The sequence below is a fragment of the Ochotona princeps genome, chromosome X (assembly GCF_030435755.1).
Source record: "Ochotona princeps isolate mOchPri1 chromosome X, mOchPri1.hap1, whole genome shotgun sequence".
In the NCBI taxonomy this organism is placed as follows: Eukaryota; Metazoa; Chordata; class Mammalia; order Lagomorpha; family Ochotonidae; genus Ochotona; species Ochotona princeps.
This window is the reverse complement of record NC_080865.1, coordinates 76,514,683-76,586,771: the sequence shown is the minus strand read 5'-3', so window position 1 is coordinate 76,586,771 and position 72,089 is coordinate 76,514,683. Positions and strand designations below refer to the sequence as shown.

The 72,089-nt window shown below is 39.4% G+C and overlaps 2 pseudogenes; one reads left to right on the top strand and one right to left on the bottom strand.

Moving 5' to 3' along the window:
• Window positions 1-25,343: 25,343 nt before the first annotated feature.
• Window positions 25,344-67,606, top strand: LOC101531520 (small ribosomal subunit protein eS1-like; annotated as a pseudogene).
• On the bottom strand, window positions 60,540-61,688 carry LOC131478588 (heterogeneous nuclear ribonucleoprotein H3-like; annotated as a pseudogene).
• Window positions 67,607-72,089: the final 4,483 nt, after the last annotated feature.

Below are 72,089 nucleotides of genomic sequence, written 5' to 3'. Positions count from 1 at the left end.
TGAAAAAAAAAAAGAAATTCTAGTTTCTCTTTTTTTTTTTTAAAAGATTTTATTCATTTTATTACAGCCAGATATACACAGAGGAGGAGAGACAGAGAGGAAGATCTTCCATGTGTTGATTCACTCCCCAAGTGAGCCGCAACGGGCCGGTGCTGCGCCAATCCGATGCCGGGAACCAGGAACCTCTTCCGGGTCTCCCACGCGGGTGCAGTGTCCCAATGCATTGGGCCGTCCTTGACTGCTTTCCCAGGCCACAAGCAGGGAGCTGGATTGGAAGTGGAGCTGCCGGGATTAGAACTGGCGCCCATATGGGATCCCGGGGCTTTCAAGGCGAGGACATTAGCCGCTAGGCCACGCCGCTGGGCCCTAGTTTCTCTTTTTAAAAGATGGTGCTGGTGATGTTGTAGTGGTTAGAACATTACTCTCATATTCCAGTGCCTGGGTTCATGTCTTTTCTCCACCTCATTTACAATGCCCCAGTAATGCACACTCTGGGATGCAGAAAGTGTTAACCCAAGTAGCTGGATCTCCACCACCCACATAGGTGATCAGAAATGAGTTACAAACTCCTGGCTTCAGTCTGGCTCAGTCCTGGCTCTTGTGGGCATTTGCTTAGTGAATTAGCAGATGTTCTCCATGTCTGTCTCTCTTATCTTTTTCTCTTTTTGTCTCTGTCTTTTAAACTAAAGAAGTATGCGTGTGCACATGCACACACATGCATGTGTGTGTATACATATATATATATGTACTTTTTAAAACAGTTTTCAAGATTTGCTGAAAATCAAAATACCACAGGAGATACTCCAAAGGGTAAGACAGCAAATCAAAATGTTTTCTCTGAAAAATTCCTTGTACTTAATATATTCCATCCAGTATGTAGGAATAGAATAATTAGTGCAGAATAACAGAGGTAGCTAAGGCTAAAAAATTCCTCCAGTGCATATATCACTTTCACAAGTGAAAAGGACTGAAGATTCAACATATATTCAAATCCCTAGTCACATCTGGCCCAACCAAAAATATACTAAGAATTTTTGTTTTACTAAGAAAAGGGCATCACCATGAAAGTTTTCCATAAATTCAGTACAATCAAAATTACCAATTTCCTTATGAAACGGAGAAAGTGCACTACTGACACAGGAAAGTGAAATTAATTGGTTCTACACTTCATTTTAGATCTTTAAGTCATTACTGATAAAGCATCTTTAATCTTCAATATAGGACAATTCTATGTCATGAGCATAATTGAAATCTATTCACCAAAATCCACTCTGAAAAATCCAGCCTTCATAACTTAACCAGTATTCAGGGGGATAACTTCTTACCACTGGTGCTATCAGTTCCCTTTTATTAGAGATGATTTATCAAAAATAATGTCCAGTAAGGATGGTCATTATTTTAATCTCTCTCGTGATTTGAAAAGAGGCACGAATAGTTTTGATTTCAGTCATAAATGTTTGCTAAGTCATTATATCTTTTCCTCTTATCTTTTTAAATAAATGAATAACATTCTGTTTAAAAAAGCCTGCTTCAATGTTATTTCTCTAACACCAAGGCAGTCGTTTAAACATGAATATGCTCAGAAACAATTTCTCTTTTCTCATTGTTAAGGAAATTTGAACATGCCAAATAACCTTATCCTCTAAAAGATACACTAATTCCAAGGTCAACATTCACATATACTTAGGGTGTACTTGTAAAATACATATTATTCAGACCACCTGGGCCATACATATGTATACCTAAAGGTTCTCTTATTGAGCATGTTTCTGAATGATCCCCAATACAACATCTATGAGAAGAAAGCATCTGCAGAGTTTAAGGGCATCATAATAGATATGAAAATTGAAGCAGCACAAAGCACACAATAGTACATGAAAAACAGCATTACACTTGCATGAGCTGAATATTACAGAGAGAAACAGGTTTTCTCTTACGGGTTTTTCCTCTGTGTATCCATGGAAGAAAAACAGAAAATGGATGATTAGAGACTGTGAAGGGTACTCATACCCACAAATATTGTGGGCCTCACTTATATACAGTTATGTGCTCTCTCTCGCTCTCTCTCGCTCTCCCCCCCCCCACATACACACATACACACACACTCACATATTCAGCCCAGTAAAGTTGTGATAGCATTAGCATTTGAGCAGGTATTGTTTTCTGCGTTCCTCTTCCTCAGTGCCTGTGTTCAGCTGTATGTCCCTTCAATCCATGGCAAAGTCTCTCTCAGAAGCCCTCTACATAATCTGTAGTGGGACTGGGTTAATATGTAAAAGAGGGAAGAAAAAAGGGTGGGATAATGTGGAAGTAAGACAGACTGAGTACAGGTGGCGAATAAAGAGCTATCTGAAAGGTAGGCAGACCACATCATTCTTTCAGCTGTACCAGTATCAGTAAATGTTTTCTCTGGTTGTATTAGGCTCTCTTTGATTCCAAAATACTGGGCATATTTAACTAGCTTTGTTAACATATAAATGATTATCCCAACAAGCATTTCCATACTCACAAACTATGTTCTTCATCACTATTGGGGTTTTAGGATTGCAAGGCTTTAAATATTGTATTCTATTTCATTGTTTTGTTGAAGGTTTCTATTTTTTTGAAAAAAAGATTTACTTATTTATTCCAAAAGAAAAGTTATGCATACACATATATCACACATATACAGACAGAAAGAAAAAAAGAGAGATAGAGAAATTCCATTCTCTGGTTCACTCCTCAAATGGTCGCAATGCCTGGGGCTAGATCAGGTTAAAGCTGGGTGCTGGGAAATCCATCCAGTTCTCCCACGTTGGTGACAAGAACTGAGTCAGGAGCAGAGTAGCCAGAACCTGAATCGGCAGTCCATGTTGCAAGCAGCAGCTTAAACTGTGACATAAGATCCAAGAAAGTAGTACAGCCTTTTAAGACAAATCACATAATAGTGAAAATGAAAAAAGAATGGAGAGTGAGTATTTGACACAGCAGTTAAAATGGCACGTGGAATACCCACATTTCATATTGCTGGTTTCCAGCTCCTCAACTTCTCTTCCAGTCTCTTGCTAAAACACCCAGGAGGCAGCACGCATATTTAAGTACTTAAATTCCTGCAATCCTGCTGAGAAACATAGATTCAGTTCTGGACTTCTGATCTGGCTCCAGTTGTAGGCTTTGGGCAAGTGAACCAGCAGATGGAAGATCTCACTGCCTCCCATTCTCTCTTTGCTATAAATTGATTTTCATTTAAGAAATGAAGAAGAAAGAAGATTAAAGAAGAGATGAATCCAAAGCTGTAATACAATATGAGGGACAGGAGCATGCAATGGAATAAAGAATAAAATAGACAAAAGGAGTTTGGAGTGTAATGAAATTGGATGATTACAGAACTACAGCAAGAAGTAGGCATAGCATGTGGTTTTATATCCAATGAATACCCTCTTTATTTCTTAGGCAATTTCCTGCTTATACTTGTGTTGAAACACAAAACAATATACATCTGTGATCTGGAGTGTTTTGAACTCCAACACGCACGCGCACACACACAAACACACATAAAACTCAAGATGATGAAAGCAGATTCACCCAGGCGATTCAGTATCAATACTGGCAAGAAAGCAAGCAGCCTGAGGAAGATGCAAAGCTGAGTCTATGGACAGAGTTTATTTGAGGTAGTGGCATCATTTCTCAAGAGAGAGATTCTAGTGGTAGTGGTAAGCCAGAAAGTGGTGTGCTGCTGAGAATATGCAACAGGTAGGTCAATTGAAGGCTTTTCAGCAGAGGCAGAAAATAATACAGATAAAAGGCATATAGTGAAAGAATTTTGTGTAATACGGGCTTGGAGTAGAAAGTAAAACCATTAGACTGAGATCAGAAGAGAATTCAAATGATGTTTGAACGTTTGAACACAAAATATGTGCTTGGTCCTATTGTAAAAGTTAAGAATATAATAAGCATTACTAAAATATGAACTTTGCCATGAAGTTCACAGCATAGTTCGGGGGGCTACTTGAAATAAAGTTTTCAGACATTTATGACTAGGACAAAGTGGACATATAGAAAGACCCAATGGACTTTTGGAAAAGGATAAGGAAAATGCACACTGTTAAAGCACTTGATATGTGCTTAATAATATGTAAAGTATCTATATAATTATTAAATCTGCACAAATACAGTTTGCAGCAGATACATATGATACTCCACATCTGTGGGTTCCACATCTATAGATTTAACTAGCAGCAGATTGAAAATATTCAGAAAAGAAATTCATAAATTTTCACAAAGCAAACCCTGGGTTTGCTGTATATGTAGTGTTACACTGAACTTATGTGAATGAAGTGATGTGTAGGTATTATACTAAGTATCATAAGCACTATAGAGATGGTTTAAATTATTCAGAATTATGTACATAATTACATACAACTACTATGCCATTTTATACGACGAATTTCAGCATCCAGATGCAGGTAATCGCTGCGGGTGCAGCAGGTTCTGGCACCAATTCTCCATGGAAACCGAGGGAATTTGTGGTAACAATATGCTTATTTTAGAAATGAGGAGACTTTGGCATAAAGAGGTTAAGTAACTTCCTCTATTCCTTGCACACGTGAAGTAGCAAAGCCGGCAGGCAGTCTAGCTCCAGGAGCTTCAGACACACCCACTATACTCTAAAGGAACAAAATTGAGCAGGAAATGCTTGCTTGGTATTGTGGGATATACTGGAAATTTGTCAAGGATTGGAGGATGGAGGAAGCTATTCTAGACAAAGAGAAAGCATGTTTCAGTAGCAGGGAGCCATACCACAGCATGGAGCATTCATTAAATTGATACAACCTACTTATCCATATGTAATCTGATTTAGAAACTAGTTCTGATCATTCCCAAGAAAAACAATTCTGCTTTAAGCTGCTGCACTTTTAACATTTATTAAAGTACCAAAATTATTTTCTATTCAGTTGCAGGTTTCATGAGTTTCACTGTTAACTGAATGCTTGTGATAGTGCATCAAAAATTACATCACAAAATAAGGTTTAAGAATCCACACAGTTTTCTCAAAACACACATTTTTAACGATATTTTGAACACCATTACATGAAACTCTCTTCTTCTTACTGCAGGAAGATGCTATCATTTCTCATCCCACAAGCCAATATTTTCACACAATGAGAATGAGCAAGACACACATAAGATTAAAAGAAAGCAGCTTCCTGTTGCAGGAGGTAGGAGTTCAGCACCAAAGGAGGAGTTGCCAAAGTAGCTTGCTAGTGAGGTTCTTCTGTAACACAAAATGGCACCAGAAAGAGTGGGCCACTTTTTGATTGGTTGAAAGATGGAAACAGTGGCCAATTGGCATGGCAGAAAGAGTCAGGGAAAACAATCAATCAGGGAGATAGGAATAGAAATGACTGTCCAATCAACAAGCAACTGGCCTCATTTCTTATCCCCAGGGTTTTGTTTTTATTCTAACTCAGAATGTAGCTGGTATCTCTGTCTTCCCTTGCAGCTTTTTATATACCAATTATCATGCCCAGCTTTCCCTCTTAAACTATCATTTTCCATCTTCTCCTACTAAACCCATCATTTCTGCTGCTTTCCTCTTCACAAGTTGTCCAATTTCCTTTTGCAAAACAGTTTTTCCAAATTTCCTCAGCCCATTTGCAAAAGCAGCCAGCAGAATAAAACAGAGATCACAAAGTTGGGAGGTTACTTTCTGTGCTGATGTGTGACAGAACAATTATTACACATCACTTAACTGGCTGGTACAGACACTCAGAAATTGGCTGTTATACCAAAGTTTAGGTTGTAGCAGTATTTCTCACAATTTTTTCTTTGATTTCCCCCCCTGGAGAAGGTAGGCCAATGTTGCTGTCCCACTGCATATTTCTGATTGTTCCTTTTTTTCCCCCTTTTTGCTTCAACAGTCTTATTTTAACAAATTGGATTTGTTGTGTTTGCCTATGGAAAAACACTCCTTTGTAGTAGCAGGAATCATCAAGAGAGAATAAAAGGACTTCAGGCATATTTATTATACTTCAAATGACTCATATGCTAATAAAACAAATGCCTTAGAGTCAGTTGAGAACCTTCTGCACAGATTAGGAAAGGATTCAGAAAAGCAATTAATTTAGTATCTGAAATGGGAGTTTTTCTTGAGGGAACTGTTTTTAGAAATTCTATTCAGTTCACTCCCAGTTTCAAGTTTCTGATTGTTACTCTTACCTGTTAGCTTTTTAAAGTTCAGAATAAAACGTATTGTCCTATATCAAGTTCACTATTCTTTAAGTCTGAGTTCAAAACATTGCTGTTACTCTCAAGGTTAAAGTTGCAAGAGGAGGCATATCACATCATATTTTAGCTGCTTATTTTCAAACAGGAATATGATAAAGGATGTTGCTATTGGATGTACGAAGACTATGTGAAGCTTCTTGTGTAATGCAATGACCTGCTAGTTATTTCTATAAAGTTTGAAGATAACGTAGAAATCACTAAAAAGTGATTTCTGAGGGCTAACTTTAAGAATGACTGGTGCCAGTGCTATGGTATAGTGAGTAAAGCTGCTGTCTGCAGCACCGGCATCCCATGTGGGTGCCAGTTTGAGTCCTGCCTGCTTTACTTCAAATCTAGCTCCCTGCAAAAGCACGTTAGAAGGTAGCAGCGGATGACCCAAGTGTTTGGACCCCTGCATACATTGCAAGAGACCAAGAAAAACTCTTGGTTCCTGAATTCAGCCGACCATTCTGGCAACTTGGAAGTGAACCAACAGATTGAAAAATCTCTCTCTCTATTGCCTTTGTTCTCTGTGACATTGCCTTTCAAACGAATAAACTTTACATTATGCAATTATTTGTTTTTGCCCCTCAATACAGATCCGCAAGCATAGGGGATCATACCTCACTTTTATCTCCTCCTAGCACCATATGGTTATTAAAATAGAATAGTCATTCATTTCATTGTTACAGGCTTAATTTTTGACATAAATGTATTATGATAATACAAATGTAGGAAAAGTAAGAAAATAAGACAACATAACTATTTTTCAATAGTTTCTTACAATTTTGGAGTCTTCTTAAAATCTTTAAGAAACAATTTAAAATTCTTTAAATTTTTTTTTGTTATTACTATTTTATGATACAGTTCCAAAGTCCCTGGGATTTCTCCACTCTGCCCTCCCAACTGAGTTCCCCTATATTACTACTATAGTATAGTTCTTCATAAACAGTCATATGTCCATCATTGCAGGCATGGACAATGGCAGAGTCCAGCATTCCACTGTCAATATACAGTTAACACTTTCACTGAGAGTTCATCTTTGATCTGGAAGTAGATGCATACTGCATCCTCACATTTGGATATAATAGTCTCCATTACACAGTTACTGTACATCCCCTTAAATGAAAAGCCACAAAACAAAATCAAGAACAGGAAGAAACATAGAAATTAAAAACTTCATGAAATAAAATAACATGCTACTGAATGACTAATGTATCTCTGAAGAAATGAAAATCAAGAACCTTCTTGAAGAAAATTATGCTATATATGATCTATGAATCAGTGAAGAATTTAATGAAAAAGAAAGTATTCTGCAGAGATGGAACAAAAAAATCAAAATCCATGAGATATAGTTTCTCTGATCTTTGTTGGCAAGATATATCTCCTGTAGACAACAAATAGGTGGATTTCGTGTTTTTTTTTTTTAATTCAGTCTACTAATCTATGACTATATACCCTGATTGATGAGTTTAAACCATCAACATTCAGGGTTAATACGAACAGGTGGCAATTTGGTCCAGTCATTTTAGTAATGAGTTGTTAATTGATTTTGTCTCCTGTTGTTATTTTACTGGGATGGTCTTCCCATTTGCCTTTGGTTTTGGTGGGCACTATTCCTTCTCTCTGTCAAGAGAACATCTTTAAGTATCATTTGTAGGGCAGGTTTAGAAGAGGCATATTCTTTTAAATTTTCTTTACTGTCAAAGAGTTTTATTTCGTTTTCAAAGACAGAGGAAGGCTTTGCTGGGTATGTTATCCTGGGCCACCAATTTTTTCTTTTAGAATCTTGAATATATCGCTCCATTTTGTTCTCACCTGTAGTTTCCTGTGAGAGGTCTCCTGTGAATTTAATTGGCATTCCTTTATATGTCAATATTTTTTTTTCACGTGCACATTTAAGGATCTTTTCCTTATGTTCTGCTGAAGAGAGTTTGATTATCATGTGAACTGGTGAAGACTGCTTTTGGTCAACCCTGTTGGGAGTTCTGTGCCCCTCCTGGAGGTTGTTTCCCAATTCTTTCTCTGGACTAGGGAAATTTTCCCTTATTATTTCATTAAATACATTTTTAAACCCAGCTTCGCTTTCTGAACCTTCTGGGACAACCATAACTCTTATATTTGGCCTTTTAATAGTCTTTCAGTTCTTGAATACTTTTTTAGCTTAACCTGGCTCTGCTTCCAGCTTTTTCTTTGTTTTCTCCTGGTGACAAGAAATATTTTTCAAATCTGAGATTCTTTCTTCTGCCTCATTCATTCTATTTTGGAGACTCTTCACTGTACTTTTACCTTGCTCCACTGTATTCTTCATTTCTGATATATCAGCTTTCATTTGATTCATTTCCAGTGTGACATATTCCTTGAATTCCTTGAATATTATGTGCATCTCGCTGTTGATAAGAAGCTTTATAACAAATGTTTTGAATTCTGTATCCTCCATTTTCTCAATGTCTTCCTCAGTTAACTCTGAGGTTGGCAAAGGTTTTTGCTCCTTTGCAGGGGAGTCTTCAGTAATATTCATTGTGCCTTTGTCTCTTCTTTTGCTCTTGGTCATTGTACTTCTGGTTATCAAATTCTTCTCATTGAGGTAGGTTCCTAAGCTCAGTCAGCCAGGGGTCTACAGTTTGATTTTATTTATTGTGGTTGGCACCCAGCTCTTTGTTTGCAGCCATTTGTGCCACTCCCTCCAGCGAATTCCAGGTCTGGATTCTTATGTTAGACTTCCACCAAGGTCTTCAAATACTCAGTTCCTGGCTCACCACTCTCTCTTGTGATATTGTGCTGAAGCTGCACCATTGTCTGTACAACCTTTCTCCCACTTCCTGTTAGAACAGTTCCCAGGTTTAGGGAGACACCATGTGTCCTATATAGCTAGCTTGTTGGTGGTGTTGATCTTGCCAAATCTGTTGGTTATTAGGTTTCAGAGCCACCTGGACCTATTTTGAACCACACAATGCCAAAGTCAGTACTGTTTTCCCTGTGGGACCAGCACAATGCACAGAACACAGTGAGTTTGCTTCCAGTTCAGCACATGCACAGCTCACTGTTGTCCCTGCAGTCTTTGCCACTATTACAGCTCTTGATTTGCTGGCTGTCAAGTCTGAGGGCTACTTGGACCTATCTGGCGTGGATTCTGTAGGATGCCACATTGTTACAGTTCACTGAGCCAGAAATGAGTTCACTCCCAGCTCTGTGCATGCGCTGTACTGTCCATAGCATTTGCCTCTCTATACAAAATGGCGCCTGATTCAGCTCTAGAGTGCGGAGTGGTCTATCAAATCTACCCTGTTCCTGCACCACCTTTGTAGAACCTGCCACTCCATCTCTGCTCCTGGTCAAATCAAACCCAGCAGGACGGGCAGTTTTTTTGTCTAGGCTCACCTCCTGAGCTTCTGGTGAATGCCCCTTCCCACTTTGCTGTTGCTGGTGGAGTTCTGGCTGCTGGTGCAATTCATATCACCCCTGGCTGAAAGCACTGGAGTATCAGTCACTGTAACACAACACCATTGCTTCTACTACTTTCCCATGTCTGTCAGTCTCCAGGTGCCTCTCTGCTGTTGTTCTGTCCTTTCCTATTTCCTGGAATGCGCTTTCTCTGCTTCACACTGGCTAGTGTTTCTCCGTCTGCTTAAATGTGTCCTTACCCTTTTCCACCAACTTGATTCTCTCTAAAATTCTTTAAAATTCTTTAAAGTTCTCTCCCTGAATGTTTTTCTATAATTTCTTCATTTTAAAATAAACTTTACCAAAAAAAGCCTTCTCAACAAGCTTATAGTATAAAGAAAATTTCAGCAATTATCAAAAATGCTTTCAGATTCAGTAATGTATGTAATAAATTGAGCATTTACTTCATAATTCTATTACATTCTCTCTGCTGAAATACATCAATTTTAAGAAAAGATTAATTTCCTTTTTAAAAAATATTTTTAATTTATTTCAAAGACAAAGTTACAGAGGTAGTGAAAGCAATCTTCCATCCACTGTTTCACTTTTCAAAATACAATAATGGTCAGGAAAGGGTCAAGTCCAAGCCAGGAGCTTGGAACTCCATCTGGGTCTCCCATGTGGGTAACAGTGACCCAAGCACATGGACCATTATCACCTCCTTTTCTCAGTTTCAATAGCTGGGAACTGAATTTGAAGTAGAGCATCAGGACTTGGACCAGATGAGGTGCAGACACTGCAGGTAGCAGTTTACACACTGCACCACAATGTCAGCCCCTAAACAATAATTTATTAATATTGAAAGATTAAATCATATTAAATGTGGTAATTTATGCATATATATTCACATTTAATTTTAAAGATACTAAAAATAAGGTACACTGGAAAACCAGATTTTGATAGGTAAATTCGTTTATATATCCTTCGACTTTGGTTATTTTCCCCTATGTTTTGACTTCATATTTTCTCTTTTCTAGTGGTACTGCTGAGCTTTCAGTAAAACTCTACAAATTATTCCATCATGACATGTGTCACTAAATAATTAATATGTATCTATCACTAACAATCCAGACAGTAATCATCATTTGGTCATACTACATTATAATCCATAATGTTATCATAGTAAATGTTTATTTTTGTTATGGAAATTTTCTTGACAAAACCTAATGTTTCAATTTAGTAAAACTATGCATTGTATATTATAAGATAGAATTATAAGAGAAAACATCATTAATTCTAGATGCCAAAAATGCCATCATCAGCATCAGAATACACAAAATACATTATTAAAAAAAATCATGAAAGCAACTTATTTAGAACATTATATTCATTTCTGAAAAAAAATGGTGAAAAAAATTTTTAAAGATTTTAAGAAACTCTAGCCTCAGGAGAATGTATTTTAGATGACTGAAAAAGTCAGCTTAAATATAATGACACTGAACAATGCTGTTAAAATAGAAATATCAGAAAATATTATCTAGTTAGTAGAATGAAACATTTAGAAATAATACATTCGTATCAATATATCTATATTTTATATAAACAACTAGATGAATAAAATGAAATTAATGCGAAAAAGAGAAATCATTCATATAACAGAGCCCCAACTAAAATTAAGAGAATGATCAAATTAAAAATCACAGTTTGCAAGAATCACAGCAGTAAATACTCAGGAGAGACTTACCAAAGGACACCAAAATCATTGAATGAATCAAAATACTTGGGACCACTATTATGATGGAGCAGTGTGTGATGCTAGCATCCCATATGAGTGCTGTTGCTGAAAAACACTCCAAACTGGTTGAAGGCATTGTTATAGAACCCTCAAGCTGGATCCACTTGCCTGACATGTAGAAAGTCAATCACTGACACTGGAATGCTGAAAGAAAGTAGGCATTTTTTGCAAAGTGCAGAGCAAGCAGCTGGGCAGCGATTGCTTAATTCCCAGGCTTTCTAAGGAGTCAGGAGTGAAGGCGATTACAGACAGAAAATTGGGGCTGAGAAGTACGTACATGCAAGGTTCCTGATTGGTCAGTGATGCTGTAATCTTTTGAGAATTTATGATGGTCTGGTGGGCTCTAGCCCATGGAGGTTGAGGGGTTACTTTAATGTAGTTACAGTACTGGTTTCCAGATAATATTGGCCATTAAGGTTCTTATCAATTAGAGAAGCAAATAACTTCTATGGCTTACTGCCTTAAGTCAGTGATTTCCTTTTGATAAAAGACAGACAAGGATACTTTGTGTTATAGGAGACAGACAAGGACATCTGGGGTTACGGAAAATAATGGATCTGGGCCATGCTTTTACATTATAGGGCTTCAGCTTCGGTATGTGTCAGTTGCTCTACTTCCAATCCAACTCCTTACAATGGCCTAGAAAATGGCCTATGTGTTTGGGGCCTTGCCACTCATGTGGTAGATCAGATGAAGCACTTGGCTTCTGGCTTTGGCCCTGCCCAGTCCTGGCCATTGTGGCTACCCTGGGAGTACATTGTTGGATGAAAACACTCTCTTTGTCACTCAATCTTTCATATAAATAAATAAATTTTAAAAAAGAAATAAATGAAGATACTTAAATAATCTGCAAGGATGTGTCCACAAGGTACTAATTAATTATCAGGAAAATCTAGGAACTAGGAACTTTACCACAGAAGGACTTAACAGAAATTCCTTTAATGATCAAAGCTAGTACAGCAGTAAAAGGACAAATTGCTACCATGGATTTCATGATATTCTGTGATGAAAAGAATCAATATTAATTCTGTTGTTTCTGTCACAAATGTGTGAAGAACTCTAATAAAAAGGAGAAATCCAGCAAACCTAAACCGAGGGATTTTTGACTCATACTGCTAAAAAATATCAAGGCTGTGAATAGAGAAAAAACTGAAAAAAACGACTAAAATTAAAGCCAACAAAATTGTCCAGAAAACAAAAGGCAGTGTGTGAGCCTAGGGATGGATGCTGGACCACATTTTTCTTTTTGTTTAATATGAAGGGTTATAGTACAGTTGATCGAATTAAATAGGAATGAAAACTACAGAGTACCATTTCGTCATTTTCACGTTATTCATTTCAGTAAGTCATACTCCATATAAGGTTTTAGGGAAATACCTTTAAATATTTAGAAACAAAGAGCAAATTTTATCTCTAAACTTCTCTCAAATGATCCCTATTCTGAAAGAAAGAAGCACAAATGTGAAAAGGCATAATTCTGACATTGGTGGTGGGGGGGGATCTCGTTGAAGGAAATGTAGAAATTATTTGTAAAAATTTTGTAGGATGCTGTAGGTCTGACATTATTTCAAAACAAAAACTAAAAAAAATATTGTGAGATTATTTTAACCATTATCAAATTTGAAAATAAATCTCAAAGTCCTTAAAATATAATCCATTAAAGAATATAAAAATTATTAGATTCCAAGATTTCTAAAATGTGAATATTCTGCATGGAAATTTAATCAGTCTTAGACTATATCTCCACAAGGTACATATTAAATACAGGAGAAAATTAGTAACTTGTAGTAGAGAAACCTGGCAGAGAGTTGTTTATCTGATGGTCAAAGTTATCCCAAGGAAACATTTGTGGGTATATCCTTCAGGAGACATCAGAAATGGAGATTTATAAATGTTTTTGATAGCCTTCTTTAAAAAACTAAATCTTTCTTTAAAGATTATTTATTTGTATTGGAAAGTTAGATATACAGAGAGCAGACAGAGAGGAAGATCTTCCATCTGATGATTCACTCCCCAACTGAGTGCAACGGCCGGTGCTGCCCCGAACCAAAGCCAGGAGCCAGGAACCTCCTCCAGGTCTCCCACACAGGTGCAGGGTCCCAAGGCTTTGGGCCATCCTTGACAGCTTTCCCAGGCCACAAGCAGGGAGCTGGATGGGAAGTAGAGCTGCCAGGATTAGAACCAGCACCCATATGGGATCCCGGCGTGTTCAGGACGAGGACTTCAGCTGCGAGGCCACGCCATCAGGCCCTAAAAAACTAAATCTTAAGAAAAGTAACTTGCTGGGCCTGTTGTGATGTAGCCTAGTGGCTAAAGTCCTCACCTTGCAAGTGCTGGGATTCCATATGGCTGCCAGTTAATATTCCAGCTGCTCCTCTTCCAGCTCCCTGCTTGTGGCCTGAGAAAGCAGCAGAAGAGGGTCAAACCCTTGGCAACCTCAACCCACATGGGAGACCCAGAAGAAACTCCTGGCTCCTGATTTCAGATTAGCTCAATTCTGGCCGTTGTGGCCACTTGGGGAGTGAACACGTGGATGGAGATTTTTCTCTCTGTCTCTCTGTAAATCTGCCTATTCAATAAAAATAAACAGACCTCAAAAAAAAGAAAAGTAACTTGAAATTCAGATAAGGGATACTACAATGTCATAAATATTCATTGAAAATGTACAAATTTCAACAGACGTTTAAAAAAACCTTAGGCATTATATTTTCCTTTCACTAGTGTCCCTTAAATTGATGATGAATGCTACAGCACACATCTCGCTTATTATAAGTAGGAATTTTTTACATCATTCAAGAACTGTACAATCAATTTTGCTTAAAAAGATATTGGAGTGTATTAAAACACACCTGCCAAACAAATTTTGAACCATTCCAAACATGCAATAAGAAACCTACATTGACACCACTGCACCAGTAGAAATACAATTAGAGTAGTAGTGTGAGAGATAATCAGGATATTAGTAAATGTGTAGATTAAAGAATAAAAGTCAAGTCTGAACCATTTTTAATGCATCAGATATCTGAGCAAAAAGACAAGCAGGCATAACTTCTAGTCACCTGTCACCTTGTTGGAAGAGATTCACTATATCAAGATATGCTGCTCGGGCTCCACTGCCCCTGGCATTCCACTTCCACCTTTCAATAACTCCAGTACCACAACTACACATAAGCTTCCTTGGAGCTATCAAGCTTTTCTTTCTTATGAATGTCAGCAGCTGTTGCCTTGATAATCTAGGCCACATTGCCTAATTGCACTGAAATGTGCATGACTCTCTCCACCATTAACACTTTTAGACAATTACAGTGCAGACTTGCTAGCCATAAAATATCTTTTCATATTTTCACTAGTGCAGTGAACTGCTTTCTGCAACTGCTATAGCAAAAATTAGGTGGCTTTACCAACAGAAATGTATTGTGTCAGAATTCTGGACACTAGAAATTCGTGGTCAAGATACTGGAGGAAATTGCTCCTTCTAAGGATAATGAAAATGAATCCCTCCCATATGTCTCCTCTAGTTTCTAGAGACTTCATGGGGATGTTTGAATTTTATTGGCTTTCAAAAGCATTTCATCTCTTCCATTGTTCATAAGGTATTCCAGTGTGTAATCTCTGTGCCCAAATTTCCAGTTTTTATTAGGACATCAGTCACATGAGACTCAACAAAGGGTCAGATGACTATATAGCATCTTGAGCTACAGAAAGAAGTAGGGTCTTAAGGATTTTTTGAAGCTCATCTAAATTAGGGGAAGCTGGGAGGAGGAGATACAGTGAATAAAACTGACTGGCTATTGAAATCGTCTCTCAGAAAGTAAAAATTGCCTCAGAGCAGCTCTCTTCCTGACAGATATTTTACTAATGTGCACTTCTATTACAAAAATAAATTTAAAAATAAATTTAAAAATAAATTTTAAAAGCGACAGTCTTTTCTAACAGAATCCTCCTATGTATGCACTTTCTCAGAATATCAAGTTCAAAATATGCCAAACCAATATATTTTGGTGTGGCATAGCCTGGTCTGCAGCATACCTTGAGGTATTGTGTCTTCAGCCCCAGTACTAGAAATAAAATACGGAAGTCTGAAGTCAAATTCTGATTTTTATCAGTTTGATAACCTTGCACATGCCCTCCAACATCATCTGTTCTCAGTCTCTTCCACTAATGGTGACATGAAATGTCTGCTATAAGTAGGTATCTAGCCTGGAAGTTAAAATGACAGTTTAAAAACTTGTATTTCATATTAGAGTACTTAAGTTTGGTATTTAGCTTAGCTCCTAACTTCAACTTCCTACTAATGTAGACCCTGGGAGAGAGCAGTAACGACTCAAGTAGTTGGGTCCCTACCACCCAGATGGGAGATCTGGATTGAGTTCCTGGCTTATTGCTCCAGCTTGGCCAAGTCTTGGCTACTGTGGAAATTTGGGGAGTCAATCAGTGAAAAATCTGTCCTTTGGCATCCCTCTCTATGCTCTACAAACAAATACATTTCAAAAAGTGAAAAAAATTATAAGCAAAAAGTATACATAAACTACTTTTACAGATTAACTCTAAACATCATAATGGGGCCAAATTTATGTGGAAATTACTATGTACCCTGGAAAGAAGTATGAGGAAATATTGTTTTTATTCAGTATGGTATTAGGCCAGGCATTTTGGCAATCCAGCCTCCTGCTAATGCACCTAAGAAAGCAGCAAATGTGGGTCCAAAACTTAGGTGCCTGCCATGCCAGGATAGTTACTGGCTCCCGGTTTCAGCCTGGCCAAGCCCTAAAGATTCTCATTCTCATTCATTCTCATTCTCATTCTCATTCTCTCTCTCTCTCTCTCTGTCTCTCACACACACACACACACACACACACTACTGCTTTTCAAATAAATAAATCAATCTTAAAAATAAGCATAGTATTGTATAGAAATCTTAAAATACTTGGCAGTTTGTAGACCCTTTATGAAATAAAGAATAAATTATTTATTGATTACAAAATTTAAGCAATTCATTCTTCGCACTTAGAGCTCTTAGATAACTTTCTTAGACAGTCATCTTTTGTTTCAGCTTTCGTGTTTCCTTACTGAAGAACCAATAATTTACCTGGCTCTGCATTTCTCCTTCCTCAAATGTTCCAACAGGAGGGATTTGTTGGCTTCATTGGGGCTTAGGACACAACATTGAGTACAATCATATTTAGTAAATTAGCACACTACTACAAGATCTGCCTTGTTGGCATATTTATTTCAAGTTGATTAATTTGAAAAACCACAGTCACAGAAATATCTCTGAAAATTTTCCCTTTTATGAGAGAAATCTACCATATAAAGCAAATTTACAATAGTAAAATTATCTATACCAGAGAGTTTTTCTCAAATCATTTTAATTACCTATGAGACTTATCTATTATCAAGGTAATTTCCATTCACTATATGTTTCCTCCCATAAGTTGCTACACCATCCCATCTAACTCTACTATGAACTGCAATTCTCTTTTCCTTTCTGTAGCTCAGGATTCTACACGTGTCAATCATCTGGTCCCCTCCTTGAGATTCTTAACTTTATGAGACTCTGTTTATGAAAATACTTAAAATTGCTTTTTCCCTTTTAATCTATGTTATGTTTATTTAACTCATAAACCATCCAAATAACAGAAATGTAGAAGGAAGAATTTTTCTCTCCTATTGTTTCTATCAGATATTGATTCTCTTCACACATTCTGTTCTTCCATGCTAATTCTCTTTCCTTTGGATGTTTTTCAGTTAAGATAGATAGTGCTTTGCTATCACAGCAACTGCCTCTAAGCTAATATGAATCTTGCTTTCAATGATTCTCAAAGGTTTTCTGTTTGTTTGTTTTGCATCTTCACTCATCTAGGAACAATAAAAATACTGTGCTTACTTACGTAGACCCAGGGCGAGCACAGTAGTATAAAAGATAATGCCACCACCTGAGAGGATAGCATCCCATATGGGCACCAGCTCGTGTCCCGGCTGCTCTACTCTTGATCCAACACCCTGTTTAATGGCCTGCAGAAGTCAGTGGAAGATGGTCCAAGTGTATGGATCTCTGCCACCCACATGGGAGTCCCAAATGAAGGTTCTGGTTCCGAACTTTGGCCTATCTCACACTGGCCATAGTGGTCATCTGGATAGTAAGCAGATAGAAGAGCTTGCGCTCTCTCTCTCTCTCTCTCTCTCTGATTTTCAAAATAAATAAAAAATCTTTAAAATAATCTTTAAAAAAAGTTGTAGACCCTGGCATATAAATTTCCATGTGTTAACTACTTCCACTGCCAGTGTGTGAACTTGGCCAAAGTATCTAATCTCTGTACCCAGTTTCAGCCCCAAACTTTGAATGATGATTATGGGGAAGATAATGATGCTAATATTTCATAGAATTTTTATGAGATTAAAATTTAATAATACTTGTAAAGCCCTTAAAATATTTATATACTTATAGCAAATTTTCATTAAGTTTTCAATGTTATAAAAATACAATAGAAACTTTTCTCAACCTTCTTAGGGTTCCTAAGTTGATCTGATGGAAGAACTGTACATGTGTGTATGTGTACATATGTGTGCATCACTGTCACTGCATTTCAAATAAATAAGTCTTTATAGGCAACTTTAAAATATTTTAAAAAAAATATTGATACTATTGTTAGAAAGACATCTCAATGCAAACTTATTACATATTACACAGTAAAGAAAGTCTTAAATAGAAACAGAAAAACAGATGTAACAAAATAATTTCATACACTCCCGTATTATCTTTAAAGAGTTCTTTAAAGAGTAAAGAGTTCTACTTTTTCCAGGTTATCATTTTAAATTTTAATTTCTACATTTGAGCAGCAAAGAGGAATATAAAGACAGAGTTCTCATGTACTGGTTCCCTTCCCAAATGCGTGCTGCGGGGTCTCCCCTACAGATTCCACTAGCACCCCGTTGTCGAAGGGGGTGAGCCTGCTGCCTGCCATCCAGCCTCCCAGTGCGGGACAGACAAACAGATGGACACGGGTTGTCTAAGCAGTTCCGATTTATTTGGGGAGTACAAAGTAGTGAATAGTCTCAGGTCAGAAATCTCAGGAATTACAGGAGTGGAGAACTAGGACCAATTGTCACCTGTATGACTGCAGAAGCCACCTCCCATAGGCCAGGGGCAGGCGAACGAAATGGCCGTGGCCAATCAGTCTTTCTTTGAAACGACTTGACCCCTGCCTGTCCTGGTTCACGCCCAGGACTCTGTCCTTGGCCGCCATCTTGCTCACGCATGACCCAGTGACCTTGACTGTTAGTCACCATCTTGTTGACTTGGTAAACTCTTTGCCCCTGAGCCCCACAGCATGCAACGGCCATGGTGGTTTAGAGGCCTGGAGCTGGAAACAAGGAACTCAATTACCTGAGTCATTTTCTGCTGTTTCCCAAATTACACATTAGTAAGAAGCCACAATCTGAAGTAGAGCTGAAAATCAAACAGGTACTATGATGTGGGATGCAGGCATTTTAAGCGCTAAGGTAAACAACTCTCCATTTTGAATCTCCACTTGACTCACTTGGCCATATTTAAATTGGGCTGATCATTTTTTGATCGACATATTTGGTAGCTAATTTGAACTTATAATGAATAATACTTATCACAATGTAATTTAAACACAAAAATTCAAGATCCTTTTTTTTAAATTTCTTTATACTGATTTGAAGTATTAAGTCAACAAATATTTACTGAAAAATAATATATCCCAGTTGCTGAACTAAGGCATGATTTTAGCTATCATTAGAACAGACCTGTTTATTATTTCAGCGATTACAGAAGAAAATGAAAAATGTTGTTGTAGTGAAGTTGTTCATTTTTGTAATAAACTTTTGTACATGTCTTTTCAAAAACACTGGACAAACTATTATATATAAACTAAAATTTTTTTTCCAGATTGTAATATAATTGTTTATGAAGACCTTCAAAGATAATCTTTCATTCAAATATAATCATTTAAAAATCATTATTCAATTAAATTCAGTACTATAAAATAAGATTTGATTATTAAGACATAATTCTGGGGTCCAGCAGCATGGTCTAGCAGCTAAAGTCCTCGCCTTGAATGTGCCGGGATCCCATATGGGCGCTGGTTCTAATCCCAGCAACTCCACTTTCCATCAAGCTCCCTGCTTGTGGCCTGGGAAAGCTGTCAAGGATGGCCCAAAGCCTTGGGACCCTGCACCTGTGTGGGAGACCTGGAGGAGGTTCCTGACTCCTGGCTTTGGATCGGCGCAGCACCGGCCGTTGCACTCAGTTGGGGAGTGAATCATCAGATGGAAGATCTTTCTCTCTGTCTCTCTTCCTCTCTGTATATCTGACTTTCCAATAAAAATAAATAAATCTTTAAAAAAAGAGAGACATAATTCTAACTGAAAGATTGAATTAGGGGCTGGTGCTTTGGCACAGTAGATTAAGCTGTCAGCTATGGTGCCAGAATCCTATGCTAGAGCACCAGTTTGATCAACATCTGATCCAGCTCCTTGCTAATGAGGCTGAGAAAGCAGCAGCAGATGCATTAAGCCCTATTTCTGGATTTGGTCTGTTCCAATATGGTCTGGTCCAACATGGACTGTGCCACTGCATCTGTTTGGAGAACAAACAAGTGGATGGGGGGTTTTCTGTCTTTCTCTCTCTCTCTCTCTCTTCCTTCTTTTACCTCCCTTTCTCTTTCAAACAAGTATATTTTTATTCAGAAAGATCAAACGGCAGTTTTTATGCTGTGAATGACATTTTAAAACCATAGATACACTGAAAAATATGCCTCAGAAGACATATATAAGTACTTAAGATTTTCAGTGTAAACTGAAATTATAATCTAACTTTATTTTTCCCAATAATAAACTCTGAAGTGTCCTATTATTACTCCATTATTTTTCTGTCCCACTGCCTCTCACAAATTATCACTTTACCAGGATATACATACAGTTTTCACTCATTCATAAGCTGAGGAAGAAACACTGGTCTTTCTTCAACTTCCTTAACAGCCTCCTATTACACTTATCTGTATGTATTCCAACTGCACTATCATGTATGTAATTCACAGAGCCAAGTCGAAGGGCAAATCCCATTTGATGTCATCATTGTGACACCAACTTTCAAATATTTTCCTATAATTTAAATAGATTACAGATACAGAAGGAACATTGGCAGGTCAGAAGAGAAATCAGTTGTGAAAGAATAAGCAGTTCAGGTGAGTACCTGCTGAATATCACAGCCTTGTTCCTGATTCACGATATCAGATTGGTAATAAAGGCAATTTTAAAGTACATTCAAAAATTATTCCTTGAAAAACTATAAAAGCAAAGTAGCTTTGCTAATGATATTGCTGAAATAATACAACATACTAAGCAAATTTCTCTTGATATTTAAAGCTTTTTGGATTATTGAGATATTCCCCTTTCTACCTCTAGCTGTCATTACTGGTTAGTAAATTATAAAATATAATATTCAAACAGTTCAATTAAGAAAGTGGTTACTAAGAGATTCCTACCATGAAGAAAATTATGTTTGCCCTTCCTCGTTTTGAAAGCAAAAAAGATAGAATACATTTCTGGAAAACCATAATTGTTTTTAAAGCTAAAGGGGGAAAACTATGTATTGCCACTAGATGGCCCCATATATATTTCCCCTCTATGATAATGAGAAGATGGAAAAAAACAAGTGAAAGAGAAATAATAAAATGATGATGATGACTCCTAACCTTTTTCACAAACAATAATATGCAGAAATATGAATCTTTCCCCAGGTGTAGGCAACTGCCTAGGTTGCCTTGTACAGTCAAATATTAACACTGCTGGCAGAAAAGCAGCCAGTGGCTGGTGGGCATTCTGGGCCTGTTTAATGCCAAATTTGTATTAACTATACCAGTGTGCCAGCATAGTTGCTTATTCTTTTTTTTAAGACTTGTGGGGAAGGCAGGGAATGCTGGGCTGGAACATGCTACCCTGTCCCCTAGGCAGGGGGGCTGCAGATTGCCCAGGGAAGTGGATCTAGGAACACAGAGAGTGGCAACAGTTGGGAACATATTTGACAGGGGAACAATGACTTCTGGGGGATTCCATGAAACAGGCCGCTGCACTCACAAGTAAGTGAGGGAGCTGAGGTTGAGTGTTTAGAGGGCAGAAACTAGAGGGCATGTCTGGGTAAGGCCAAGAAACCCACCCATGTGGGAGACTTGAGCTGGGCTAAACAGCATCACCTACTGCCCACTGGTGTAAACAAAACTTGCTGCTAGGGGGCATGTCTGTCTGGGCTGGGCTGCAGTACCCACCCACGAGTGTTTGGAGCAGTGGTGTGCCATGTAAGGCAGGGCCCAGCACACTAGAACATGAGAGAACTAGATCTTGGGGCAGATTATATAGGGGACTTGTGAGTTCACCTCTGTGGGACTATAACTCCCACTGGTTTACAGAGAGCTGGGGATTGTGACTGGTCTAGTAAGGCTGGACCACAGAATTCAACCAACAAAAACCTACCTGACACTCATGAAGTTGGGGCTGGAAGGAGGCTGGGCAGGGCCAGGATGAAGTCCCTACTGGCACATGCAAAGACTGGGACTGAGAGCAGACCATACCAACCAGGGCCACAGTTCCTGCCAACACTCATGAGCTCCCGGGCTGGGAGCAGGCCTAGTAGGGGGACTTGGAGAACTCACTTACTAGGCCACAACTCCTGATAGGGAGCACAAGAGCCAGGACTGGGGCTGGACCAGTCAGCCAAGACTACAACACTTGTCAACATTTGTGTAAGCCAAGTGTGGGGCCAGGCTGGGCTGAGCCAGGCCTTAGCACCCACTGACATTCAAGAGAGCCAGGATAGGGTGTGAACCACGTGGCAGGGATAGATAGGCTGCAATGCCCATGAGCAAGAGCTGAGACTATGGGTGGGCCATGTCAGGCTGGGTCTAAGAATCTATCAGCATACACAAGACCTAGGACTGGAAATAGGCCTGGTAGGGGAACTCTGGGGACTCCCCTGCTGGCATGTAGCTCCCCTCTGGTGCGTGCAGAAGCCAGAGCTATGGGCTGACCAAGCTGAGCAAGGCTATAGCACCCATCAACATGCATGTGGGCTGGGTCTGGGGGTGTGCCAGAGTGGACTAGGCTCCAGCACCTACTGGCTCACCAGAACCCGAATGGATGTGGAATGGGCCAGGCTAGACCACAGTACTCATCGGTTCACATGAGAGCATGGTCGGGGGGGGTAGGGGTGGAAAGGTTTGGCTAGGCTATAGCACACACCAGTGAGAGCTGGAATGAGTACAGGCCATTCAGGATAGTCCAAAGTATCTGCCAGTTAGTGCCAGGATTGGGGGCTGGCCATGTCAGGCTGGGCCCCAGCACCCACTGGCATACTGAGATCCGGGGCTGAGAGTCAAGTCTAAGGCCATCCCAGGTGAAGTTTCTTGAGGGATTCCCAAACTAGACAGATGAACTCATATTTTAGCAACACTGGAAACTCTGTCCTTGGAGTGCATGTGTCAGGACTGGGCAGTTGCTGATGTCTGTGTTGTGGACAGCATGCTCAGATGCACACAGGGGACATGACAGCCAGCTAATCTAGTCCAGCAGGGGATATTTACTGCCTTGTCAGAGGATGGAAAGCAGAACAGGTTGGACAATTTTTTGGACAAACTTTGCAGCATGTTCCTGGGTCTGTAGAGGCCCTAAAGTAGACTTTGTCAACCAACAGATCTTGGAAATATTTTCTCAACCCTTAATGCAAAGAAGTCAACAGCATCTCAAAATTATCAATATAACTCAAGTAATGACACCCTCCATCACTCTTCTCCACATCAGGATCTCTATGGTCTTATGAAAGGACTGGACCCACCCATTGGTGCTAATGTAGTTTGACAGCAAGGAGTGTCCCCTTCCCTTCCTCCCCTATAGACATAGGAGAAAAAAGACAAACTGAAACATGTGTCCCACTCACCTTCCTCCATACCCACCCCACACTAATTGGATGCCCACCTGGGTGTTCATGCCTCCCAGTAATTTAAAGAATATTAAAAAGAAATTTTAAAAAGAATGTGAATCCATCTTTTACTTATTTAGAATATCTTCACACTGTGAAACTACTAAAATTGTTTTGCATTCTATCAATAACATTTCTAGTGGTACCTATGAAGCTGTTTTAAGGACAGGCTCTAATATTTAACTTTTGAACACCACCAAAATTCTTCATCCAATTTTATATCTGATGCAAATAATAGTTATTTCCTTTCTGAGTTTGGAATCACTGCTATGATTTCTACATACTCCACTTCTCAATCTACTTCAAGCAAACCATCCCTCTTTTAAAATTTAAAATAGTTTAAATTTGAACACAAGTAAGTCATTTACTTATTTATATGCATAAAAGCCAATCATTTTTCATGTAAAAATGACAGCTTAAAATATTAGTTGATTTATAATTCACTTAGCTCACAACCCATGTAACAAGTAGTTGCTTTTAAATAGATAATTTTACTGTTTTGTATTTATACTGGAAATAGGAGACTCCTAAAGACAGTAAGGAATAATTGATTGCCTTAATGATTAATCAGCTTCAGTTCAGCTGGTTACATAATACCAATGTGTGTCATTTCACCAATTATCATTACCTTGATTTTCTAATGTTCTGCCTTGTATGAAGAAAGAACTAATCCATTTCAGGCCTTGTGACATTTTTAAATAAAAAACAGAAATTTAATTTCTCTTTGCACATTATATTTTCTTCATATGCTATCCAATTCAGGCACTCAGGTCTGGTTTTGCCTAACATAAAACATGCCAGAAATATCACCTGCTCAGAAAAACTGCAATTCTGACTTCAGGTTTTAATTGGCAATTTCCTGTAAGATTCTGTTTCCTAAGGGCATTGGGCATTCCTGAAAAGACCCTAAATGCCGCAGGCTGCTCCTACCACTTTTGTTCCCCCTGGTGATCAGGCTAGCTTTCTTTGTTCAGTTCACTGTGTTTTCCTCAGCTCTCAAAATTTGCTTAATTCTGGGGAGGTTCTGGAGTTTCTGAATGAAATACCGTCATGTAGAAAAACATAACTCCTGGACAGCCTTCCTACCCTAACATTTGGCTTTTATTAAAGAAGAGGCTGGAAAAGTGACAGAAGCAGGTCTTTTTGATTCTGTGAGAGTTCTTTCTTCCTGTTACACTACTAAATTGGCCATGAGATTTCAAAAGCGCATTGCAGCAACCAGCTCAGCAGGTTTCCAAATGACTGCACTTAGGCACTTCTCTTTCCACAGGAGGGAAGTATCAAGTGAAGGTTAAAAGAAATCAGATTGTGTTGATCTCCTTGTTTGTTTGGCAGTTAAAAAGTTATTTCACACAATCAAATGTGACTACGAAAAATATCCTATCCAATACGTTGTGCTTTGTTCTTATTCTCCAGCTAGTAGTTTAAAAATAGCAAAAGTATACAAAAACCCTCCTTGCTTTTGCTAGGGCACTGGAAAACACTGCCCCACCCTGATATTTCCCAAGGGAATAGCCAGGGCCCTTGCCTATAATGGTATTTACTTTCTGTTGGGTACACACTTTTGTGCTTTTCTTATTTCTTCATCCCTGAGCTCTTCATTGAAGGGTTAAGAATTGTACAGAGTCATTTGAAGGACTCTTTCCCTGTTCTTTGAATGACTTATCAAAAGCCATTCAGAGAACACATTCCCTCAGGCAATCTATTCAAATTCCCAGAGACCTTTAAAGGTGTTAGTTCCCAAACTGTTTTACTCTATGAGGCTCAGATGGTCTTAGAGGAAAGCGAGATTGAAGAGGAGAAAGATGAGTTCATGACCCACCCCTCTTCAATCTACGAAATCCTCCTCTGAGAAATGAACTTTGAACTGCCATGGCTGTACAATATTTACCTATGTATTAGAGTTATTGAATTAGAAGCATGCAGGGTAAGTAAAATTACAAAATAACTTAGCGGTTGTTCCTCTCCATTACATTTCTATCAAGTTTTGACATAGGGGCCCTGTCATGTTCCACGAAGCTGGTCTTCGGAGGCAAGAAAGGCTTTCCTTATTATTACTTCAGAGTAGAAAACAAACAAACAAAAAATGCCATAAATCTGCTTTCCTGATTGGAAGGTGTAGAAAAGCTTCACAGATTAGATTGGAGAGAGTAGGTACACACAAATGCCCGGCAAGGCAGTCTTGATTGTAATCTTTTGCCCCACTGCCAACCCCATGCAGGAGGCCACCTCACCTACAGCTCACCGCTCTGCCTTCCCTCGCTCTATGCATGCCTGGCTATTGTCTACAAAAAACTAAAGCATATAAATGGACAACTTTCAGGAAAAGAACAAGGCAAAAAGCAAGATGTGGGACAGGTAGGTGTGATTAAGGCCTGCTAAGCTGTAACTCTATCCTCCTACTTGTCTATCAGAATGCTCTCTTTACCAGAACACCTCTGCTTCATCTGTAACCTAAGGAGGAATTCCATAAAAATATGGATATTAAGCTCCCCATAGAACTTGGGGAGGTGTCATATAATTCCAAGTTCATGTCATACCAGCAGATTCACCATGCTTTACCTCATAAAAGCAGTCAACACTAGGGAAGGGGCGCTCTCCAGCCCTCCCTCTTGTGTTCCATGGCTAGAGATATAGCCAGGGGTCCTCTCTCTCTTCACCTACTCTGTTTTCCTTTGGGCAGCCCTCTGGCCCACTGCCCATTAATGATGTGAATTTCTGCATGTAGTACAACCTCTGCCCACAGTTGTCTGTGCTTTCTTGTATGAAAAGAAAATTAGAGTATGTCACTAAGTGAGGGCAAAGAGGAGTTTCCCTGAGCCAATTAGGTCTCAGAAGCTACCAGGATAATCCCTAAATCTCACAGGGAATCTTGACAACTACTGAGAGCATTATTGGTTAGGCTAGAACACAGCTTGCTGTCTCCTTGTAAGAAAATAATTAGAGATTCGTGATATGCATGTTGGCAACATTTAATGAAATAGTATACCTCATAGGCAAGGTGGGCAGCTCAGCAGAAAACCAAATGCCTCATCTGTGTTTAGACTGGGGTTTTTATGGGTAAGGGGCAAACTTCTCCTGTATTTCCTTGCTTCTCCCCCAGTTTTATCCTAGGATGATGCCAAACAGAATATTTCCTGGCTGTGAAATCCCCTCCTGGGGGAATATTATCATGGTTTTATGGCACAGGAATATACTAGGATGTCCAACCTCCCCCTGGAACGTTAGGGTGTGGAGAATGAAAATCCTCTTGCTGGAATGTTATTGGACAGGAAAATTCCCAGGCAACAAATCTCTGCAATGTTACTAGGAGGAGCCTTTGATGTATAAATACTGGCTTATTCTCAAGACATGCTGCCAAGCCATCTAGGTCCCCTCCATCATTCAGATGCACAAACTTCCCATTTGTCTTCTATTCTCTCATCTAATACACATAAGTTAATGTCTGTCTTCGTGCGTAACATGGGGAGGTATGTAAAATCACATCCTTAAAATATTCAGTGTCTCATATACAGTAATAAACCCAAAGTTCAGCATGAACAACACAAGCTTTTTTCACTGCACACAGAGGTGAGAAGGGCAGACCCTAACTCACAAATCAACTTCTCAGCCTGTTGGAGTTGGAGGATTCATGGAAGCACAGGAACAAAATAGAGGTAGGAGTGAATTTGTAAGTGGGAAGAATATTCATGCCTTTTCAGGGAAAGGGGTAGAATTCTTCCTAGCATGGAAAGACAGATTCTTTTTGTCCTCTTAAGATAACTTCCAGTGGCTGTCATGGAAGGAAATTATTTAGCATAGAAATTAGATTTCAATGACATCTGTGGTCTTTTGAGCATTGTTCAGGCAGCCATACTGCCTCTGGCTTGGTCCTGTCTGGTTAGCCCAAGGATGAAATGCTGATTGCAAGACACCCTATTTCAAACAGAAACAATGTTAGGGTGGGCTTATAAACATAATCATGAACCTGGCACCACAGCTTAGTAGCTAAATCCTCGATTTGTAGGTGCTGGGATCCCAAATGTGTGTGGGTTCATGTCCCAGCTGCTTTACTTCCCATCCAGCTGCTTGTGGCCTTGGGCCAGGGGGAGGGAAAGAGAAGAATAGAAGATGCCCCAAAGCCTTGGGACCCTACACCCACATGGCAGACCCAGAAGTGCCTGGCTCCTGGCTTCGGATAGGATCAGCTCCGGCTGCTTGTGGCCACTTGAGGAGTGAACCAGTAGACAGAAGATCTTTCTCTGTGTCTCCTCTCTGTAAATCTTTCTTTTCAATAAAAATAAAATAAGTCTTAAAAAAAAAAAAAACCAAAACAGAAACCTAGCCACACTGTATAGGCACTGTCTTGGGTAAAAACTATATCTTTCCTTTTTTTTTTTCAAATAATAAGGGCTTGAAAAATTCCCATGTCACATAGGCATGTTTCTTTCTAATGAATGCATGGTAATCTATCACATGAATCAGTTTATTTAGCTATTCTTCTAGTTTTCCCTCCCTAACTTCCCCTATTACAAATAGTGCTAAAAACATTCTTTCCCATTGCATCCTAATACATATGGTCAATTATTTATCTGAGGCAGAAACAGAGATCAGAATTTTGGCAAGAAGGTGGCCAACACTTACTGCAGCACTTTAATACAGCAAATTGTGAGGAGAGCAAGATGGCAGAATAGGGTGAGGACATGTTAAAGCGGACAAGCAGGATTAGCAGAAGAGAAGCAGAAAGGGTGTGATCTCAGGTGATTGGCAGGCCCATGGCAGAGACAGAAGGGGACCCGTGGACATGAGGAAGCAGCAGAGAGCACTGAGCGGTGCTGAAGCACATAGATACCCCAGCAGGGTCAGCTGGGAAGGGGAGGTCATTGGGAATGCAGGAGGTGAATCAAGCCATAGAATTGTGGTTCCATGCGATCTTTTAATCTGATTAGGAGCCCAAACAGAGCATCGGAACCCTTGCAGACCAGTGTGGGAGTGGGATGAAGTTCACAACCCAACCTCCCCACCAGTGTCACCAGTGTCACATCGGACACCATTAAGAAAGAATCTCAACTGAACTTGAACTATGGTTATGCAGCAAGATGGAGGAATCCACCATGGGGGGAGGGTTAGGGAAGGGGTGGGGGGAATCCCAGTACCTATAAAACTGTGTCACATAATACAATGTAATTAATAAAAAAAAAAGTGCTCAGAAAAAGGTGCCCCCTGCTCGAAGGGGTGATGGTAGCCTGCACATGCACTAAGCCAGGTAAGAATCAACTTCTGCCTCAACGTATTTCACTGATCCCAGCAAGAACACAATACCAACTTGGCATCCTATGTGTTCCATCTAAAAAAGGTCTGGGCTGCCACCAGACCTAGCCGCTAGCAGGTTCTGGCAAGAAGAGGAAAAAGTATCCGTGAGCCTCATGGCGTGAGTCCAGAGCAACTGGGCACTGCAGAAAGCCTTGTGATCCAGTTTAAAGACAACACTTGTGTCTCCCTAATCCTGGCTACTGCCAGAACCATGAGCAGGAGAAAAGCTGAGCAGACACAGGTGCAGCCATGACACGGGATCACAGGGGATGGAGAGATGACCATGCCCTGCTTATGGAGTCCATGGCAGGAGCCCAGAATTAAAACTTGATGCAGGGAATAGCGTGAGTGACACAAATGGAGAAACAGGGACTGAATGGGATGAAATTAAAAACTTCCAAAAGAAAAAAGAAAAACAACTGAAAGGTTTGGCCTCAGCCATACCAGCCAACAAATGTTGTTTAAAGATGTGCTACAGACAGAAAAAAAACAAATGACACCACACTGAAAGGAAAAGTGGAGAACATCCTAGAAAGCCACAAAAGGATCATAAACGAAACAATGAGAAACCCAATGCTGAAACAATAGGAGCAAATCACTACATGAGCCCACACATATACTGATCTTTAACAAGAGAACTAAAAATAACCCAGGAAAAAGGTTTAGTCTCTTCAACAAATGCTATTGCAACAACTGGATATCTGCTTGCAGAAATAAGAAAGATTCTCACCTCTCACCTATAGAAAACTCAGCTCTAAATAAATCAACGACTGAAATCTATGTCCAGAAACCATCAACCTATTAGGGCAAAACACAGGAAGCACTCTGCAAGATACAGGCATTGGTAAAGACTTCTTAGAAAAGTCACCAAGGGCCCAGTATGGTAGCATAGCAGCTAAAGTCCTCAGCTTGCACAGGCCAGGATCCCATATGGGTGCCAGTTCTAATCCCGGCAGTCTCACTTCCAATCCAGCTTCCTGCTTGTGGCCTGGGAAAGCAGTCGAGGACGGCCCAAAGCCTTGGGACCCTGCACCCATGTGGGAGACCTGAAGAGGCTCCTGTCTCCTGGCTTCAGAATGACTCATCTCCAGCTGTTGCAGCCGTTTGGGGAGCGAATCATCAGAAGGAAGATCTTCCTCTTTGTCTTTGCTCCTCTCTGCAAATCTGACTTTGCAATAAAAATAAATAAATCTTTTTTAAAAAGTCACCAAAAGCACAGGCAGGCAAAGACAAAATAAACAAATAAGACTAAATCAAACAGTAAATTTCTGTACAGCAAAGGAAATGATGAACAAAGTGAACAAGCAACCAACAAAATGAGGAAAAATATCTTTGCACGCTACACAACAGATAAGGGGACTAATAACCAGGATTTTCAAATAACTTCAGAAACTCAACAACAGCAAAACAAACAATCCCATGAAGAAATGGGAAAAAAAAGTGAGCATTTTTCAAAAAAAAAAAAATTCAAATGGCTAATAGACATATGAAAAAAGTCTCAGGCTCCCTAGCTACTAAGGAAATACAAGTAAAAGCCACACTGAGGTTTCACCTAACTCCATTGAGATTGGCCTTCATTCAGAAATCTACTAATAACACCTGCTGGTGTGGATGTGCAGGAGAAAGGTACCCTCCTTCACTGTGGGTAGGAATGCAGGCTAGTGCAGCCACTATGGAAGTCAGTATGGAGTAGCTCGTAGTAAAGATACATTGCAGGATCTATCTCTATTCCAGAATATAAGGAAGATTCCCAGTAAAACTATTAAATACAACCTTGTCATCGTGATACTACATTTTCTACCTTTGTCTATACCTACAATGCATGTATACCATGCATTGTATACATTGTACGCATTGTATACAATGCATCTATACCATGATACATTTAAATAGCAGAGTGTTCATTTTGTAACTGTTATCAAAGGGTTTTATCACTGTAATAATACAGGTGGGAAATGGTGATAGGGGTAATGGGGAGGGAGAATGGGGAGGGAAAGGGGGAAATACTTACAAGTACAAAAATGTATCATGGAAAATAATAAAAATAATTTAAACAAATAATTCAGCAAATCCATTCAAGCAATATTTATTAGATATCTTCTAAGTCTCAGACACTGTTTAATTACTAGAGATATAATAAAGAATAAGACATATAATAACCCTCTTAACATTTATAATTGTTAGGATAAGCTTCAGTGTTTCCCCACTTTACATATGCATAAAATCAAGCTCATAAAGCATAACTAGTTTACAATGGAAAGAATTTTTATTTGTGTACATCTGAATTACAGGCACAGGTGCTATATTTTGGCTCCCTATCTTCATTGTAGAGATCTCTTACTACTGAAAATTTGTTTGTGGAGGTCTAGTTATATTTTGCTATATAACTGTGCTATTTTCATTTTAAAATATTTATTTTATTTATTTGAAAGTAAGAGGGACAGAGACAGACAAAGAGACAGATCTTGTATCTCCTGACTGATTTGACTCCTCAGTGACCAAAAGATCCAGTATTAAGCCTGGCAGAAGCCAGCATACTGGAACTCAATTCTGTTCTCCCACACTGGTGCCAGGGCCAAAACACATGAGCTGTCTTCAGCTGTCTTCCCAAGCACATTAGTAGGGAGCTGGACAGGAACTGGAACAGGCAGGACTCAAACTGACACTCTAATATGGGATGCTGCTGTTATAAGCAGCAACTTAACTGGCTATGCCACAACACTGGCCTCCAATCTCTGCTGTTTTCCTCGAATACTTTTGCTTCATGTTAACTTGAAATTCACTTTCACAGCATAGCCTTTAAAAATAATAATAGCTATAATTTTGAAGATATTTATTATTCATCAGACCCTTTCTAACTTGTTGCATATATGAAGTAAAATAATCTTAACAACACATCTCTGGGGCCCGGCGGCGTGGCCTAGCGGCTAAAGTCCTCGCCTTGAAAGCCCCAGGATCCCATATGGGCGCCGGTTCTAATCCCGGCAGCTCCTGGGCGCCGGTTCTAATCCCGGCAGCTCCACTTCCCATCCAGCTCCCTGCTTGTGGCCTGGGAAAGCAGTTGAGGACGGCCCAATGCATTGGGACCCTGCACCCGCGTGGGAGACCCGGAAGAGGTTCCTGGTTCCCGGCATCGGATTGGCGCGCACCAGCCCGTTGCGGCTCACTTGGGGAGTGAAACATCGGATGGAAGATCTTCCTCTGTCTCTCCTCCTCTCTGTATATCCGGCTTTCCAATAATAATAAAATCTTAAAAAAAAAAAAAAACACATCTCTGTGGGTTATATGTTTTAACAAACGTATATCATAATTGAGATGTATCAGGCACTGTTTTGATGAGTTTTTGGATAATTCAGTACAAAATCTAAAGAGGTCTGAGAGAGGTACTATCATATATAATACATTTTATGCAAAAAAAATGAGACTTAGAGACATGTGCTCAAGGTCACTGGCAGGGCTTAGAACATAATGTTTGAAGTATACTTCATTGACATGCTGAGTATTTTGAATAGGAAGGGCACAGAAGAAAAATTTCTGACTTCCCACCTTCTATCCTTCCTTAAAAAAAATCTCATAGCAGGTAGAATTCCTCTCCTTGGAGGCCAGGTAGAAAACTGAGGTGGGTCAGTCTCTGGCCTCCATAAAGCTTCTCATGTGAGAAGGATGCTAACTCACATCGGCAGGAAGGAAAAACGTTCAGATTCAAGACAAAGGCAAGCAGGCCTGGTAGAGTTGCCTACTGCTTACTACTGCTAGGTATATTGGCATTTCTCCAGAACTACCTATTTCATCAGACTTAACATAAAAGTATACATTTCCCCGCCTCAGTCTTTGGGATTTCTTTTCTGAAGGTTTCAAAGTTGCACTAAATGTTCATTAAATGAATCTGTGATGGCTTTATCTTATTTTGTTACAGGGATTTCAGCAATGAATCTTGCACTTGATAAAGAAAATGATACTGCCTTTTCCACTTACTCCATAAATTTGGTACATGAAAGAGTTGAAACTTAAATTCAGAAAGTTTGGCCCTAGAATATATCAGTACCATATGCTTATTTTATTTTAGAATATGGTTCCCTGATTCAGTATTCTAGGTAACTAGAGAACCAGCCAGTTACATGTACTATTTTATTACAACCTAGCTCTGACTAAATGTTAGTAGCCTTATTCAAGTTCTGATTCATATTGGATTTATTATTATCAGAAACCCTACTTATTTTTGCTATATATTGCCATGATAGAAATAGTGAATTATTGTAATTTGCTGCAATTTAACAGTATCCTAACTCTATTGTTCTTCATAGAACCTGATACTCTCAGTTACATATTCTCTGCATATTCTGAATGTTCTCATTATATTCTCATCCAATTAATCACTGATAAAAATATCCAATGAGAATAAAAAATAGAGAACCTCAAAGCTCATAGCTGGAGATTTCTCTCATGACATCAGAGGTGTCGTATTATATTAAAAACTTCTGCCTCTGAAGGATAAACAAGACCCATGGAGTTCATTTACAATGTGAAACCAAATGCTAACTACAATTCACCATCGGTTCCCCAATGTGAAAATCATGAAATTTGTAAATTCTAAAATTTCATGTTTGGGGATTCTCTTGGCCAGATGGCCCCTGCTGATCAAAAACAAAATAGATCATACTGGTCACTACTTCTGATCTCTAAGACAGTATGCACATACCTCTTGCATTATCTTCTAACATGTCTGCTCAATGATTTTATGATTATGATCCTCAGTTTTGATGATGCTACAGTGAAAGATACAATACTTGGCATGCTTGATTTTGCATAGCCAAATTTGATGATCAGCTGTCAGAATTTTCTACATGGTGGGCCATGGTACTAATACCACATAATCTTCATTATAAATCAGTTTCCTTGTATTTTCTATCTTCTAAAACCTACTTGGATGATGTGGCTTATGGCTCCTTCTTCATTCTTCAGTGTTAGTGATAGTATGTCAAGACATTTTCTTTTCTTTTTGTAAAGACTTATTTTTATTTGTAAGGCATGGCTACAGAGACAAAAGGAGAGACACACAGAGATCTTCCATTGGCTGGTTCACTCCCCCATCTAGTCTCAATGGCCAGAGTTGAACTGATTGAAAGCTGGGAGCCAGGAACTTCTTCCGGATCTCCCGCATGGGTGCAGGGGCCCAAGGGCTTAAGCCATTCTCTGCTGCTTTCCTAGGCCATAAGCTGGAGCTGGGTTGGAAATGGAGTAGCAGTTGGAACTTAAACCCGTGCACATATGGAATTACAGCATCACATATGGAGCTTTTGCTTATAAGAGACCTCAGTACCATTCCCAAGGCCTTTACAAATCACATCACTATGATCACTTCTATTTCCTCATGGACCATTTCAAATCCATTGTATTAATCAAGGAAAACTCCCTATTTTAGGACCTATAACTTTAAAACATGTGCAAATGTCAATAAATATATTCCTAGGTCCCAGGGATTCAGGCCTGACCGCTCTGGCACTTTTGAGTGGCCATTATTCTGCCTACCAGAGTGAGTTGTGTGTGTGTTTCTAAAGTTATTCCATACACAGATTATCTTGAATTTATGTAACATCATGTTTGCTCTTTTCTATTACTTTACTATGCTATCAACTCAGCATCACTGAGATCAAATGAGCTCCCTTCACATTCTCTGTTTTGTCATTACATTTGTTTATCTAAAGTTTTTTTTTAGGATTTGGAGATTAGAAGGACTGCATTTCTAACAGAGAGCAAATGCCATGAATATCCACACCCAGTTCTTTTGTTCTTGAAGTTGTTCTCCATCACCACTGCCAATTGCTTTGCTCAGCATGTATGCTCATGAGGAATATGAGAATACAAGTCACAGTTTATCCAGTAATCACATGTATCTTTCAAAAAAATCTGACTTTACCATTATTCATGGAACATAGAAGACATTAAAGATTTTTCAAAGGTGATGTTATGATTAATGGTGAGGTGTGTGTATGTATATGTATATGTATGTGTGCGTGTGAGAGAGAGAGAGAGAGAGAGAGAGAGAGAGAGAGAGAGACAGAAAGTGATCTAAACATAAAAAAATCATTTCCGTGATACTCATGACCAAGGCATATCCAATGTTTATCTGTAGGGCATTTTCCTTTCCTTTACGCACTTCTTCCTGGCTGTACACCATTCATAGTTCCCTGATAGGTCCTGAGCCATCACATTCTCTGTCTCCTCAAACTTGCTTAGATTGATGTGGATGTATCTATGATGGATTTTTATTGTGGCAATAGTAGCCTTAATTTCGTATACATCATTCCTTATAATCGGGTCACTGCCACCCACAGGGGAGACATCTCTAGATGTGGCCCGTGGTTTTGGTCTGGCCTGGTCTGAGGTAGGCATTTAGGGGAATGAACCTGTGGCTGAAAGATACATCTCTTTTTGTCTCCCTGCCTCCCTTGCACTCTTCGTCTCCCTCTCTCCTTCTTTATGTCTGTGCCTCTCCCTCTGCAACTCTGCCATTCCAATCAATCAACCAATATTTAAAAAAAAATAAATTTAAAAGGAAATTTTTAAAAATCCATTCTTGTGTAGCCTCCCTGAATCTAAATAAAATCACATAAACTTTGCACTGAATCAGAAACTTCATGGGGATATTTTGTTTTCTTTAATGTGTTAACTTCACACACACACACAATGTTCTTTAGTGTGATCCAGTTTCAATATTACCCTCTATATTGGAGGCAACTTTGTCTTTCTTATTAGACATTTTTATAAACCTTTCTCAATACTTTGCCCATAAGCCCCAGATAATAAGTTAAAGACACTGAAGTTAATGTAGTAGTTTTTGGGTGAGTAAGCCTGCAAAACTATAGATCCTCACACATAATTTCCAAACATTGTGTGATCACATCATTGGGCCTGACTTGTGTACTACTATATTGGGTAATAGTCAATACCAGCATTCATAGATTGATTCTCTTCAAAATTCAAATGCCTTCCTCTATTATGGTTATGTACAGATGAGACTCATCTGGGTTAGTGATTTTCTTCATCACTTTTCTACATGCTCTCTCTTCCAAGACAACAGAAATCTTGGAAGCATGTGTTGACAAGCTGTCACAAGTTTTTTTAAAAATCTGATGCACTCGTGTCAGAGCACATCTAGAAATTCACTGGGAACTGAAGCACTTTGAAGAAGAATGATCCACCTTGGACACATAAAATTGGCTTGTTACAAGAGCATTATTCTAAACTATTTGACATTGCTTTAGTGATGGGAAGGTGTGTAACTAAGAACCTGCTACCAGAGGCTACATGATTGCTATCTGCTACAAAATTGATAAGAATGCCAATTTAGCATAGCTATTACAGAAAATAATATGAAGTGTTCTCAAAAAACTAAAAATAAAATTACTGGGGATGGACATTTGGTTCAGTGATTAATTTGCTGCTTGGCATGCCAGAATTCCATATTATGATGCTTGCGTTTCAGTCCCAGCTCCATTTTCAAAGCTGCTTCCTGTTAATGCACAAACTGGAGTCACCAGTGATGGCTCAACTAGTTGAGTTTCTGCCACTTGTGTATGAGACTCGAATGGACTTCTGGGCTGCTGTCCTCAGGTATAGGCATTTGGAAAAGTTGAACAGTGGATGAAAGAACACTCTATGACTGTCTTTCAAATAAAATGAAAGCAAGTAACTTAAAAAACCAAAATAAATTCTGGGCCTGGTGCAATAGTGTAGTGGTTGGGGTCCTTGCCCTTGCACATGCCAGGATCCCATATGGTCGCTAGTTCTAATCCTGGCAGTCCCACTTCCCATCCAGCTCCCTGCTTGTGGCCTGGGAAAGCAGTCGAGGACAGCCCAAAGCTTTGGGACCCTGCACCCTTGTGGGAGACCCGGAAGAGCTCCTGGCTCCTGGCTTCAGATTGGCTCAGCTCTGGCCCTTGCACTTACTTGGGGAGTGAACCATCGGATGGAGGATCTTTCTCTCTGTCTCTCCTCCTCTCTGTATATCCGCCTTTCCAATAAAATATAATAAATAAATCTTAAAATAAAAAACTAAAATAAATTCTTTAAAAAAGTTACCATAATGGTCTCCCTAACTCCTTACTGGGTAGTTAGCCAAAAGAAACAAAATCTATATATCAAAGAAATACCTGCATGTCCAAGTTCACTGCAGCAGCATCACTCACAATAGCACATGTGTGAAATCATCTTAAGTGCCCATAAAATGATGAGTGGATTAAAAATGTGATATACACACAAAGGAATACTATTCAGTCTTAATAAAGAAGGAAATCTTGGCATTTGTAGATGATGTAACAGAGTGAATGCACACGGAGGACGTTATGCTAAGTGAAATAAACCAGACATAGAAAGACAACCCCGTATGACACACATACAGAATGTAAAAAAAAGTCTAAACAAACTAAACCAGTGATTAGCAAAAGGTGGTAAGGGTGGTAAGAAGATAAGAAGGAGATATTGAGCAAAGGGTGCAAAGTTTCAGTTAAACAGGAGAAATATTTCAGAAATTTTAGAAATATATTGCACACTATAATGAATATGATTAGTAATGTGCACTTGAAAATTGCTGAGAGTACATTTTAAGTGTTTCTTCACTCACAGAAATAAGTAAGCAAGGTAATATAAAAGTTAACCTGCTTGATTTAGGGATTTCACCATGTAGACATATTTCAAAAATCATTTTGAACATCATTAATACATCCATTTTAAATAGTAATAATAAATCAATCATTATTTGTACAGAAATCCATAAATTTCTCTGATTAGCTTCCTTTCTTTTACCCCCACACCCAATCTCTAATTATGCTCCATCCATTGTATAATTCCTAAATAATTCTTAAGTCCAAGCACTTCTTTCAGCCACCAGAACTCTTTACAGAGGTCATCGTTTCACACCTGAAGCATTTCCACAGCCTAAACACCCTATCCCATCCTTTGCCCCTCTTATCCATTCTTCTCGCTAAAGCCAGAGCAATATCTTTTTCAAAACATAAAATCTGACTCTATTATCTTCTTTGATTTATCAAAATCTACCCATGCTTTAGTTTTCTACTTATGTAGGACTACTTCAAACAAGATTATGATTCCGGTTACGGGACTAGAATTTTTGTCCCAAGATAATGGACAAAGTAGATCATGTTTTGGATTCACTGGTGCATCAAGAAAAGGATGCTGGAGACCTGAAGGTGTCACAATAAAGGTCAGCTCAGGAAAATTAACTCAATCTGTATGCAGATGTGAAAAGGAAGAGAGATTTCAAAAACATGTGCTATTTTGCACTGAAAATTTTAAAGAAAATTACTTTTCTTTTTTTTTAAAGATTTATTATTATTATTATTATTATTATTATTATTATTATTGGAAAGCCAGATATACAGAGAGGAGGAGAGACAGAGAGGAAGATCTTCTGTCCGATGTTTCACTCCCCAAGTGAGCCACAACGGCCGGTACGCGCCAATCCGATGCCAGGACCAGGAACCTCTTCCAGGTCTCCCACGCGGGTGCAGGGTCCCAAAGCTTTGGGCCGTCCTCAACTGCTTTCCCAGGCCACAAGCAGGGAGCTGGATGGGAAGTGGAGCTGCCGGGATTAGAACCGGCGCCCATATGGGATCCCGGGGCTTTCAAGGTGAGGACTTTAGCCGCTAGGCCACGCTGCCGGGCCCGACAATTACTTTTCAACCTACAATTCTTCACATTACAAAAGACAACATGGATAAAGCCTTTCTTCCAATTAAATTGCAAGACAAAGTCCCTACAATGAGCAAGTGTGCCTTTTGGAGCTAGGGAGAAAGAACAGTAAAAAATGAAAATATACATGATTGTGAAGTGTTCCAAATCCTATGTAGGAGAGATATCCAGTCTGTGAAAAAGAATAAGAGAAAGAATCTAATTTAAATTGAATGCCAGTAGGGAGTATTGTTATCAAACTTCAATTACCTTGTACAGGGATTAAGTTCTTTCCCTATTACATTGATGCTGCTGAGCCAATAAAGAAACATATAATTATTGAAAAGCACAAGGGAATGTATTCAATGGCCAACAAACAGGAAAAACAGTTACGCAGTTCCCTACTTACAGAGTTAAAGAAATCTAGAAGAATATCCCAGTAAGTAAAGCAGAAGGTGTGCCAGTATTCTATGAAAGTTTGAGGTTCATTGGAGATCAGAGTCAACTGTCCTGGATCTAACTGGTTTTAACTGGTTCATTCAAGGATGGAAAACTGTCAGGAACTTCTACTGGCAATGCACCATGTTCACAAAGATAAGCAATATTACAGTAGGATCCAATCTTAGCCAGAAATAAGCTGGCACTGTCTTAGGTAACAGTACTAGGACAGACCTCTTTGGGGAAGCAACTCTTTTCTGAGACTTGAAGGATATTTAGGATTTAGCAAATCAATGACTATTGGGGAATATTCCAGGCACAAAAACCGGTAACATCTTACTAGTAAAAACTGAAAGCCCAACGACTTCTTCATTCATTTTGTACTTGTTTATTTTAGTTGCATGAAATTTGGGATATTCCCATAAAAACATTAACTTTCATTCTGATAGATCTCCTAGAACAAGAAAGAAATGGATTAAATTATATTCAGGGTATCATGAATGGTATTTCATAAATCTGGGTATTCCATAGTGTGCTTTAAGTGCAAACATCACAGTTAAAAACACTAGCATTAAGAGACTAACTTTAGACTTTCAGTGCTAAAATTAGGAAGTGGAGCAGCCAGGATTCAAATCAGAGCCCAGAGGAGACACCAGATGTTGCAGATAGTGGCTAAACTGGTGTACCACAATGCCAGACCTTACTGTAACTTTGAATTTCTTAATGCTTTGGTACTTCATAATGACATAATAGAAAAGAAAAATAAAATACTTTCCTTTCCACCCCTACCTTTCTCTCACTCTCACTTTTGAGGCCAATGCATAGGTTTCTTTTTCACACACCTCAATTCTCCAGAGGATAAGAGGAATCATCAAATCCAGTTCAATTTAGTCAGCATAGATCCCACAGATTAAGCAATCAGTCCTACAAGGCTGACACTTCTGAGGTCAATCAGATGATTATTTTCTAGCCCTTCTGGCTGACCCAGTACACGCTGACGAATCCCACAACCTGTTCAGGTCTGATCATTTTCGAGAGCAACTCAACAAAATTCAGGAAAACACCTATTACTCATTAATTATAAAAGGACTTGGAAGAGGAATTTCCACATGGAAAAGATTCATTGAGCAAGATATTGGGCAAAGTTCATGAGGCTTCCAAGCTCTCTTCGCTATTACCACCACACAAGCAACATAAAGCTCTGTAAATACTGTCCTTTCAGATTTTTAATATGGTTTCATTACACAGGAATAATGGACTAAATTGTTGGCCACTGGTTAATCGGTTCAACCTTTAGATACCAGTTCCTCCTGGAAGGTTGGCAGATAATGAAGTGAGGGAGGTTGGATTAAAGTTCCAATTTGGGGGGCCAGTACGGTGGCATAATAGGCTAACCCTCTGTGTTTTCTGGCACTGGCATCCCATATGAGTGTTGGTTTGAGCCCCATCTGTTCTATTTCCAATCCAGCTCCCTGTTTATGACCTGAGAAAGCAGCAGATTCCCAAGTCATGGCCCCTGCTCTCACACAGGAAACCTGGAGGAAGTTTCTGGCTCCCAGCTCCGGACTGCCCCAGCATTGGCCATTGCAGCCATTTGGGGACAGAACTAGAGCATGGAAGATCTCTGTCTCTCCTTCTCTCTGCATAATTCTAAATTTGCAAGTAAAATAAATAAACCTTTAGTTAAAAAAATCGCAAAAAAATTTCCAAGTGTCTCATCACAAAGTTGGCTCTAAAATAGTAATTTTACAGTGTTATTTTAAAATATAAAGTTCTAGCAAAGAGCTCATTTGAACTAGAGGTTTTATCTACCGTGCTTTACGATTTAGTATAGTTAGCAAATTGTCACAAAACTTATTCACTTGTTAGCTAAAATTCTCCAAAATAAAGTACAAAATTAACATTATTTCCTCCCAATTAATAGTACAAATAGAGTATGCCTTCTTCTGACAAAAACTGATGCAGACAAGATGACTCACATTAAAGAGAATAATGATCATAAATGTTCAGATATTTATTTTATTTCTATCCACATCTAATCACTAAGTCCTCAGTAAAATATTCTAAGGAATTTTAAAGGTATAAAACCTTTCTGTGTTGCCAGAGTTGACAAGTAAAATGCATTTACAGCTGCAAACCTTAAAGAAAAGAGCAAAATCCTGTTACAGTTATAAGTATAGGCTACATTGGTAAACAAATGTTATAGGCTCAGTTTTTCAGAAATACAACAAAAGTCATTCTTATTGAGACTTAGGGTCATTCTCTTGAGACTTAGGGCCTGGTTCCCTCATCCTTGGACACTGGTTTTAATTGACTTAACTAACAGAACTTGGAAGAAATGAAAATCTAAGACATTTGTAGATAGCTCCTAAGAGATTTCCATCTAGATCCCTGGAAACACTTACATTCTTAAAAACAACCATTTATTTTATTTGTTTGAAAGTCAGACAAACACAGGGAGAGGAAGAAAAGCCTCATCTACTGATTGACACCTCCAATGCCTGCAGCAGCCAGGACCTGATGCCTCCCAGTTGAAACATCAGCATGAAACTAGAATTGAGAGTGGAACTGTGATTTGAACATAGGCACTTCAATATGGAACAGGCAAGCTCCTATATGGGGCTTAATCACTGTACCAAATATTCCTTTTAAAAAAAAAAGTAAGCAATTTATTTCAGAAAAAGGACTTCTCCTGGTATCTACTCTATTAAGGGATTTTAAATATACAAAAAGTATTAACTACAGGAATAATGTTATGTAACAGATCTTGAGAATGTGTTCATCTTGCATAATTAAAACTTCATGCAACTCTGTTTCTGCCACCCCTGCCTCCTGGCAAAAATACTCTATGCTTCAATAACTTTAACTGTTCCTTAGCTCTGTCATATACTCCTTCATTTATTATGGATCCTCAAGGTGCACCCATATTTATACACATTGCAAGATAACCTTAAAATGTTTGAGACAGAACATTCCATTATGTGAATATATCATTTTTCTTTATCTGTTTTTCCACCAAGAGATATTTCATCTGTTTCAATAGCTTGATTATAAGAAATAATGCTGCAAATAACATGCAAGTGCTAATAATATTTCTTTAACATCAGGATTTCAATTCTTTTAGATGAATACCCACAAGTTGGAGTGCTAGATTACATGCTACTTCTATTTTTATCTTTATGATGATTTTCCGTACTCTTTTCCATAGTTACTGCACCATTTTGCATCCCTATCAACTACAAGAGCTCCAACTCCAATTTTTCTCCTTTCATGTCAGTACTTCAACTCCCTCTTTTCTTTTTTTCAATAATAGCCATCCTAAAAGGTATAGTGATATCTCATTGTAGTGCTGATTTTCATGTCTCTATTTGTTGTTACAGTTATCATTTTCTCATATATTTCTTTTTTTTGTAATTATATATATTCATTTATTCATTAAGTACATTGTATTACATGACACAATTTCATAGGTACTGGGATTCCCCCTACCCCCTTCACCCCAAACCCTTCCCCCATGGTGAATTCCTTCACCTTGATGCATAACCACAGCTCAAGTTCCGTTGAGATTCCCTAATTAAAAGTTCACACCATACAGAGTCCAGCATCCCACTTGTCCAGTTCAAGTTCAACGGCCTCTTAGGGAGGCCCTCTCAGGTTTGAAGGCAGAGCCAGCAGAGCATCACCTCGATCAATTAGAAGCTCCAACATATCATCAGCAACAGTCCAGGTATGATGAGGCTGGTGCAGAGTCCACTGATTGACATAGTCCCTCTTAGAGTTTCCCCTTGTCCAGTTTTCCGCTGGAAGCATATAGCTGAGGTGGTTGATTGATCTACTCCATTTTCCATCTTTTCTTGGTTAATGTGTTGATTCCTCCATTTTGTTCAGGGGAATCCCCTAACCATCTCTGGAAACAATTTCTATTAAAGTGACAAAAATCAATCTTCAATCAGTTATTGGTTTGGTTTTACTATTGAGCTATGGAGCTTACTTGTTTTAATATTAATGTGCCTAGCTGTAGGAGGACATTGTGACCGTAGAAGGTCAGTGAGCACAGGATTACAGTTGGTTGGATAATATTTGGAGGAGAATAACCAAATGGCTACCTTTTGTATACCTGATGAGATATCATTTGTATAAGAACAGTTGAGTGGAAAGTAATATACAAGAGAAAAGGACTTCCAAACAAAGGCATAGAAACAGTTGATGGTTTTGTTGATGAACTAAGTATCTCTACCCTAATCCTGTATGACCCTCAGTGTATAAAGTCTGATGCTACTAATAAACTACGGCTTTTGACCATCAGTCAGGGTCCACGTGTGTTATTATCGGCTCCGTGCACCAAGTCCATCGCTGCGGGACAGCGACAACTGGCGCCCGCACCTAGCATTTCTTTTAAGGCAGGTCTAGTAGTGATAAATTCTACAGACTTTGGCTTGGGTAAGTAATTGCTGTTTTTCATTTTACAAAGAAAATTATTTTATTATTGGTTGTCACCTGTTTTTTTTTTTTCTTGCTGTACTTTGAAAATATCATCTCTACCTTTTGCTCTGCAAGCTTCTGATAAACACACACACTTAACACCTCATGGAAGTTATCCTCAATTAGATGAGTTGGCTTTTTTCTTACTGCTTTCAAACCCTTTATTTTTACGTTAAACAACTTTTTTCCAATATTTTTATTTCTTAATATATTTTTATCTTGAATTTTGAATCATGTGGTACAATTTCGTATAGGCTGGGATTCCACCCCAAACTCCCACCCCCTGACAGATTTTCCCAATTTTACTACAATGGGGTAGTCCTTCATAAGGAATCACAATTCTATCAGTCTCTTAACAACTTTATTATTAATATATATTAATATGCATTTCTTTTTATTCTTCTTCAATGGGGTTGACAGGATCCAGGTGTTCATTCTCTCCCCAAAGTTGAGACGTGTCCATTCACTATTTCTTCAAATACATTTTTTAACCTTTTATCTTTCTTTTTTTTTTTCTGAAACTACTATAATCCTTACACTGATTGATGTGATGGTATCCTATAATTCCCAGTGAATCTTTCTTCACTTTTCTTCATTTTTTTTTCTTTGCTATCATCTGGCTAAATATATTTCAAATGACCAGTCTTTGAGTTCACTGGTTGTTTTTTAAAAGTCTACTGTTGAGTCCTTGTAAGTGTATTTTCCAGTTCAGCTATTGTATTCTTCAACTCCATAGTTTATTTGGTGCTTTTATCTGTTGAAATTCTCACTTTGTCATGCATTGTTCCAGATTCATTCAGCATTTTCATGAAGATTGCTTTCAATGCCTTATTAAAAATTCATACATTTCCATTTCACTAGGGTCCATTTTGGAGTATTACCTTGTTCTCTTGTTCATATTGTGTTCCTTTCTTTCTTCATTTTGCTTTATTCTTTGTTACAGCATACAGATTAGGAAGCAATGCAATCTCTCACTCTTCATGGATTGCCCTCAAAAGGAGAAAATCTTCAGCCATGTACTTGGTCAGAGCACAGCTAAGTTTCACGCTCACCTACCATGCAGGAGCCTCTGAACTAGTTCTTGGACTTTCCACAGAAAGAATAGACCTGTGCATTGTTGAATCTATGTGGCCCTGCTGGGAGTGAGAGTTCACTGTTTCTTTTTCCCATCATCTGGGTGATAACACTCTAGGAAAACTTATTCTTGCTTGTCTGTGATTGCTTTGCTGCAGAGATCATGTGAAAAATCCCTGATATTACATGAGACACATTACCAACAGACTACAGTGCTCTAGGTGTCACTGCTAAAATATGAGGCAAGTGAATGTAGCTATTGTATATTCTCCAGACTTACTCAACTATTAGCTTCATTGAATATCCCTAGTTGACATCATGTTGATCAGCTAAGAATACTGTAATTACTACCATTAAGCACATGAAGTGTAACAAAGGGTTATATTTTAGCCACCAATTTGGGGGGTTGTTTCTGTCAAAAACTACAGAAGGGACACTCAGATTGTATACTACTTGCAAGCTAATAATCTGATATGCAAACTGGATCAGAGACAGAATTGATTACACACACTAAAGCAACATTCAGGGTACAGGAATTTGGTACAGGGTAATTGGGATATCTGTATTCAATACCAGAGTGCTTAGGTTTCAACCTTAGTTCCAGTATACATTCTAGCTTCCTACTAATGTATTCCCTAGAAGGTAGCAAGTGGTGGCTCAAATATTTGGGTCCCTGAAACACACATGGGAGGACTGGAATGGGTTTCTGGTTTCCAGATTTGGCCTGGCCTATCCCTTACTGTTATGGGCATTTGAATCATAAATCTGTGTGACTTTGGTTTGGCTTTCTACCTTTCAAATGAAACTAAATATAAAAATGAAAGGGTAAGTTTATTAAAAAGTTTTAAACAGAGGAGTAATCAGCCCTCCATGTTGTTTTGCATATAATACCCATCAGGTGATCAAAAGGGCCCATGATGTGCTTATATATGCACAGTATAAGAGAGTAACACGGAACTTGAATAGTCCAATACTTTGATAGAATGTGGAAGTAAGTCTAGTATTTGGGGAGAAATATTACCTAATTTTTTGAAGTTCGCCTATGCAAACACAACCCCAAGAAATGGTCCACATAATGATTGATTAAAGTTCTTCATTTTTGGTAATATTCAGTAAGAATGTAGAGCTGGGCATGGTAGATGTCACTTCCCAACAGACTGCTGCATGAGAATATATCTTATTTCCAGTTGAACATTTATCATTATATAACAAGAACACAGCCTGGTCACTGGACAATGAGAAATAAAAATAATAGTTCCCTTGTATATCTCACGGACTCTTCAGTATGCATAAGAGTATATACCTAAAAATCATTGCATTTTGACCATTATCAATTCTGGATAGATTAAAATTTTAAAAATTAGGAGATTCTGGGTTTCCTCTGGGGGCAAATTAATTTCTTGTTTGCCATAGGTTTGAATAAACTGAATGATTTTGTTTTGTTTTGTATTTGTTCTTGGACTTGAAACAAATCATTTTAGATCCAGTAATGATTCAAACCAACTTATTAACTCATTGAATAGGAATGCAATACTAGTTACTTGATTCCAATTGTTTAAAGACCCAGTTAATTTGAATCATCAAATACTCCTAGTCCCCTTAACCAAACTCCCACCAAACCCTAAATATGTTTACACACACACACACACAACTGCAAGTTTATAAAGTTGATTTTATCATGATAAAAATAAACTAAAAGTCTAATTGTTAGCTCTGGTACAAGCAGTCACAACATATTTTAGAGAATATCATTGATATGCTTCTTTGGCAAGTCATTCTAGTGCATATATACTGAAAATCATGCTTTGCTTTTTCAAAATGAGTCTTTATAGATTTAAAACATATTCCCATTAGGACTTTTATAGTCATCCAGTTATTTTTTTCTGAAAAGGAACTACTATATATCAGTCACTTTCTTTAATATTCAATGGGTTATACATACTTTATAGAGTTAGATGCTTAGCATTTATTTAGCTAACTAACGTTATTACAGCGATTATGCCAGTAACTAAGTGTTGTAAACATCAACGCACTTAGCTGCTTTAGGCTTTGAAATTTTCTTCTCTTTTAGGATATATATAGAATAGTATTAAATACAATATTTTAAAAGACTTTTACTATTGCAATCAGATTTGAGATTATTTCTTGTATATAGAAAAGTGTCACCTTTATCAGTATCCTCAAGTAAATCTGCTGCAATGCTTTTTATGTATTGTACTCATAGTTTATTTCATGTTCCATTGGAAAGGGCCAATTTCTCTTGTTCATGGAAAGTAGAAACTTTCTGAACTTCAGTTATTCCATTGGTCAAATAAAGATGATATCACCTAAACTATTATTTTTAAGATTCCAATGAATTCTTTGGCTAAAGGTTCTAAGATATCTTCAGTATTCACCGCCATTCAATCATGTGTCAGAGCTAGAATCCAAGTACAGCACAACAGTTCTAATACGAGACAGAGATTAGAACTCAGAGTAGCTCAGTTGTCAACAATCCACACAGTAGTTTCAGAGAGAACACAGTGCTGAGCAATTCAACATGACCGTCCCCTGCATATGCTTGGCTGGGAGGTGGATACACACACAAGTAATTTACCTAAGGCTTGTAGTTTGGTTGCTGAGGGAATGTGAATAGTGGTAGTAGAGGTTCTTCAGTACTGAAAAAATTTGGTATTCTGGCATAGCCAGAGAGGAAATATTTGCTTCATGCAACACTAACAACCCTAGCACGCAGCTGCAACATCCATAAAGGATGTCTTTAGTAGGAAGGACTGTGTGAGTGAGTAGAGACTGGAAGAGTTCTTCTGTAAGAAGCCAAGTAATACATATTTCAGCTTTGGGGCTCATTTATCTCCCTCATTTTTCTCCTTCTTTCTCTTACTATTCCTTCTTTTAAGAACCATGAAAATACTAAAATAATTCATAAGTCAGTGGTATAGAAAAACAGATTCAGGTCCAAGCATGAATGCTCATTGTCTAAATCTTTCTTTGCCTTGCACATGACAGGATCCTATATGGGCTGCTGATTTATGTCCCTGCTTCTCCATTTCCTTTACACCTCCCTGCTTATAGTCCAAGAAAGCAGTAGAGGACGGCCCAAAGTCTTCAGATCTTGCATCCACATGGGAGACCTGGAAGAAGCTCCTAGCTCCTGGCTTTGGATCAGCTCAGCTCCTGCGTTGTGGTCACTTGGGGAGTGGACCAGCAGATACAGGATCTTTGTGTCTCTCCTCTCTGTAAATCTGCCTTCCCAATAAAAATGGATAAATCTCAAAAAAAGTAGGCCTAAATAGTTTTCTTTTTTTTTTTTTTAAAGATTTATTCATTTTATTACAGCCAGATATATACAGAGGAGAGACAGAGAGGAAGATCTTCCTTCCGTCCGATGATTCACTCCCCAAGTGAGCCACAACGGGCCGATGCGCGCCAATCCGATGCCAGGAACCTGGAACCTCTTCCAGGTCTCCCACGCGGGTGCAGTGTCCCAATGCATTGGGCCGTCCTCAACTGCTTTCCCAGGCCACAAGCAGGGAGCTGGATGGGAAGTGGAGCTGCCGGGATTAGAACCGGCGCCCATATGGGATCCCGGGGCTTTCAAGGCGAGGACTTTAGCCGCTAGGCCACGCCGCCGGGCCCCCTAAATAGTTTTCTGACCCCTTCTCACAATGTCTAACATGGAATCACATTAAGAAAACCTACAATTAAGGTCTTAGAAAATTCCAGGTAAGAAAGAGTTTGGAAGCTTAGTACTTGCATGTTTTGGGGATTTTGAGAACACTAATGTGCTTTATTTATTTATTTTTAGCAGATAAATATGCATTGTGGAAGAACAAAATGGTGGAAATAGGGTGAGGACATGTTAAAGCAATTGGAACATGATCAATGGAGTAGAAGCAGAGAGGCTGAGAGCCCAGGTAATAAGAGGGGCAGGCTGACAGCAGATGGATACCTGAGGACCCATGGACACTGGGAAGCAGCAGAGAAAAGCAAAGTGGTACTGCAGCAAACAGATACCCGTGGGGATCCAAGTTCCACCTGCAGATAGGTGGGAAGGGGAGGTCACTGGGAATGCAGCAGGTGAATCAGAACATAAAATTGCAGGTCCTGTTCATTTTTTAAAACACAATCATGAGCTGAAATAGACCACCAGAGTCCTTGTGGACAATTGCTGGAGTGGAGTGCTGTAGAAATCTCTACTCCTGAATAGCAGGAGGACTCCCAGTGAAACAGTTAAATATATCTTGCTAACATACTAGAATGTATACCTTTGGGTATAAGGCCATGATGCACTTAAATAGCAGAATGTTAATCTTGTCACTATTACTAAGGGAATATTACACTGTAATAATATTGTGAGAGGAGTTAGACTGGGTAGTAGGCAGTTAGGGTTTTCTGGGTCCCCAAGTCATTTTTTTCTCAAATATAAAGGGGTATTTTCCCCACCATGTCTTGGATTCACCAGAGCATGTCTCTCCCAAGACAAATGCATATCTTATCAGCAATGCTTCCCAGGAGACAAGGGTGACATTAACATATCTATTCCCCACCTGAAGCCTCCACCCAATTCTGTCTCCAGCCATTGCCAAGGGGGAGGACTTCAGACTGGCCTCTTTATCATTAGAAAGGGACCAAGGAAGTTGGCCAGTGACACCTTTCTGGCCTTTTGTCCCAAGGCCAGGTACCATGGAAACCAGGAATTTTCTTTGTTTATGGAGAAACATCGTTGAGGGGAGTCTTTAAAAGATACTTTCCTCACCATTAATACGGGTTTTTCTCTGTTAGCTTTTCCTCCTGCCACTATGGCAGGGGACTAGGGCTTTTCTCTCTTGCCTTTTCCCCTGCCACTATGGCAGAGGATCTCAAGGCCCCCTCCCATCACTAGGATGGGAGTCTACTTTCTCAACTATTTCTAATAAATCTTACTTTAAAACTAAACTGTGTCCGCATGAAAATTCTTCTTTCCTGCGAGACAAGAATTGAGGTTGCTGCAGTATTCGGGGTTCAAAAACCCTACAATATGAGAGAAAATGGTAGGAGGGAAAAATGAGAGAGGGGAATCTATCTACGAACATATCATGGAAAATAATAAAAATATTTAAAATTTGTCTTAAAAGCAGATAACCATAGTTATTCAAATTTCTCGTAATAAATAGTTACACTATTTACAAAATAAAATAGCAGTCTTCAGAGGAAGATAAAAGATTGAGTTTCTACAACATGAGTGAGAAATGTCAATATAGTTTTTAAAAAAATGGGACAATGCAACAGAAAAATGTACCCAACTGTCAAGAAAAAATTAAGAAAAGTCAATCCTATTGAAGAGCCTGGAAGTTTTCTGCCCTTTGTGATCCCGCCTTGATGGCTTGGCTGGGGGCTGTGTGGATTCTAGGCCTGACACCCAGCAGGACACCTGGCAGGTCACGTAGGCAGACCACTCCTCAGGAAGGAGGTACCTGGTGTTTGATAAGATCCACCGCCCTATACTTTTTGAAAGTTGCTAGTTTCAAACCCACCAATAGAAGCCTGCTAGATCATGACTGTATAATTAATAGCCTGAAATGTATAAAAACTGGGGAGCTTGGGCTCTCGGGGTCTTTCTTTTTTCCTTTCTCTCTCTGGCTCACGGGCTTGCTGAGAATCCTGCAACGACTGCCCCTCCCCCGCCCGGCCATGCTGGGCTGGGGGAGGTGGCTGGGAGACCTAGGTTAGTTCGAATAAACCACTTTTATGCCTTAGCACTGGCTTCAGACTTGATGATTATCTGGGGATTTCAGAAACCGGCACAACACTATTAATCCACATAGTAAAGGAAACATAAGCCCAAAAAATAAAGGAAAACTGGGTATTAGTTATGGAAATATAAAACAAAAATTTTGTCATTACCATTATATTAGGATGTAAACTGGGTACACATTTTGGCTTTGATTTTCATTTCTTTAACAACAAATTGTTTTTAGCATCATTTATCTGTCAGTTATTTGTATATTTTCTTTGGATTAATACTGCTAAATTCCTTTGCAAATTTACTAATTGGTTTTTCATTATTGAGGAGTTTATAGTTATCCTTAGATCAACATTAGCTAAGACAAGATTTTTTTGGCTGAGAAAAGAAGTTTTGAGTGAAAACAAAAAGGCATAATTATAACTCAATCAGAAAAGATCTTGCTTACCAACAGTCAAGAAAGTTTGTGTGTTGTCTGTTACCAGTAGTGCAGTTATTGACAACTGCCATTAAGTGGTAATGACATGTCATCTACATTATTTGTCTATTATGTGGCTAAGATTGTATTCCAGAAGCTGTGTGAGGAGTTAGACTGGGTGGTAGGCAGTTAGGGTATTCTGGGTCCCCAAGTAATTTTTCTTCCCAAATATAAAAGGGAATTTCCCCACCATGTTTTAGATTCACCAGAGCAGTCTCTTCCAAGGGACAAGGGTGCTATTAGCATATCAATCCCCCACCTGAAGCACCAGCCATTACCTCCAGCCATTGTGTAGGAGGGTCCCAGGCCTATCTCCTTATCATTGAAAGGAGGACAGGAGGAAGTAATATGCAGATGCCTAAGGCCTGGAATGTCTTGTCTAGCACCTCTCTGGTCTTTTTGTCCCAAAGGCAGATACCTGGAGACCAGGAAATTCCTTTGCCCTTGGAAAACCCCCTCTTTGAACTAAAGCTTAAGAGGGTACCAACACCCCCCATGCGCGGGTCTTTTCTATCTCAGAACCCCCTCCCGTCACTAGGGCGGGAGTCTCCTTTCTTAGCTTTTCTAATAAATCTTACTTTAAAAATAAACTGCATCCACATAAAAATTCTTCTTTCCTGCGAGACAAGAATTGAGGTTGCTGCCGTACTCAGGGTCAAAAACCCTACAACAAAGCTATGGAAGCAGAAGAGGACTGCATGCTGCTGAAGAGTTCAAGGAAGAATTTAGAGGGAAAAGATGAGGAAAGAGGAAGGTAATACCACTGTCAGTCCTTCCCCCAAAAAGCCTCATCTCATTCACGCCTTAGCTGCAAAATTCCTATATCTTCCTGGAATAACTCATCCCAGTTTCATTCTAGTTTATTATACTTTTACTAATAAAAGTATATGTGCATTGCTTTTTGATAAGGATAAACAGGAAGCATCATAATCATAAACAGAAAATTAATTAGGACGTGGTCATTCTAACGACATACAAACCTGAAATGGAGATACTTAAAATTCATTGTGTAAAACTGACAGAGATAATGTTAGAGTCCGGGCTAAAGCCTGAAGTCTTTAGTTAGGGTGCAAGCTAGTCAACCCCCAGAGAATGACAAAGAGTCTCCCTGGTAATGTAAACAGCAAACACAGTTTGTTGTGCCAGCATGCTGGGGTCAGATCGCATTTGGGGCACACGGGCCAGCCAAGTGGGGCAGTAGGAACTAGAATTAGCCCAAGACAGAAGATTATATAGGCTCTTTTGGTTTGGGAAATACATCAAAAGTAACAACTTTAGACATGTTAATTTTTATGGCCTTCAGGCACAGGGAGCCTGTTCCATTCTCACACCCATTATCTTTATGGCTCATTCCATTCTCACACCCTTATCTTCCTCCTGCTCTTTGGACTGGAGAAGAATTGCACCCTTGCCTTCCTGCATTTGGGTTTACAAAGTTGCAAGGCAGATTTATCCCTAAAAGAGGAATCCTCCCAAAGTCCAGGCGCCTCCTGGCCTAGCATAGTAGCAGTTTTTTTCAGCACAAAGGAATCTCACATTGCCCAACAAAAACATTCCATTCTAGCATTCTAATACACTATCATAGCATTTTATTATTCTTACATTTACCTACACTCTAACAATAACAGGGGAAAAGAACATTAAAAAGCATATCTACAATTCTACACACTCTCATTAACTGAAAAAGTAAAAACCAGTTTCACTAATATTAAAAAATCTATACATTATTATACTGATAATATAACCCCACTTGCCCTAATTGGTATTCATTCGGCACTACAACTAAACCACAGAATTCTTAGTATTTCAAACACATATATATTGCTCACCAATACCAAGTCTGAGATTAAAAAAAAAATACTCAAATAAATAGCAAATTCTGAATATTTAAAATTTAAAATTCATACTATCTATCTACTTCTTTTCAACATAATATTGAGAGCCCTGGCCCATGAAATTAGGCAAGTGAACACATAAAATATTTCTTGATACGAATAGAAGAAAGGATGTTGTCTTTTTTTGCTGGTCATTTGATATTACTCATCAAAACCCTGAAAGAACTGATAATTTAGTAAGGTTGCAGAACACAAAGTCACCATACAAAACTCAGTACTATGTACTAACAAAAAAGTATCTGAAATAAAACTTAAGAAAATAATTAGACTTTATGATCAAAAATTAAATGCTTATACTTGTAAATTTAACGAAGACAATCATCTTAAGATTAAAAAGGAAAGAAATTTAAAAATATACAAGTAACTGGAGATATATATTCATAGATTGGAATAATAATGTGAAAATAGCCATATTACACCTACACATACACACACAAATCCAGCAATGCAATCTCTATGAAAATTCCAGTGTGATTTTCTCACATTCCCATGGAATCACAAAAAGCCCTGGGCACCCAACACAATCTTCAGCAAAATGAATAGTGTTGATTAAATCATAGTATTTTGAATTTGAAACACATTTCAAAGTTACTGTAATGCAAATACTATGGTACAGACATAAAGACAGATTTATCAATCATTGGAATAAAAAACCCAGAAATAAACTCCTATAAATTTGTTTTCAAAAAAAGTGCCAAAAATGCAAAATGCAGAAATGATTGCCACTTGAATAAATGATGCTTGGAAAACTGAATATCCACATACCAGAGAATGAAGCTAGACCCTTGTCTCACAATATGTAAAAAATTCAACTGAAAACAGATTAAATAATTAGATAAAATACCTGAAACCGAAAACTACTATAAAAACACATGGGTTGGGGCCAGGTTTCTTGTTCAACAAGCTAATCCTCCACCTTCAAGTTTCAAGTGCCAGAATTCTTATATGGGAACTGGTTTACACCTTGGCTATTCCATTTCCTATCTAGCTACCTAATTATAGCCTGGCAAAGCAGCAAAGACGGCCCAAAGTCTTGGGACCATAAACTCACATGCAAGACCAGAAGACGTTCCTGGTTCCCAGCTTCAGATTGGCTCAGCTTTCACCACTGCAACCATTTTGGGGGATGAACCAGCAGATGGAAGAATTCTTTCTTCTCTCCTTCTATCTGTAAATCCTTCTGACTGCCAAATAAAAATAAAAGTATAAATATTTTTACAAAATCCCATAGGTGTAAAATTCTACAACACTGGTTAAGAAACAAGCTTTTGCACATAATCTTGAAAGCACAAGGAACAAAGGCAAAATTAGACAAATGGGAAGACATCAAATTAAAAAGCTTCTGCATAGTAAATGAAATAATGTGAAGAGAAAATTCACAAAATGGGAGAGTATTTGCAAACCACACATAGATAACAGGTTGTTACTCAAAACATATGATACTACCTCAGAAATTCTGTGGAAAAATGCAATTGAAAAACAAGTATATTTCAGTATAAAACAACTTGAAAATCATGCATTTTTATGATACACCTTTTCACTGAAATTTCTAAAGCATCCTCATACTGGGAACTCAAATAACTGAATAGCAAGAAAACCAATAATGTGATTAAAAGAAGGGCAAAGAGCCTTGGCAGACATACAAATGGAAAACCAGTACGTGAGAAAATTGTTCCACATCAATAATTATAGGAAAAAGGCAAAGGAAATCCAGAATTAGATAGCAACTCATACCTATCAGAATAGCTTTAATCAAAAAGATAAAAGATATCTAGTGGGGAAGATATGGAGAGAAAAGAGCCCTTGGGCATTGTTGGTGGGAATGTAAATTAGTCCAACTGCTGTGGAAAGGAGAAAAGCAATCTCTCTCAAAAAAAAAAAAAAATTGGAAAACAGAGGGGTGGCACTGTGGTGCAGGGGGATGAATCTCTGTCTGCAGTGCCAATATCACACACGGGCACAGGTTTACGGAACCCTGGATGTTCCACTTCCAATCCAGCTCCCTGCCAATGTGCCTGGGAAAGCAGGGGAAGACGGCCTAAGTGCTTGGGCTCCTGTCATCTGTGTGGGAGACCTAGATGAAGCCCCCAGATCCTGGGTTTGGCCTGGCCTAACCACTGCTGTTGTGGGTATTTGGGGAGTGAACAAGAGGATGGAAGCCTTTTCTGTCACTACACCCTTCAAATAAATAAATAAAACAAACCTTGAAAGAAAAAGGAAAATAGCATTACCATATGATCTATCTATCCCACTTCTGGACAAATATTCAAATGAATTGAAATCATCATGGCACATGAACATCTCTGTTCATTATGAAAGAATTCACGATAGCTAAAATATCGATTCAACTTAAGCATTCTTCAATGAATAAATGGGTACACAAAATGATATGTAAGCACAGAATAAAACACCATTGACGCTTGAAAAGAGAGAGAGAGAGAGAGAGAATCATATCACATTTGGCTATCTTTGAGCATATAATGCTCAGTGGAAAAAAGCTAGGAACAAAAATATAAACACCCCATGACCTCATTTACATGTGCAATCTAAAAAAGTTGAACACAGCAAGTAGAGACTAGAATGATGGTCATCAGAGCTGGTAGGAAGAAAAGTTGGGAAAAGTGGAATGAGTTATTTAAAAAAATTATAAAGCTTCAGATAGGAATGATAGATTTTAAGAAGTATTGCACAAAATGGTGTATTATATATATATTAAAATAATTGATTTTTTTTCAAATAGTTCACCAAGAAAAAAAAGCAGGTAAATTAGGTAACCTGCATGTTAATTAGCCCAATTAAATTAGTTCAAATTTGTGGACTGGCACTGTGTTGCAATGGGTTGAGCTACCACTTCTGAAGAATATGCCATGTCGGAGTGCCAGTTTGAGTCCTGGCTGCTCACTTCTGGTTCAGCTTCCTGCTGATGTACCTGGGAAGACATCAAAGCTGGTCCAAGCACCAGGTCCCTGTCAGCATTTGGGAGATACAGATGGGATTTCCTGGAGCTTAGTTTCAGCCTGGCCCATTTCTGACTGTTATAAGCATTTGAGGCACTGAATCAAAACATGGAAGATCTCTCTTTTCATCTGTCTCTTCTTTTCTCTCTGACCCTCTGCCTTTCAATAATATAATGCACATCTATTTTTAAAAGCATTTTAGGGCCCGGTGCAGTAGCCTAGTGGCTATAGTTCTTGCCTTGACACACCAGGATCCCATATGGGTGCTGGTTCTAATCCGCTTCCCATCCAGCTCCCCGCTTGTGGCCTGGGGAAGCAGTCAAGGACGGCGGCCTTGGGATTTTGCATCCATGTGGGAGACCCATAAGAAGCTCCTGGCTCCTCACTTCGGATTGGCTCGGCTCCAGCTGTTGCGGTCACTTGGGGAGTAAATCATCAGACAGAAGATCTTCCTCTCTGTCTCTCCTCTCTATACATATTTGACTTGCAATAAAAACAAATAAATCTTTAAAAACAAAAAGCATTTTTAAACTTTATGATACCTAGAATGAGAAATTGAATTCAGGCATTATAATCCAACAATCTTAATTGAGTAACTAGCTTAAATACTTGTTCTGGGTTTTCCATGATCTTTTTGAAGTATTTTTGTATGTAGTAAACATCATTACATTGTACCCCATATATGCAATTATAATTTTCAATCAAAAACAACACTAATAAAAATAAACTTATCTGAAAAAATTAAGTTCACAGAACATAGTGTCACAACTAAAAATCAGAGATAAGATACTTTAAAAATCCGTAACTTTCAATAAACTCACTGGTTAAAGAGGTAGAGGAAAAATAGAAAATATTATAATAAGACAATACTACATATCTAAAAAATGAAAGCCTGACACTATAACATATTGGAAAGTATGTAGAGCAACAGCTTTCACAGATTTTGTGTTGCTAAAAGCATGCCATTAGGAAATTCATGATTATGTGTATCAGCAAAAATGCATGAACATTCTTAAAAGTAACATTTCTAGTGCCGAAAATTAGAAACAACCCCAACAGCCATCAACAGTAAATTGCTGCATTTTCTGACAGAGAGCTACCTAGCTGAGCATTTACAAACGGTCTTAAGGACTCTGTGACTTCCGAATTCCTAACCATTTCCCACTCCTGTCAGCTGTTTCACTCAATGGTGTTTGAAGTCTAGGTGTTCAATAGTGACAGGCACAGCCTGGATTATCATGCTTCTCTGCTTTATTTTACTTTGCAGAAACTGTGTTTTTATAAGTTGCAAGTGTATGGGATCCCATTGGGCAGCCCTACTGGTATGATTTTTGGAACAGTTCAGATGCTTATTAGAATTTTTTGACAATGAAGTATCTGTATTTAAATTTTTTAGTGTTTTCATTTACTTATTTATCTACAAGGCAGGATAATAGAAAAAAAAAGGAGAGAGAGGAAGATCATCCATCTGCTGGTTCACTACCACAATGTCCACAACAGCCAGGGCAAAGCTGGGCCAGGCTAAAACCGGGAGCCAGAAATTCCAGAAAGCTCTCTCTCATGTGGGTTGCAGGAATTGAAGCACATGAGTCATTCTGAGTTGCTTCCCAGTGAAAAAATAATTGCATTATTTACCTTACAGTAATCTTGATTTTATTGTGATGGTCGGGAATTTAACCTGCAGTATATCCAAGGTATCTTTGTAATTCTATGTTGAAAGTAGATATATAAGAGCACTTCGAAATTGTCATGCAAAATGGAATTAAAAGATCTATTTTGGTTTAAACATTTTTAATTTACTCATATAAAGGGGTCTTCACAAAAAGTTCATGAAATGCGCATTAAGGGGGAAAACTATGCTTGCATTTCAAAATACAATTGTACCAGGAAAACTTTTTTAAAAATTCCATTTGCCCATTAACTATTTGAAGTACTCTTTTAGAACTTTCCTTCCTCCTAAAAGTCTGCATTTTCTTGATCAGGGAAGCACAGAAGCGTAAAAGCAAACCCGTTGCCTAAGCAATATCTAGCCAGGGAACAAAATGTCTCTCTGGCCTTCTAACATGCACACCGATTGTTAGCATATTTTTTAGGCAACATGCAATATGATTTAAAAATGAAAAATACCCCCCTTCTCTACCATCACACTGAGACAAAGGCATCATTTCAACCAGCTCACTATCTCTCTCTACTTACTGGGATGGAATTTGTTAGTGCTGATTCCTTATGGTATGCGTGAGTTGGAAGAACATTAGGGAAACTCTGCGAAATGTTTTAACCCACGTCTGAGCAGTTTATCAGATAATTGTTTTAAAATAAAATATTCAGTGAATTAGTATTTTATTCTTTTTAAATTGTGAGAACTAGGAGATAATCCAATCTTTGTTATGTTAGACTTCCAAATTTATTGTTTGTGTCCTTGAGTAACATTCTAACTCTCCTAACCTCCACTATATCATTAAATTGGAACTAATGTACCTACCATTTTATTTATTTTTAAACTAATTAATGTGCATGTAGAGTTTATACAGACTAAATATTCAAGAAAATCTGAGAGAGCACTTGCAAATGCACATTTGGGGGAAGACTAATTCCTATAGAAAGTAACCCAATGTAATGAACGGAATGTTTAAGAACTTCTGGGAAGCAAATACCCTAGAAATATAAATGCTATTACATTCCCAATATTTTAACTGCTTTCTTTCCAAAAGAACTAGCTACTTATATTATACTGGATCATTCACCATGCAAGTAGGTACTGAGAGGATTCATTAGGATATGTATTTGACATGAAACAGTCACGATCAGCTATTTGAAGACACTATGATTCATAATTGGGAGTTAGTTTGACAGTTGTGAAAATTAGAAAGAGCTTAATGCTATTTAACACTTAGCAAAATGCCTGACACAGTGTAATGAATATACATGCTAGAGATTATTATGAAGATTATAAAGCTTTCCACACAAACTTTTTCTATTATCATGTCAAATTAAAATAAAAAAACAATTAGGAAAAAAATAGACTTGGACAATTATTAGAAACTATTCACATATATTCTCCATCTTGAAAAAGCACATTTCCTATGCTATTAAAATAGTGCTGAATAAAGGTGATAGGAAATACAGTAACATTTTTGCACTAGGGTATCTGGCAATGAAAATTTTATGGTAATCACATGTCAAAAGACATCGATAAACCCTTTTTAATTCCTCTGACATGATAGTACTTAGTCTCTTGCTGGTTTGGGAAATTGGCAAAATTAGGGCCAGCATCATGGCTCAAGAATATAAAACCACTGTCTGCCATAACATGCTGGCTCAAGACTGGTTCAAAACTCAGCTTCTAATCTAACTATCTGGTTTTTTTTTAAGATTAATTTATTTTTATTGCAAAGTCAGATATACAGAGAGGAGAGACAGAGAGGAAGATCTTCCCTTCGATAATTCACTCCCTAACTGAGTGCAACGGCTGGTGCTACGCTGATCCTAAGCTGGGAACCAGGAACCTCTTCTGGGTCTCCCACGTGGGTGCAGGGTCCCAAAGCTTTGGGCCGTCCTCGACTGCTTTCCCAGGCCACAAACAGGAAGCTGGATGGGAAATGGAGCTGCCGGGATTAGAACCGGCGCCCATATGGGATCCTGGCACGTTCAAGGCAAGGACTTTAGCCACTAGGCCATGCCGCAGGGCCCATAATCCAACTATCTGTTAATGACACTGGGAACGGTCTGCAGAGCCCAAGGACTTGGGTTCCTGCCAGCCATGTGAGGGATCTGGATAAACTCTTGGATTCAGGCTGGCTCTATCCCTGCTTGAGGAGTGACCTAAGCTGACAGAACATACCTATTTCTGTCACTTCCTTACTTTGTAGCCCTGCCTTTCAAATAAATAAAATAAATCTTTGAAATAAAAATGAAGTTGCCTCTGAGCAGCACTATTGCAGTTGGCAAGAACACAGTGCGTTAGGAAAGGCAACAAAAAGGGAGCCAAGAAGATAGTGGTTGACCCATTTTCTGAGAAAGACTGATATGATGTGAAAGCACTTGCCATGTTCAACATAAGGCATTTTGGAAAAACCCTAGTCATGAGGACTCAAGGAACCAAAATTGCACCTGATGGTCTCAAGGGTCATATATATATATATATTTTTTTTTATCTCCCACATTGACATTTATTACATTAACATTGCACCTGATGGTCTCAAGGGTCATATATATATATATATATTTTTATCTCCCACATTGACATTTATTACATTAACATTTCTAGCAAAAACAAGTAACAAGTTCAATAACTGAATATTCACATTGACAATTTCATTTTGATCCATTAGCCAATTTGGAAAAAAAGGTATATTGACCAAGGAGATTAAAATTAAAAAGCACCTTTTCCTTGCTACATAATAAACTAAGACGAGCAGGAATCAGATGCAAAGCCAACTGCAGGGTTCTTTTACTTGACTATGACATGGACTTCCCTTACATTTGCTTAACGTAGTCATTTATACAATTATTTAAAGATTTGGGCAGCAGACTGAAAATACATCTGACAATTATGTGGAATTCTCAACAATCTTAGCTTTCTAAAGCAATCTGAATTAACAATCATCAGGTTTTAGAAGCATTTCTTGTAATTCAGTCAAGTGCTGAGGGGATTTGTATCTCAACAGGTAGGGCTAGGACCTCACTTCTAATGCTCCCATCCTCCAGTAACACGATTTTGAGTGTTCAGAAACCCAGATACCTCTAAGGGAATCAACATTTCAGAGCTATGTTTGATAAATGACATTTGATAAAAAGAATATAGAATTAGCGGATTTTATACTTTTGATGCCACTTAAACTCCTCTTTAGTCTTTATATATACAGTGTTGTCCAGGAGAAATTAAAGTTACACTAATTATTCTTTAAGCTCTATTCCAGATGTCTGTTTATTAAGGACTTGCAGTTTATGCAGGGGTGAACCATGATCCTCTAGTATTACACTAATACTACTTACTACTTGTATAGCTAATAGTAAAATACATCAACCCAAATCTTATGAAGGCAGCACATCCTTAGGAGTAACTGGTATATAAAAAGTATCAACATCAGTGGTTTGAATATAAAAATTTATTTCTTAAGTCAAAGTATGCAACAAATAAAACCTACAGGAAACAGATTTTCCCATCACAATCTGTTGCTTTACCAAATAATATTTTGAAAACACATTCCTTCAGTCATTATAAAGTTCTTAAAATACAAAAGAAATTTGTAACAAAGTCTAGTAGACCAGCTGCTGTTGTTAGGACTTTTCCTTGTGTATGATGGTGATATTTTCAGTACATCCCACGCCATCCACCTCCGCTCATGCCACCTTGCCCATAGTAGCCGCCACTGCCTCCACCACCACGGCCATAACCTCCTAAGCCATCAGGCGTACCATAGCCTCCACTGTAATTGTTCCCCATTCCCATTCTTCCAACAGATCCATATCCTCCCTGATTATCCATTCCATCTCTGCCGTAGCTTCCCATTCCAGAGCCTCCCATGCCAGAGCCACCTCCAGGAGTGGAATTCAAGAAGAGTTCAATGTATCGATGCTGCATATTATTCTTATCTTTAGACCTGGCAGCTACTGCATCTTCATGGGTCACAAACTCCACATCTGCTTCTCCTGTTGCTCTGCCATCAGCTCCGATATCAATATGAACTCTTATTGGATTTAGTGGTGAAAAGAAATTAGCAATGTCATTTTCAGTTGCACGGAAAGGTAATCCTCTCATATGTACAAAATGACCACCATGAAAACCTGAACTTGCATCACCAGCTCCACCATAGCCATGTCCTCCCATACCTCGTCCATCTCTCATTCTGTCATCAAAGCCATCATTTCCATAGCCATAATTATTATAGCCACCATAGTCATCAAAACCTCCATAGCCACCATCATATCCATCACCTCCTCGTCGCATTCTGTCATACATACTTCCACGCCCAGCTCCATAATAACCCCCTCTTCCTCCTATTGGTCTATCATATGGTCCTGGTCCTGGTCGCTGTCCCAGCAATCTTCTTGGTGGATCATAAAATCCTTTGATTTCACTCCTGCTACTTCTGAAGATCTCAATATACCTTGAAAGAACTGAACTATTTCCTCTTTGCTGCAACCAAATGGTAGTCCGCGAAGCCGTACTGTCCCATCACTAGCGTCATTTGGACCATTATGTTTCATAACCCAATCCATCTCAATACGTTTGATTTAAATGTCTTTTCCGAAGTTCCAAATCTGGACTATAAGGGCTGGCTGGCTAAGCGTCCTTTATTCCTCCCCCGGAGACTGGTTCGTTTATCTAGCTGCCCTAAGAGACCAGAGAGCTCGGGGAGAGCGCGCCCCAGCCCCATCCCGGCCGCCAGCCCGCCGGGGCTTAGATACCTTCGCCACCGGGCGGCGGGGTGACAAAGGAGCCGCCTTTGTCCTGGATTTGGGAGCCGAGCGCCTTCGTCGCCATTGGCTTTCCGGCCCCCGGCCCCAGCCTCTCTCATCTCGGCCATCTGCGTCAGAAGTCTCAGGCAGGCCGGCCCGCCCCTCAAGGGTCATATTTTTGAAGGGAGCCTCAGGGACCCGTAGAACAATGAAGGTGCATTTAGGAAATTCAAGCTGATCCTTGAGAATATTCAGGGTAAAAACTGCCTAACTTCCATGGAATGGATCTTACCCATTACAAAACTTGTTCCATGGTCAAAAAGTAGCAGCCCATGACCGACGCTAATGCTGATATCCATACTATCAATGGTAATCTACTTAGTCTGTTTTCCGTGGGTTTTACTAAAAAAATGCAACCATACAACATGGAAAATTCTGTATACTCAGCACCATCAGGTACGCCAAATTCTGAGGAGGATAATGGAAATCATGACATAAGAGGTACAAAAACAAAACAAACAAAAATGCTTTGAAAGAAGTCGTCAGCCCACTGCTTCCAGACAGCATTGGAAAAGACTCAGAAAATGTTTGCCAGTCTATATATTCTCTCCATGATGTCTTTGTTAGCAGTGTAAAAAAGGTGAAGAAGCCCAAGTTGAATGGGGAAAACTCATGAAGCTTTATGAAGGCAGTAGTTGCTGAAGATGAAAAGTTGATTAACTATAAACTACCAGTCCAAGAATATAGTTTAAATTTACACTTTTTTATTTTTAGTAATAGTTGAGAAGGAGGCACACCCACGTGGTTCTCCAATAAAGGTCTGAAGGCAGGTTGGTGGGATAAATATTTTAATTAATTTCATTAACCAGATCTAGAATGTCTGTCAGCTATTGTGTGCTTTGCTCCCAGAAGTGTAACACTTGCCTAGTACAATTTAGTTTTTAATCATGACAAATAAAAAAAGTTGAAAAATATTAATAAGATGCAAGGTGTAATAAAAACTTAAACACAACATGTAGGAATTTGCCTATTTTTAGATATGATTTTTTCTTTGGGGTATAAAATCAACAATTTAAGCATCATGTTGTCTTTTTAAAACTATATGGAGACTAATTTTTTTCCACTTTTGTCAAGATAATATTTACCTGATGTATATTTCTCTATTAAAAATGAGATAGGATTTTTGGACATCAATATTACAAAGAAATGTTAAAAGCTTGAAAGGAAAATATGCCTACCCTGATTGTATATGACACAAGGTATACGTGTAATGAAACATCACATAGAATTCCATAAATATGTCCAATTTTTATGATAGTAAAAATTTCTTTAAAAAGTTTTAAGAATTTTTAAATGGATTTTTCTCTACATGGATTATTAGGCCATTGAAAGATCTATAATTTAGTAAGCCATAGTAATTATTGCTTAGTGTATGATTATGTTTAAATGTATGTGCTATAAATTTAGAACAGCATCTAAAGTAGTAGAAATTTTCTTCAGAATTCTACTAACAGATCATAAAAGTATAATTAGATTCGATTCCCTCTGCAGTCAATACATTACTATTAGCTGCTGTAAAGGACTAATTTCACATTTATTTAATCTTAAAAGGTGGCATTTTTTTTACTTTTTTTTGAAATTTATTCCAAAATGCATGGGTTTATTTCATTTGCCTAACTTCAATAGAAGTACACAAGAGAACTCTAATAGTATTACACAGATTACTGACAAACTTAGAAAAAAATTGCAGGAACATAGCAGTTATTTTTCTCTTATAATTTTATGTAACGATTTATGAAAAGTATCCTATCAAACTAGGCTGATGGTGTTCCATAATGTTCAAGAAACACAGTGCACCCGTTGTTCAAGTCTAAAATGAGTCACTTCTGACTCTTTTCTCAATCAAAGGAATCAAAAGTCCCTCCTTTATTTGCTTCATGCTGTCCTACATGTCTGTTCTTCCTCTTTGATTACTACTGAAACTGACATAACCTTGATGTAATAACTCAGGGGTGTATTGCTGCCATAGATTTCTACTTTCTCTTGTTACTGATAGCTTCACTTTTGCTCCATCCAGTGCACTGCTGTTATTAATCATTGTCCTAAATTTTGTTGATATAAATATGAATACTGCTGACAATAAAAAAAAAAAAAAAAACTACTGCTTTTTCAAATACCTGATCATTAATACTTGTTGTTTCATCATCACATTAAATGTTGAAGCTCCTTAGCCTGGTAGGAATTATTCTTCCAGTTCCAACAATGTTTCACCAGTTTAGTCTATCAATCTGCTAAAGCATGGCATGGGGCTGTGTGTTCCACATAGAAGGGGCACGTGGCTCTCTATTAAGTGATACTAATTTATTTCTTAAATTTTAAAATCTATGTTTATTTATTTGAAAGGCAGAAAGATACAGACAGAAACAGGTTTCCCAGCCTCATTCACTCTCTAAATGCTGCAATGCACAGGACTAGGCCAGGCTGAAGCCAACAGCCAGAAACTTAATCTAGGTCAGCCACATAGAGTGGCAGGGAGCCAATTATTGGAGCTATCACCTGCTACCTGCCAGGGTGTGCATTAGTAGAAAGCTGACATTGGGAGCCAAGCTTGGCAGTCTCACATGGGCTGTAGGCCTCCAAACCACTTTAACTGCCAGACCAATGTACACTTTTAAATCTGTGTCTTGCTGTTTTGTTCATAATTTAAACAAGAATGCTCTGGCATATTTCTAGTTTCCATCTACAATGATTATGATTATGTAGGTCAATAGGTAGGACCTAAGTATCTATAGCTTCTATAGCAACTCTAATAGACTGATGAGAATTTATTAAAGTCCTGTTCATTTTCCAAAGATACCCATTCTGTTTTTAATGTGAAGTCTTTCTGACTGCTCTAGTCAAAAGCAACCACTTTATACTACAATGTTACACAGCATATTTCTGTAACACTCATTTATTCTTCTCAAAGAAGACTCTAGCTTGGAATAGCTATTCCACAAGTTTCTATACCTTCGACTTGTTTTTCTCCAATGTACTTATCACTGCTTTATATTACAGGATATTCAACTTTCTACATTAATGTTGAGTATTTATGGACCAATGTGATGTTTTGCTATATATTGATATATATGCACATTATATAATATCCAAATCAGAATAAATACATCTATTTCCTCAAAAAATTATTTTGTTGTGTAATAATTCAAATATTCCTTTCAGTTTTTAAAAAGCATACACTACTATTGTTACCTATAGTCACCCAATTGTGCAAACACAGTACTTGTTTGTCTAAGCTAACTAGAACTACCAAGAAGTCAAGCTGCTTCTTCCCTCGCTCCCATCCCCCACTCCTGACTCTAGTGTTCACCATCTCTTCTCAACTTCTACCAGACAGACTCGCTTTTCCATGGCTGGCTTATTTCACTTAACACTTTTCTTGATTGGTTTAGTTCAAGAGTCTGTAATTTAATGATTACATTTTTTATTAGTTTCCAAAGTTTTTCTTGATATTTAGTTCTAATTTTATTGCATTCTCTTTGGGGCGTTTGAATTTTAAAACTTCTTGAAACCTTTTTTGTGATCTTCCGTTTGATTTAACCTAGAGAATATCTTACGTGTTACTGAAAAGAATGTGTATTCCACAGCTATTTCCCTGAAGATGTTTATTAGTTGCTGAACTAAAAGGTGCAAATTACAATATAGAGACATAAACTGTGGAAGTTGAGAAAAATTTAAGATCCAACCACTCTGCTCAGTTTCATTTTGTGAAACAAACTGCTCTACTTTTTGCAGCATGCAAGCTAGCTTTTTTGTTGGCAAACTTGCTTTCAACAGCTTCTGTCTTTATTCATAAGGAATGTGCATATCCATGCTTTACTGAAGACAAAGGTAGCAAGCTATGCTTCAGATAACTTCAGAGTGTCATAGAATATGGCTTGTGTGGACCATGGGAGGCAATCATGCCTTCCATGTTGTTTACTGCTTCATTTACATATGTTCCATCCTGTCTCACCCCTCTTTTGCACCATGAACTAATTTTGTTGTTTCACATACTATAAAAGCTTAATGTACTCTGATTTAAAAATCATGCTTACAATTGCTGTCTCTCTAGCCCCAGCTATTCATATGAGTCCTTATTAACCAAAATAAAAGTGCTCAGGATAACTTTTAAAACCCAGAATAAAAAGAGATCTTTGCTCAATGTTCACAGCTACAAACTGAGTGTTTAGGGCTAATCTGCTATGGGTGGAACAGCTGGTGTCAGCTCTGGGCCTGCCGGCATTGCGGATGCTGGAGAAGGGACATCACAGCCTGCCTGCCTCTAGTTTGGTCTGACAGGAAGAGATCGGCATTCAGGGACCAGGAGAGATACAAACATGGAGTAGCACAGAGGAAAAGTGTTGGGCCTGGCGTGCTGGCACAATTGACTAATCCTCTACCTTCAAATTCCTGGATCCCATATGGTGCTGGTTTGCATCCCAGGTGCTTCATTTCCCATCCAGCTCCCTGCTTGTGGCCTGGGAAAGCAGTTCAGGACGGCCCAAAGCCTTGCATGCCTGCATTCATGTAGGAGACACAGAAGAAACTCGTGGCTCCCTGCTTTGGATTGGCTCAGCTTTGCCTGTTGTGGACACATAGGGAATGAAGCAGTGGATGGAAGGTATTTCTCTTTGTCTTTCCCTCTCTCTATAAATCAGCCTTTCAAATAAAAATGAATGAATCTTAATTTTAAAAATGTTAGAACGGAGTAGGTTAAAGGCCAGTGAGTAAACAAGGTTTGGAAAAGGCTGGGAAGTATTTAACCAGAGCCTTTAGGAAAAACATGAGTCAGAGTGGAGTCAGGTGGGGCACGGTGGGGCTGTGAGGCTTAGTGAGTAGCACTGGCACGTGCTGGGCTCTGTCAGGTGGAGCTTGCCTGGTGCCCTGGTATGCTTGCATAGGGCAACAAGGGCATGGCGGCGGAGAGGTGGCTAGGCTAGAGTTGGAAAAGTACAATCTGTATAGTGTAGAGAAGGGTGAACAGATGCAGGAAAGCAAGATGATTGAGTTTATATGTGCAATTATATGTCATGTATATTATATAATATATACATTCATTTCTCATATGAATATAATGAGAATAATTATATATATTCACTCTATTATATATTTATATATAATGGATACTATAGATTCATTCTATATACTATTAGATAGATAGATAGACAGATAGATAGATATATACAGCCTTTGAATCCATGATGATGCTAATACAAATGATACAGAGAAGATGGCAGGTGGGGTGATGCACTCACGCACCCCTTCACCCCTCCCGGCCCTTCCCTGCAGCCAGTGTCTCAGACGCAGCCCTCTGCCCCTACTCGGAAAAGGTGGGCACTCACTGCCCCCACAGCCCAGCAGCCACGCTGAGCCAACAGTCTTTGCAAAGCCTGGGCCTCACTGTGAAATGGGAAGCCACGCAGCCTGGCCAGTGGGGATCCAGCCCGAATCACATCAGCCACGGCATAGCTGGCACCGGCAGCAGGGACCCTGGCACCGTGCTACGGGAGAAGCAGGTGACAGTCAATCACCAAAAGGCCATGGTGCATTCGGGCAACCCAAGTTGCCATGAGGGGGAGCCCTGGGTCACTGCCACAGCAAGGGCCGCTTCCTGGAGGAAGATGAGAAGAGTCCTTGTTCGTATGCTGATGAATGAACTGCCTCACTTGTGCGTAAAAGTCACACGTGGGCTTTGTGAAAACGTGTATGACTGAGGCTGCACCTGCAGAGGTTGCGCCCGGGACTCTGGTGGATTTGTGCAGTAGGGCAGCTGCGGCACAGCTGTGCGCAGCGGTTCACGAGAAGCCAGGGAGAGCCCACGGGGCAGGAGCCGCCTCTGTCAAACAGAAGCAGGATCCGAGGGTCTGTCCCCGGGATTGAGGGCCACCCCAGCCTCCCAGCGCTCAGATACCGTCTTCTTTTTGAAGGTACTGAGTAGCAAAGTGTAAAATGACATGAACCATCAAAGTCTCCTCAGCCTCCCTCGCAGCTAGGTGACAAAGTTTAGAGCGTGGGAACGTGCACAAGGCCTGGTTACTTTCTCCCTGAAAGACGATTGTTTCTTCTAAATGTTGGTGTTTCATCCACCCAGGAGCAAGCCTGAGCAGGGGGGCAAGCTCAGCACCCCGGGAGGAGACCCGAGACGGCAGTAAGCTCATACCGAGTATGACAAATACATCGTGAAACCCACTGTAATTATGAATGCCTGTTACAGCAGTGTGCTGTATGTGATCAGCCAACTGTCTTGGGCCTCATGGCTTGGCCTCTAGCTCACAAAGTCACTGGAATAAATCAATGTTAAAGCATTAAAGGCAAACATACCAAATGCTCACTAACTTTGATTCCTCATGGCTTCAGGTGAACAATTATTCAGTGAGTGAAACTCTTTCTGTGCTATAATATTCAATCTTCAGGTAAGAAATGAAAACAATCTGTTTCACATCAGCCTTTCTCTATATGATGACATACCCAAGAGAGAAACATGAAAGAAAAACATTGTGGCAATTAAACATAGAAGAAGAAATGTTTGTCACGGGTGCAGGATGCAATGTCATAATTTGAAAGAGCTAATTCAGATTTTTGAAAATTAGACAAAAACCACAACAGCTCAATGCTGGGAACACTGCAGTCCATAAGTTGGCTTAGCCCAACAGTGAGAAAAATGAATGCGTTTTTTTAATACAGAAATGAATGTTTCTGATTTCCCTTCTAAACTTGAAAAGCCGTATCTGCAATTTGCCGCAAAGTTGCTCTGACCTTGGCCATGAATGAGAGGATTCAATAGTAAAGGGCTTGATCTCAAACCACTTTGCCTGCTGGCAAGTTATTAAATAAAAATAAAATGATTGCTCATAATAAAACGATTACCCTCTTCAAAGAATCTTGACCTTCCCGTACTAAAAAGGGAAGAATTTTCAAGATATATTCTTGGCCACTGATTTCATTCATATAAACTTAGCATTTAAAAACTCATTATGAGGTGATAAATGATGGACGACTGGCAAGCGCCCTGCCGGCTGATTTTTACCATCCATTTTAAAGGGAGTGACATACCACGAATGTTCTCCCAGAGACATCAGCGCGTGTTGGTCATGAACCCGAGCCTCTGTACCCAGCCCTCCCCAGATCCGCACTGAAATTCTTCCTTTGACCTCCAAGTTCAGTGCCAAGGACTTAGTCCCCTGCTTCTCCCCTCTGTGCTCCTGTAGATCTACGGTAGGAGACAAGTACCTCAGCGTGGAAGAATAAAAAACCTCCATGGTAGAATCTGGCAGGACATCTTCACCAGCTTTCCAGTGGTGGGGGAAAGCTGCGGGAATGACAGAGCAGGGCGATAGCTGGGGCACAGGCATCGCCCAGGACCCTGGCGGGGGGGGCGGGGATCAGCTCCAGGACACCTGCGGGCACCACCCAGGCACATACTGAAGTTCTCCACACAAAGTGATTTGGGATTTCCATAGGACTCACGCATGTGTGCCTTAATTCATCACTGCTAAATTACCTGTGCCAGCTAGCACAATGTTAATGCTGTCACAGCTGTGTGTCATACTGTATAGGAACTACTGTACAGGAACTACTCTACAGGAACTGTGCACGTGGGAGCTTTCCCAATAGTTTAAATCTGCTGTCCACTGCACTCATGGATGTGGAATCCACTGGATAGAGGCTGAAAGGCAGTGTATAAGCAGAAAATACTAATAAAACCTAATTCAAACAAACAAACAAAATCCTAACTCCTGCCTTTGGATTTTCATGTGGAATTTGCCATATATCTTAATGCATAAGGAATTATCCCAAAAATTAGTGGGGGATGAGGCTCCCACCAAGGAGTGTACGTGCTGGAATGGGGGCTGCGTTCTATCTAGGAAACAGTTGTAGTCACCCGAGGCACTAGTGTGGGCTGGGATTGGATGCACCAGGCCGGTTCAGATCCCAACACCATCTGGTGTCATGGAGAACCAGGGTAGATGTGGGACTGACTAGGCTGGGTCTCACTCCTCTTCTGAGCCATGTGTGAGCTGTATGTGGGTATGGACGAGCCATGGCTGGGCTGAAACATCCAACAACAAGAACCAGAATGGGGTGAAAGCCAGCCAGGAAAAACCACTGTTCCTGCTAGGACAGGACGTGAACTGAGTTGGGTTAGCTCAAGAACCCCCTGGCAAGCGCAAAATCTGACATTGGGAGGGGTTCTGATGGAGGAGCCTGGGCAACTCCTCTGGCAGGACACAGTCCCTGCAGGTAAGCGCAAGAAGCATGACAGGAAACAGCCCAGAATAGGCCATGGAAAGTTTCCCACTGGCATACATTCAGCATGGGTCAGGAGCAGACCAGGCTGAATCAGTTCATGTCATCCACTGGCAAATCCAATCACCAGAACAGAGTGTGGGATGGGCCAGGTTTGGTTGCGACAAAACCAGTACACATTATGGAATGCCAGGGCGTGGTTGCCTGTACTGGATATGAATGCAGCACCCATCCAGCACACGTGAGATCCAGGAAGGAAGGGGCAGAGCTGGCGGGGGGATTAAGGGGCTGGTCCCCTCGCCGGTCAGCTACTCCCACTGGAGAGTGTTGGCTGGGATAGAGACAGACCCGACTAAGCAAGGCTATAACACCTGTGCGCTGCATGTGGACTAGATCAGGGCCGCAGCATCAGCTGGCAGAAGCTGGCACTGGGGACTAATTCTGTCGAGTCAAATCACAGGACCACCTAAAGAGTGCATAAACCGGGACAGAGAGACCTGGGAGGGAAAAGTGGGTTCCCCCTTCTTGGGTCACTATTCCCGTGGGAGGGCATGAAAACTAGGACGGGGGCTGGGATGGCTAGATAGAGAGGCACTCAACAACATCTGTGAGGGTAAAATTAAAAAAAAAAGTTTCACTTGCTCATAGTTTCTGAGCCTCTAGGAGTGACTCAGCTGTAGCTTGTGTTTACAGTAGCTGGCCTGATGGCAACCAGGGCTGACATCAGCACCCTGGCCTGAGGGTGAACTGGCTTCTACTAAATTCACCTGTTCTCCCTTGTTGTTGGTGACAGGCCGTCCCTCTTCCTAGGTTATTGGCCATGGCCTTGGTGACTCGCTCTGTGTGCGTCGTCAGCCGGCTTCTTTCAGACCCAGTAACGTATTATGACGTAACAGCCTACGTCACCAGCAGCATTTCTAACTGCAGTGCCCACTGACCCTGCCGCCCGCATCAACCCCTTCAACTCTTCCCCCTCTTAGCTTCTGGATAAAATACAGATGTTGGTCTGTGCTTTGGAAGGATCTTTAGTACTAAGCTAGTTTCATGATTCCACACTGCACTGATGCTCCAAAGGCCCCAGGCAGCAAACACGAAGTTACGTCAGGCTCCCCGAAGTCATTGCAGTATGACAAGTCCCTGTCATCCTTGCCATCTATAAACCCCTGACCCATCATGAGACCCAGGCAAGGTAATGTAGACAATGAACTAAATTTTCATACAGGCTCTCGTCTTCTACACAGCAATGTACTCCAGAGACTCGGGCACTGAGCAAACACGCTTATATTCACATGCAAGTGCAGGCCGCCTTACCCAGAGAACTACACAACATGAGGGAGCCAACAAACCAGGGAGGAGAGGGCATCCAAAGCTGGCCCTGCCAGGCAAAGGTCTGCCCAAGCAGAGAAGGGCTACAGAGTGGGAAAGACTACATACCTGAGCAGTGCCTTCAAGTAAGGGCCACACCGGAAACGAAAGGCGGCGCCCTCCTCATCCGCCACTCCTGGTAGCAGCAGGAAGTTCTGACAGGTGAGGCCTGAGGGCCTGGGCTGTGGCGGCGGCTTATAACTTGGCTCTACAGACCAAACGAGCTGCTAGCCTATCCAGATCGTCAGTCCTAAGTAGCTGCTAGCAAGTACAGATCCAAGGGTCTAATTAGTTGCTTGCCGATATGAACGCAAGACCTAACGAGCTGCTAGCCTATCCACATTCAAAGGCCTAACTCGCTGCTTGCCTATGTGACTCTTCAGCCCACACTAGCTGTTTATCTGTTAAGATAGACAGTTATAACTTGACGCTTGCCTAGCTAAATCCACAGACTAAACGAGCTGCTTGCCTATCCAAGGAATTACTGTGACCCGCAGACCTAAGTAGCAGAATACCTATCAGGATGCAAAGGCCTAACTAGTTGCCTGCCTATTTATCCGATATCCCTGCTGAGGTAAGGGAGCG